This window comes from Rhinatrema bivittatum, chromosome 2, assembly GCF_901001135.1.
Source record: "Rhinatrema bivittatum chromosome 2, aRhiBiv1.1, whole genome shotgun sequence".
Lineage (NCBI taxonomy): Eukaryota > Metazoa > Chordata > Amphibia > Gymnophiona > Rhinatrematidae > Rhinatrema > Rhinatrema bivittatum.
Window position 1 is genome coordinate 461,373,259 of NC_042616.1, and position 72,089 is coordinate 461,445,347.

Sequence of the window (72,089 nt, forward strand, 5' to 3'; positions counted from 1 at the left end):
GCCTTCTAAAATAATGATATTTTACACCATTCAGTCCACATACTTTTTCAATTATTTATTTATTTATTATTCATTTTACAATCAAGAAAATGTTTACTTGATTAGAAATTAGAGGTCTATGATCATTACAAAAAAGTCATACCACTTCTTAATATATTAAAGAAAAAATAATATATTTGATCATTATCCTCAAAATAAGTCCTATAGAGAAGGAAATCTGAATTAAATTATACAGTATAATATAATGAAATAATTTGAAAACATTATTTAACAAATAGCTGAGCTTTCTTTAATCTAGAGGGAAACATGCCTTGTAATGGAGATGTTATGTACATCAAACCCGAGATGTCTCTTTTCTCACTACTCTGTTCTTTTTCTATTTCTACTTTCTTCTTGTCTAGAAATTCAGCAAGTTGAGAGGGTATAAAGAACAAAAATGTATTACCTTTATAGGACAGCAGGCATCGACAAGGAAACTTTAGTTGAAATGTTACCCCCAACTGTAAAGCTAGAGGTCTAAAAAGTAGAAATTGCTGTCTCTTCTTTTGGGTAATTTTTGAGACGTCTGGAAAAATCCTGATTTGCATACTTAAAAAAGTCTGCATTCTATTTTTAAAGAATAAATTTAAAATCCATTCCCTATCGGGCTCTAGTGTAAATATAACTATCATGGTGGCTGTTATAGACAACACAGAATCAGAAGTTTCAAGCATTTTAGATATATTTAATCCTGCAACTATATCTCCTTGATTTGCCTTAGCCTCTCCTTTTGCATCTCTGACTATATCATTCTGCTGATCTTTATATGGTATATAAAATACCCTAGTAACTGGTGGAGTATTCTCTTCTGGTACTTTCAAGATTTCTCTTAAATATATTTTATACATCTCCTTGGGGGATATAAGAGATAATTGTGGGAAGTTCACAAAATGCACATTTTCCCCCTTTAATGTATTTTCTATATTTTCTAGTTTGACCTGAAATTCACATTATCTTTAACTAAAGTGTGTTGTATATTTTTACTAGACTCTACTAGAGTTTTATTATCAAGATTCTGACGGGTCAAACTAGTTGTTCTTTTTTCCAGTATTTGAATACGATCTTCATGATCTTGTAATTTCTCAGAATATGAACCAATTTGCCCTGAAATATACTTCCCCAATCCCTATATAGCCTCCCAAAGTGAGTCTAATGTTACATTATTAGGTTTAATCATTTGAAAGTCCGAAGGTATCTTTCGAGGTGTGGAAATCCTATGTCTGAATACGCCACATTCTCCCAAGGCTATGCTACCGGCAAAATCACTGCTACTCTTCTGAGCAGTATCATTGATGTTATCTCCCGGAGATGGGTTCCCTGGCTGACCATTCCCTTTGTCTGCAACTTCGGCTGACATTGTGGCCACTTCATCTTCTGGGCTTCTCTGCAATGCAGGATTTGCTGGGGCTTCCCTCATTATCAGCGAGAGTGAGATGTCAGTGCCCGGGAAGAGATTCTGCTAAAAGCAAGATTATCTCCCCCATGCGGCTCATTCACCGACTGTTGCCCAGCCCTAACGTGAGAGTCCATTAGGCCAGTCAAAACGGGATCAGAAGTAGCTCCAAGGCCAGCACGTTCTTTAGCCTGCCTTTTTCTGGCAGTATGAGGCATAACAATTATTGTAGTAGTAATTTTTAGAGGAGACTTAGGACTCAAATTTCTTTCAATAATGGTTTAAAGGAAATACTTGAAATTTCCTTCTCGTGGAAACTGGAGGATAAGGAGGTATAGCACAAATATATTTATCTAAAGAAAAATACCTTAATTCAAAGTCCATCCATTGATTCCTTGAGGTGAAAAGTAAATGAATGAAGCATTCTAAAATAATGATATTTTACCCCATTCAGTCCACATAAGGTATATATAAAATCTCAACATACTTTTTCAGATAATCTTTTTTTGGCAACTCAATTTATTTTGGGGGGAGGGTGTTGTCAATATTGATTACAGCTACATTGAGGTGTGACAGACGTACAATTTTGCTTGCTGGTTTTTCAGTAAGTTATGAACTGGCTTTTTTTTTCCCCAATATATTTTTTTCAAGAAAATTTCTTTATAATTTTCCCTAATATATGAGTGACCACAATAATTACAATATGAATGGGGAGTTGTCCCAGACATGAAATTCATTTTCGTTTAAAGATTTTTCGATAGTAGTGTTTTTTTGTTAGTTATTACACAAGCTCTACTTTAGTGAGTGTCATTACTGCCATTTTTTAATATTTATATCTATCTACCTATATATGTATATGTATGAGGTTGATATTCAAAAGCCATTTATATTTAGCCGGATAACATGGGGGCATTCCGTAGGTGGGCAGTATCTGTTCTGGGGAGGAGTGGAGCTCGCCTGTTAACCATCTAACTCTGATATTTGGGGTTAGCTGGCTAACCTAACTGGCTAACTCTGGTCAGGATGTAGGACTGTCCTAAAGTAAGCTGGCTTTAGTTTCAGATATCTAGAAATATTTAACCCACTGCTCTTTTCTCACAATTCTAAAAATAGTAAGATATTCATGTTGGCTCAGGGAATACTAGATTCTATCCCATTCAGATTTTTTTCTTTCCTGCGAATGTTTTTTTATTTTTTTTATACTTCTGAATTTTGCAGAATAGAAGTCTCTATGAGCACTGATTCTATCATGTGCTTTTTATGAAAAAAAAAATATGGCAACTGCAAGAGAAAATTATTTTCAAAATGTTCCATAACAGAATATTCTATACCTAAGTCAGGTGTGCATGTGCGGAATGTCCTGTGCAATCTTATTTCAATGCCCAATTTGGCAGTTTTCTGAAAAGGACAGGGGTAGGGTCATAGCAAAAGTTATGTTGGTGCTATGCAGTCTTAAAACTGAATGTGTATATGGAGAACTAGCTCATTGGAAATTCAGTTTTGTGTCAGCTATTTTAGTTTTGTTGGGTTTTCTTTAAACATTATTAGCAATCTGATTTTTTTCTCTGTTTATTTTGTTCTATGATTTTGTTGAATTCTTTCAAGTCACAGGAATGAGTAGTTTTTAGAATAAATGCAAACAGCTGTCTTCAAAAATATACAACTTGACCAACTGCATATTTTAATAATAAGCACTATTCAAATGGATGCTGAGTCTGGCGATAAGATACTGAATTTCGAGTTGTTTTGTTTAAAAAAAAAAAAAAGAAAACCTGCTGTATCATACCTGGGTTATGATGCTGATAAATAACCTGGCAATTGTTGCATGTAATGTTTTTTATTATTGACTTAATAAACAAATTTCAACATAAAAAAACTAAATAAGACATTAAGGGGATGTTTATCACAAAGTCGTTTCTCAATCTTTCAAGTAGCATGAACACCCTAATTTTAGAAATTTTTAATGTTGTCCCATCCCTTCCCCAGTGAGCTGTTCCTACCACAGCAGTGCCACTTACTGCTGCTGCCAGCAGTCACTCTGATCTGTCCTGTGACAAAAACTTGAGGCAAACTATAATAAATACATGTTGCATGAACTAAAGCACATTGACATTTTCACATTTGTTCTTTACTTATATCAGGTTATCTTTTCAAACGGTGCTTCACAGATCTTTATTGCTAGATTATGAAATAGTTTTTCAAAAACATGGAAGATTCAATAACTTTAGCTTGATCTACCCTGGAGTTATTCCCATAATAAGCATACATTTTGTGATAATCAAGAGACTCCTTTCCTTAAGACAAGTCTTTTATAGATAAAACTTTTTATAGATAAAACGTTTAAGTCTTTTATAGATAAAAACTTTCTTTTTTTCGGCTACATAGACACACACACACTGGAAAAGAACAGGAGGTGAGGAAGGGCAGGCTCGGTGTGAGCAGTAGGCAGGACTAGGCAAGCACCTAGGGTGCTGGAAGTGGGTGGGCTGCCGTAGGCGGACGCAAGGGCGCTATTTTTGAAATCAGTGAATGAAGGGTGAAAGTGTGGAGTGTGGAGGTTTGATGAGCGGGAGAGCAGGAGATAGATATTGGGCACAAGGCATGGAGGTGCGCAGCATGCAGAGATTGGCAATTTCGGGAGAGAGACCACTTGACATGGTGATGTCAGCACCTATGACAGCTGCAAACCCTCGCACCGGCACTGAGGAAGAACTCCCATTGTAGAGAGTTCACAAGATTGGCTCCATTCTCTTCATAAAGCTCAAGAATTGGTTTATACACCGAAAGCATTCTATCATGCAAGTAATTTATGTGAACTGACTGGCTTACCCTTCGCAGGAGAAAGCTTGGGGCTTTCCTTGGAAGCTGATGTCAGGGTGATGGACTTTGGAGTGAATATATGTAATAATGCCTATGATAACATTTCCATGCACTGAGAAGTCTTCAATCATCGGTCTCTCCAGGTAACATTCTGGTGGGATGGATTCTTTGCCAGCATGGATAAGGATAATCAACATCAAAACTTTAGCTAACTTCATTGGAACTTATGTAACAGTTATATCTAGGTAAAAGCTCTGCTTAAGACCTAAGATGACTGTAAGAGACTTAGAGTGTCTGGATAAAATGCAGTATATCCAAATAAACAAATAAATTCAAAAGCAATGTAAATTACACTAAAAAAAACATAATAAAATCTATTTAATTTTAATTTTATTTTCCTCAAGAAATCAGGTGCTTTGGTAAAGCAGGCCTTTAGGCATAGCCCCACAAGTGCACTGTATCTCTAAGGCTCTATTATTGCCTTCCTGTTTCTATCTTTGCTGCCTGAGTTTCTTTCTCTTCACTAGTATTTGCAGTTGGTTTCTGCATGCTAGGGAGGAATATTATGCTAACATAAGAGTAGAACTTAACAAAATGAAAACCTGAGTAAGAGAGGAAAAATAAGAACTAACTACAATAATAAACCAAAAATAAAAATAGGAAATTAAATTTGCTCCAGAAAAATCTCAAGGATCTTAAAGGTAAGTGGGGAACAACGATTCAAATGTCCTTGTTTCTTGAAAAAATGTCTCATTCCTCAAATGTATTCACTTGGGTTATCTGTACTGAGCATAACTCAGCCAGCCAAATTTATAGCTGCAAAGAATTTATATGAAGCAACAGGAAGTATATAAAAGGGAGTTCATAATTAATTTTCAACAGCAGTTAGCAAATGCAGATTATAATTATACTTCAATTATGTCTAATAAGATGATTGCAATTGTATACTTTAGTAAATTGGCAGATGACTTTATTTTTCTGATCTCAAAGGAATATTTTCATTTTCTGATTTCCATCACTTTAGATCTACTTTGTATTTTATGCATCATCTGCCATTATCTATTTAAAATTTGATTCAAGAAACTTTATTAGCATAAAATTAAGAACATGTGTTGCCAAAGTAATGCACTGGGGGGACGATTTTCAAACGGGATCTAGTTGCCTACATCTGGAGTTAAATGAGTAGACCCTTGGGTTTGAAAATCGTCCCCCACTGAGCTTCACTAGGTGGGTGTACTTAACTGTTTTTAAAGGAAACATTTTTGAGGGTGTGATTTGGTTGGGAAAGTTAAACTACAGGCTGTAATTGAATTTTCAAATATACTCACATAGTTTCTCACCTGTAGCACAAGCTGCAGCAAAAGCAGGGGCAACATATAAAGATAATTTTGTTCTCTTAGCAAATTTTCAAAGAGAAACTATCCATCTAATTTTCAGTCAGCATATTAATGGTTTTCACATTGATTGTAGGGTATAGTCTGATAAAATAAGGTTTGAACATAGAAATGTTTCTTAGAATCATTTAGAGATTTTAATATTGATTTTTTCTTTATCTGAAATAAAGAAAATCTTTTTTACTACAAATTGTCTGGTTTTATTCTAGTGCATGCTGTGCTGCATTAATTATTGGTTAATAAAGCTCTGGAGTAAAAATAAAACACATCTCTGAAATCAAATAATAAACCTTTTGTCTATAAGGCAAGAAGAGTAGAAAAAGGAGATAAGATAAAGGGTTTTCATCCAAGCAAGATCTCCTGGTATAAAACTTTTATTTCTGCTAGTGGTGAACCCCAATACTTAAATCTAACTTTTCCACACTTCCACTTCATAGTGGATAATACTTTGAAATTGTCTGCTCAGTGTGCTGTAACATTCAAAAAAGCAAACAGAATGTTAGGAATTATTAGGAAGGGAATGTTTAATAGAACGGAAAATGGCATAATGCCTCTGTATCACTCCATGGTGAGACCGCACCTTGAATACTGTGTACAATTCTGGTCACTGCATCTCAAAAAAGATATAATTGCAATGGAGAAGGTACAGAGAAGGGCAACCAAAATGATAAAGGGGCTGGAACAACTTCCCTATGAGAAAAGGCTGAAGCGGTTAGGGCTCTTCAGCTTGGAGAAGGGATGGCTGAGGGGGGATATGATAGAGGTGTTTAAAATCATGAGAGGACTTGAACAAGTAGATGTGAATCGGTTATTTACACTTTCGGATAATAGAAGGACTAGGGGGCACTCCATGAAGTTAGAAAGTAGCACATTTAAGACTAATCGGAGAAAATTCTTTTTCACTCAATGCACAATGAAGCTCTGGAATTTGTTGCAAGAGGATGTCGTTAGTGCAGTTAGTTAGCTGGGTTCAAAAAAGGTTTGGATAAGTTCTTGGAGGAGAAGCCCATTAACTGCTATTAATGAAGCTGGCTTCGGGAATAGCCAGCTATTACTGGCATTAGAAGCATACAAGGCTGGTACAAGGGTATTATGTGCTCTAGGAACCTTCTGCCTTGCGCTCGCCCCCTTCAGGCATTTCACCGAGGGAATAGCCTCTGCTATTACTGGCATCAGTAGCATGGGATCTTCTTGGTGTTTGGGTACTTGCCAGGTTCTTATGGCCTGGATTGGCCACTGTTGGAAACAGGATGCTGGGCTTGATGGACCCTTGGTCTGACCCAGCATGGCAACTTCTTATGTTCTGTGGCTAATTCTGAGAGCTTGTGCTCTGTGCTCCAGAGGTTGCTGGTTCAAGACCTGCTATTCTTTATAGTAAGATGCAGGAAATGTATCTTCAACTCCAACAGACCACACTAGGAATACAGTAGAGTCCACTGCAGGTCATCTGTCAACAAAAAGAATATGTTGCTGGTCACATTGGAAATTCATGGTTTTACATTATTGATACACAATTTCTATAAACTGAGAGCAATCAAAGCCCTAAAAGGAGATGGAAATTTGCACTACTAGAAAAAAAAATCCAAATAATGCCATAAAAACATTGAATTAGTGAACAAGAATAGAGATATTGATAACCAAGCTAAACTCCCCCATGACCTTGGTGTGTATTGATGCTCACATTTTAATCATTTGTTCCACTAATGACTTTTATTTATTAATAGTTTAATACACTTAAAATTCTCAGTATAATGTACTTATCTTGTGTAATTCCTCATGTCTACAAAACTAACAGCCCATCGTAAATTCAATGCAATTTCCTTGATCTACACAGATCCATGTTTCTGAAAGCTTGTCTTCATCAGAGGCTTTCTATTAGAGGGCACTGCAATTCAACTGATGGTGTGATCTGCAGCATTTATTTAATAACATCTTGCTGTCACCACATAATTGAAACAGAGGTACATGCTCAATTACTGCCCAATGCAAATCTTCAAATAAATGATGTTTTTTAGCATGCAGTGCTGCACTAAGGGTGCGTGTAATTTCAGTGTTCATACATCTTTTAGGTTCAGTCAACCTCATTTTTACTGGCTGCTTGATACGACCCACATATAACAAGGGACATGGGCAAATTATAACAAACTACAAACTTTGAATTAAAGTTTGTCACAGTTTTGTGTGTATAACTTAAACCGAAATTAGATTAATCCAATAATTACCCTTAATATTTTTTGTGCAAAAACCAATTGCCACGCTGAAAATGGCCCATGTATCATATCTTCTTGAGTTCCAATTGGCTCCAACATAGCTCTTATTACTTTATCATGATTGTTACAACCCTAGCAGTATGCAATACGAGGTAAATCTTTGAACACACTATGAAGTGATAACACATGCCAGTATTTTGTAAGAGCTGCTGAAATCACCATAGAATATTTCTGAACATACACTATACGCTGTTCATCTTTCCTTTGTTGGGATATGAGCAATAAATTTTGGTTAGCAAATAATGTTCTCATATTTCTACATATAACCTTCAGGGAATAACCTCGCTCCAAAAAATAATGTTCTAAATCTTGAACCTGTACTTTAAAATCTTTTACATCTAAACATATATGCCTAATCCTTTTAACAACCAAGACTCTGAGAATACCATTATTATATATAGCTCCTAAAGTCAGAAAGCTTTAGAGAATTCTCCAGGAAGACTGATTGTATCATCAATGGGCTCTATTTTAGAGACTTTATCTATTTGCAAAAGCATATGAGAGAGAGAGAGAGAGAGAGAGAGAGAGAGAGAGAGAGAGAGAGAGAGAGAGAGAGAGAGAGAGAGAGAGAGAGAGAGAGAGAGAGAGAGAGAGAGAGACTTACTATAGTGCCTATGCCCTACATAGGTATTTTAACCCCTATAGGAGGGCCACCTACTAACTCGGGGTGGGGATTAGGTATGAGCGTCGGGGGTTGGGGGCCACTTTCGCATTCCACATGAGACCTACGGACAGAACAGTGGTCTCTAGTGCAGATTTGCTGGCTGTCGGAGTGAGGACGCTCACTCCAAGAAGTGGTTTGGGCAACGTTCTCTCTACCTAGCTTGATGGACACTCTACCTGGGCAACAACATGCTAGGTGGAGAGAACGTTGGCCAAATCTCCGCTTGGAGTGAGTGTCCTCACTCCGACGGCCAGCAAATCTGCACTAGAGACCACTGTTCAGTCCGTAGGTCTCATGTGGAATGCGAAAGTGGCCCCCAACCCCCGACGCTCATACCTAATCCCCACCCCGAGTTAGTAGGTGGCCCTCCTATAGGGGTTAAAATACCTATGTAGGGCATAGGCACTATAGTAAGTCTCTCTCTCTCTCTCTCTCTCTCTCTCTCTCTCTCTCTCTCTCTCTCTCTCTCTCTCTCTCTCTCTCTCTCTCTCTCTCTCTCTCGTGGATGGCAGTAATTCTTTTCAGGCCTGTAACGCAGTCCATAACGCGAGGTTGGAGTTGTAGTTATTAGCCATGATAGCACTGCGGCTGTTTCGCCGCACACGATACACAGGTTCCTGCTTTACATATGCTCTGCCCCCTGAATACCAAATGACTAATTCGCATTAACAGCTGTTAACGCGAATTTATTCAAGACATAATTCATATGTCAAAAGAAATACATTATATGTGTGGTACAACAATTTTCATCAAAATGTTATTCCTTTCTAAACATTCTTATCCAACATTTTTCAAACTTACAAAGCACAGACATTAATTTAATCTTAAATTTCTGCTACCTTAATATGACCAACAAACAACATATCAATCAATTTCAAATACACTGCAAGGGGCCCAACCACACATCACACATCCAATCATACTCAATCATACCAAACATGTATAAAGGCAATCCCTCTTTTTCAATCCTACCCGATCAAACCACAAAATGTTCTCACAATATTGCTTTAAACACTATGGGCCAAATTGTAAAAGGTGCGCGCTGGCGTAGATTTGTTCGCACAACCCTGCGCAAACAAATCTACGCCCAATTTTATAACACGCACGTTCTGCCACGCGCGTGTTATAAAATCCAGGATCAGCACACGCAAGGGGGTGCACAATTGTGCAACTTGTGCGCCGAGCCGTGCAGCCTTCCTCCGTTCCCTCCAAGGGAACTTTCCTTCTGCCTCCCCCCACCTTACCCTCCCTTCCCCTACCTAACCCGCCCCCCAGTCATACCTAGAACCCCCCCTTACCTTTGTTGGGTAAGTTGAACCTGCCTACTGGCAGGTGTAGCTTGTGCGCTGGCCGATGGTTGGCCCGCGATCCAGGGCACAGCGGCAAATGTCCGCTGTGCCTGGAGGCTCCGTCCACGCTCCCACCCCCGCCCCCGGACCGCCCCGGACCGCCCACACCCCACCCCTTTTTGCAAGCCCCGGGACATATGCGCGTCCCGGGGCTTGCACGCGCCGCCAAGCCTATGGAAATAGGCTCGGCGCGCACAGGGGCAGTTTTTCTCGGGTTAAGCAAGTATGTTAATGCAAGTAGACTTTAAAAATCTGCCCCTATATTTCCTCAATATATATTTATAAATATGTCCTTAATCTCTAGTGTTTAGGACAGATCCAATGACAATGAAAAAGTTTCAAGGTATACAATTCCTTCAAGCAAATTAACTGGTGTATTCTCTCAGGGTTACTTAATTTCAAAAATTGAGCAACTAGGAAACATGTCAAAAAGTTATTATAACTTTCATGAAGGAAATTCCAAACTTGTTACTTCATCAGTATCGACATTCTTCATGCAGAGGTTTACGTTAGTAAATAGAACATGTCATTGGCAAAGTCATATCACAAGGTGCAAAAGCAGGTGAAGATTATCATATGAAGGGTATGCTCTGCAAACACTGCTAGCCCAACATGTTTCGTTGGCAAAATCTTCTTCAGTGGCTTAATCATTTAACCAAAACCCCTTGACATTACAAAATGGCAGGTGAACACTGATTTGGTTGATGTGAAAAAACCTCCATTAGGATGGTTGCCACCATCGGGGTTCATATTCCGTAGTGGCACTGTTTTCGGTTTATCTGGTGGCATTGTCCAGTATGACAAGAACATATTTATTTCTTAGAGTCAATCTCTCTAGTGGCCCCTCCACTAGAGAGTCTTAATTATGGGCATTGGTATGAGGCGATGCCCGAACACCAGCAGGCCTTGTGAGTTGGTAGGTTGGGCAGCACTGGCAAATCAACTGATCCTGTTTATGAAGGCCTGGCCAATAGAATTGTACCAGTATCTTTTCTCAGGTCTTTTCCTTCCCCAGGTGACCCACTAGAAGATGGCTGTGTAATAACTACATGACCTTCTGATGATAGGTTTTGGGAATTAGTTGTTCTGTCACTTCCCTTTCCACACTTACTTTTGTGACTTGGTAAAGTAAATCCCCATTCATTACAAAATAGGGAGGAACAGGGTCTGTAAATTGATCTCCAGGGATTATGTTTCTGACTGTTTGGATTCGTGGGTTTCATGGACCCTTGGCCCGAGGTGAGTGTTGATACCACCTGTGGAGAGGAGCCCCACAGGTCCTCACCGTCGGGAGGTGAGGCCAGATGTAGCAGGAGGTCAGGTAGTAGTGGCAGAGAGATAGGGCATCCTGCATCATAGCCACATGATCGCAGGAGCTTGTAGAGAGGATATTGTGAGGTGTCCTGAGGAGCAGGGTAGAGACACAGTTCAAAGGGAACCCACAGTATTCAGGCAGGACTGGAGATGCAAGTACCAGAGCAGGAGCCTCCATCAGAGGAGTGCTAAGCAGGCCCCGAGGAGCAGGGAGTGTGAGACAGGAACTGAAGGAGGAGTACAACAGAGACTGTCCCAAGGGACGTGACAGCGTAGTGAGCGAGGCTCTAGAATGATGACATAGGCTGACCCGAGGAGCGGGGAAGCCTGAATCAAATCTCCGAAGCAATGACGTAAGCCACCCCGAGGAATGGGGCTGCGCACAATGATATCTCTGGTAGAGAAACAAGGCACTGCGCTGAAGAGTGGGGAAGCACGGAGTGCAGTCACTATGTAGAACATAGGCACTGCCCCGAGGAGTGGGGAAGCACGGAGTGCAGTCTCCCAGGCAGGAAGGTGGTCTGAGGAGCAACCCTGAGAAGCACGGATGCCAGCAGGCAGGGTCTCTGGAAGGCGCAGGGGGTAACCCGAGGAGCAGGGAAGCCTGTATCCTGAGTCTCCAACTGGAGCGTGAGCAGGCCTCTGAGGAGCGGGTACCCAAGCTAGAGTCCAGAGCCGTAGGCTCAAAGGCTCAAAGGGAGGCCCGGTGGTGCGTGCATGCGCCTAGGAAGGCCCAGAGTTGGCATAGGTGGTGGCAGTGTCCCGGCCTCCACGAGGAGCCCTGAGAACTCGGAGATGTGCGGTGTTGGCGGCTAGCATCAGCCGCGAGCTGACCCGGAGAGGAGAGCAGACCAACACATGTCGTGAGTGGAATCGGTCGACAATCATAACACTGTCCACCCTTTGTATATGCTCCTGGGCCAAATTAAAGGATTCATCCTTTGTCTGGGCCCACCTAAAGCTCCCTAGATCACCCCATTTTACCACTTAAAGGGGCCAGGTAGGACATTCTGGGTGGGTGGTTGCTATTCCTCTGAGTTCGAACCCTCTTCCCTGACTTCCTCCAAATTAGCAACATAGGTGTATTTGTCCTGTTGGCATTGCCTCTGGAACTTAGGAGTCTAAGAGTGTGTTGTATTTGGGTTTGAATATCCCTCAGGTTTTGCTCAATTCTGTATTCCTACACTGGGGATTGCTGTATATGCCCTTGCAACCCCTAATGACCAGCTTATAAGAACTGATCAGGCATTCTTCAACCCTTCCCCCAGTTTCCTGTCTGTTATATTCCTATATAAATAGCAATAATATTCAGAGGATAATTATAGGTAAAAATGGGTTATATTTTCTCTTAGCTATAATAAGATAACATATCTCTTCTAGCAGTAATAAAATAAATTACAATAGAACATAGTATAAAATACAAATGGAAATAGAGAGCAGAATAGAACAGAGAGCTAAGCTAAGCTAAGCTATGTACAATTGGTGGCAAATTACTTCCCTGAGAAAATCAGCTCTAGGAAGCTATCACTGCAGGCAGAATCTCTAGGCAATCGAAGAGTTAACTGCAGACAGGATTTCCTAGGCAGGTGAAGTATTCTATCTTGTGCCCCATCGTACAATATTCGATGTGAAGCAAGAGATTTGGGCTGTATCCTTGATTCAGAGCTGAGTATGAAAGCGTCAATAAAAGCTATCTCAAAAGATGGCTTTTATAAATTACAAATTAAAAAAAAATTGAAGCTGCTATTGCACTCAAACAATTTCTGCATTGTACTGCAGGCTCTGATTTTTACCAAAACTGGACTATTGCAACGCTTTATTACTGGGTGTGCCAATGTCAACCATTCGACCTTTGCAGTTATTGCAAAATGCCACGGCATGGCTTCTGTCCAATACTAAGAAATTCGATCATGTTTCCCCTGTTTTGATGAAATTACACTGGTTACCAGTGCAGTTTCGAATTCAATACAAATGCCTGACTTTAATTCATAAAGCTGTATACGGTAACAACACTGAATGGTTAAATGATTCACTTCGTATTCATGTTCCATCCCGCAATCTGAGATCGCTTGGTCAAGCTTTACTGACAATACCATCACCAAAATTAGCCCATCTTGGTTCAGTGAGGAAAAGATCATTGTCTTTGGCTGGGCCCAAGCTGTGGAATTCGCTCCCCCATGATATTCGTACAGAGACAAATATTAACAGCTATCAGTTATTAGAGATGTGAATCGGAATCTGATCGGTTGCGGTTCAGATTCAAAATCTTAAAATTGTGATCGTCCGGCTCGATTATTTTTTTGTTATCGGCTCTGCCCGAAACGATAACAAAAAAACCCTCCTCCACCCTCCCGAACCCCCAAAAACCACTTTAAAATTACCTGGTGGTCCAGTGGGGGCACGGGGAGCGATCTCCCACTCTCGGGCTATCCAGTAAATGGCCAGCACCATTTTTAAAGATGGCGCCAGCCATCCAGTGCTCCTACCATGTGACAGGGGTCGGCCAATGGCATGGATACCCTGTCACATGGTAAGGGCAAAGGGCCATCGGCGCCATTTTTATTAGTGGCAGCCGATGGCCCGAGAGTGGGAGATCGCTCCCCGCGCCCCCACTGGACCACCAGGTAATTTTAAAAGGTTTTTTGGGGGGTCAGGAGGGTGGGGGAGGCTAAGGGGGTCAATTTAAAGGGTCGGGTGGGGATTTTTTTATCGGGCCATCGGCGCCATTTTTTTAGTGGCAGCCAAAATGGAGCTGATGGCCCGAGAGCGGGAGATTGCACCGGGACCCCCCCCCCCCCCCCACTGGACCACCAGGTAATTTAAAACATTTTGGGGGGTTCGGGAGGGTGGGGGATTCATTTTAAAGGGTCGGGGTGGGTTTAGGGGTTGTTTTGGTGTGCCGGTTTTCCCGCCCTCCCCCTCCCCTGATTTACGATTTTTCACGATAAATCGGGGGAATTTCTATTGTATCGTAACTCTAACGATTTTTGACGATTTAGAAAATATCTGACGATGTTTTTAAATCGTTAAAAAATGATTCACATCCCTATCAGTTATGGAATTTTTTGGATTGGGCATGGATTCGGCAGGTTGGGAGGTGGATACCAGGCAGGGGCTGGTTGTGAGCTTCACCCTGGAAGCCGGTATTCCCCCGGGAGGAGCCCATAGGAGCCCAGCCACTGGGACTTAGGTGATTCACCCTGGAAGCCGGTACTCCCCCGGGAGGAGCCCGTAGGAGCCCGGCCACTGGGACTTAGGAGATCACGGAGGCTGGAGCTGGAGCAGGCAGGCAGGGATCAGGAGTCAGGCAGGAACTGAAGCAGGCTTGGACTGAAGCAAGCAGGAACTGAAGCAGGACTGGCTACTGGAACCAGACAGGAGCTGAAGCAGGACTGGCTACTGGAACCAGACAGGAACTGAAGCAGGACTACCTACTGGAACCAAGCTGGAACTGAAGCAGAACGGGTTTCTGTTTCTGTCTGGCAAGCAAGCCAGACAGAAACAAGACTTGGGCACGGAGTGAAACAAGTCTCAGGCAGGAACGGAGCTGCTAACGCAATAGCACACTCCGGGGCACGGAGCAACTGAGAACCGCAAGGAACCCTGTTGCAAGGCAAAGTCCTGGGCTCCGCGGCGGCCTTACATAGGCCGCGGTGTCTGACGTCATGGATAGGGCAGAGCTTCCAGTGGCGGGAAACAGCCTTCATAAGCGCGGATTGCGTGCGCATGCGCCTAGGGAGAAGGTGTCCAGGCAGGGCTTCTCGGGGGATGCCGCGAAACAGGCCGCAGACCCTCGGAGACGGGCCGGGACCAAGGAGGTAAGGGCCTAGTCGCGGCTGCCGCGACTGGGACCGCAACAGTGCTTGTGTTTTTTTGCATGTTCCTGTATGTTCTCTATTCTCCGGTCTCTTTAGAAAAGGCTTGTTTAAAGAGCCATGTTTTTAAGTTTTTCTTAAAGGTTTTGAGATCGCTTTGTAGTCTGATCTCCGGAGGCATTGTGTTCCATAATAAGGGGCCTGCTAATGATAAGGCCCTTTCTCTTACTTGTGATAGTTTTGCTATCCTTACTGAGGGAATGGTTAGAAGTGCTTTATTTGCTGAGCGAAGGTTTCTTTGTGGGACGTGTACTCGTAATGCTGTGTTTAGCCAGTCTGCTCCTTTATCATGTATTAGTTTATGTATTAGTTTCATTCGTGTGCCATTAAAATCAATGGGGAAGTATTTGCAGCCTATTTTTGGCTGCAGAATTGGGGTTTTCTTATCAATTTTGATGAAACTTATGGGCAGCAATAATCAGAAGGGGAAAAGAACTCCAAAGTACTTAGACTGTGGCAAAGTGGCACCAAAGTGGCATGAATACCACAAATATTACACCAGAATCTAAAATATCAATAATAGAGATATGAATCGTGTCCTCGATCGTCTTAACGATCGATTTCGTCTGGGAGGGGGAGGGAATCGTATTGTTGCCGTTTGGGTGGGTAAAGTATCGTGAAAATCGTTAAAATCGTGAGCCGGCACACTAAAACCCACTAAAACCCACCCCGACCCTTTAAATTAAATCCCCCACCCTCCCGAACCCCCCCCAAATGCTTTAAATTACCTGGGGATACAGCGGCGGTCTGGAACGGCGGCGGTCCGAAACGGCCTCCTGCTATTGAATCGTGTTGTCTTCAGCCGCGCCTTTTTGCAAAATGGCCACCGCAAAATGGTGGCGGCCATAGACAAACACGATTCGACTGCAGGAGGTCGTTCCAGACCCCCGCTGGACTTTTGGCAAGTCTTGTGGGGGTCAGGAGGCCCCCCCAAGCTGGCCAAAAGTTCCTGGGGGTCCAGCAGGGGTCTGGGAGCGATTTCCTGCCGCGAATCGTTTTCCGTACGGAAAATGGCGCCGGCAGGAGATCGACTGCAGGAGGTCATTCAGCGAGGGTTCCGGACCCGCTGAACGACCTCCTGCAGTCGATATCCTGCCGGCGCCATTTTCCGTACGGAAAACGATTCGCGGCAGGAAATCGCTCCCAGACCCCCGCTGGACCCCCAGGAACTTTTGGCCAGCTTGGGGGGGCCTCCTGACCCCCACAAGACTTGCCAAAAGTCCAGCGGGGGTCTGGAACGACCTCCTGCAGTCGAATCGTGTTTGTCTATGGCCGCCGCCATTTTGCGGCGGCCATTTTGCAAAATGGCGCCGGAAGAAGACAACACGATTCAATAGCAGGAGGCCGTTTCGGACCGCCGCTCTACCCAGGGTAATTTAAGGCATTTGGGGGGGGGGGTTCGGGGGGGTGGGGGATTTAATTTAAAGGGTCGGGGGTGAGTTTTAGGGGGTTTTAGTGTGCTGGTTTTCCTGCCCTCCCCCTTCCCCCGATTTAGCTACGGACCGCCGCTGGACCCCAGGGTAATTTAAGGCATTTGGGGGGGGGGGTTCGGGAGGGTGGGGGATTTAATTTAAATGGTCAGGGGTGGGTTTTAGGGGGTTTTAGTGTGCCGGTTTTCCTGCCCTCCCCCTTCCCCCGATTTATGATTTTTTGACGATAAATCGGGGGAATTGGTATTGTATCGTGGCCCTAATGGTTTTTGATGATTTAAAATATATCGGATGATATTTTAAATCGTCAAAAAACGATTCACATCCCTAATCAATAACCTCCTATCAGGGAAACAGAACAGGCCAAGATAAAGCTACAACAGATCCCTACAGAGAAACCACATGCTAAAGAATGCTTCATCTCAGGTCTTTGCATGCAGAACACAAACTCTCACCAAATACAGAATAAAGCCACATAAAGTATAAATAGAAATGTGCAGACAAAAACTGAACTGTAAAACACATTACGCCAGACTCTATACAGTGCAACAATGGAAAAACAAAAATTTCACCATTCCTCATAAAACAATCAATAAAATCAAGATATATAAATCATACCAACTCTCAAATGAACTAAGAACTATAATTTACTATCTAACTCATTTCCCTCCTCTTCCAACCTTACATTACTTCCTAGAATTGTTATTCTATGTTTTACTGTAATGTTCTCAATGTTATAATAATATTTCAAAATTTCCTTAGATATATTTGTTCACTATGTAAACCGTTATGATGGCTTTACCGAATAATGGTATATAAAACTCTTCAAATAAATAAATAAATAAATCATAATAGTAAAATCATACTAATAAAATAATTTCAAAACTGCTGATGAATAGAATATCCAATAATTAAAGACTCATGCACATTTTGAAAGCTTTACCAAACACCAATAAAATATTTCAAACAGCAGACACATCCATAGTACCCAATAATTAAAATGGTAGTAAATCAAGAAAAATGAACTTAAAAAGCCACCTTTACTTACCCTCTCCAGCAGTTCTCCTACTCCCTTCCCTTGCAGGCCACACCAGAAGTAGCAGTAGCTGCTGAAGCTGTCCTCACGGTCCTCTTCCTTAGGGACCACAGTCAGTCTCTTCTGTCTCTCTCACACACACACACACACACACACACACCAGTCACACCCTCAGGACCAGTTTCTGTCTCTCGCACACCAATCATCTCTCCAACCAGTCTCTTTCTCTCTCTCACACAAACACACCAGTCATCTCCCTGATCAGTCTTTCTCACACATACACACGTCACCTCTCTGGCCAGTCTCTCTCAATCACACAATGCTCTCGTTCTCTCTTACTTACACACAGGCTTTCAATCACACACATGCTCTCTCTATTTCACTTACACAAAGCTCTCAATCACACACACATGTTCTATCTACTTACAAACAGGCTCAATCACACACATGCCCTCTCTCACAGCCACAAGCCAGCCAAAAACATGCTCCATCTCTTCTCTCGTACATACACATTGACATACACAAGCACCCTCCCCTTTCTCATATACACACCACATATACACACACACACCACACACACACAAAACAGAAGCACCATTCCTTTCTCACATTCACATACACAGAAGCACCCTTCCGATCTCAAATACATATACACAAAGGCCCCCAACTGATCGGCTCGTCTCCGGCGGTGGCTAGCAGCGCCAATCTTCTTTTCTTCGGCCCCCGCTGGCCTGCTCTCCACCGGCGGCTGGCTTCATCGGTCCTTCATTTCTCCAGTGGTGGCTGCTGTGCCCATCTTCTTTTCTTCAACCCCGCTGGCTTGCTCTCCGGCGGCGGCTGGCTGCGCCGGTCTTCATTTCTCTGGCGGTGGCTGGCAGCGCCCATCTTCTTTTCTTTGGCCACCACCGGCCTGGTCTCAGGCGGTGGCTGGCTGCACTGATCTTTTTTTCTTTGGCCCCGCTGGCCTGCTCTCTCCGGCAGCAGCTGGCTTGTGGTCTTCATTTCTCTGGTGGTGGCTGGCTGCGCCGGTCTTCTTTTCTTCGGCCTGGTGCCCTCAAATGTGAGCAGGAGCAGAGGAGGCCATGTGATCAGCTAGTCCGGCCTACCGGGGGAAGCCTGATTCTCCGATAGGCCAGTCCACTCCTGGTGGATACTCTCGCATGGCCTTCTATTTCAAACGGCCACTAAGACACTGGGAACCAAAAGAATGAAACTAATGATTTGTTTCATACGTGGGGGTTCGCCATGCAATTCGCGGACCCACGAATGCAACGAATAGGGACCTATTAGTTGCGGATTGCGCATTCATTGAAAACGGATGCACATCCCTATTGATTATGCAGTTATTGTGATTGGCGAAAATTAGGCCAAGGATATGTCCTGTTTCATGAGTGGGGTTGATTACAAACTGTGACTAGCCCATAGCTTCCATAGTGTCTAGAAAGATTTTACATGCTGTACATTTAGGTATACTGTCTACAGGTAAGTTAAAGTCCCCTATGATTAGAGTTGATTCTGGGATTGGAAGGCTTTAGTGAAGAATTCAGTTAGAGGTGAGCAATCTTTTTGTAGTGTTCCAGGTGGGCAATAGATCAAACCAATATTTAGAAGCGGTGATTTTATTATTGCAACTTTGTTGGGAGGGTTTATCTCAACTTTGTAGGGTTTAAGTTCTTTTTTTCTGATTAGTAAAAGACTGGGGAAGTGAAAGATATCATATTTAGAGTGATCAATTTGGTTAAGGAAGACATTGTCACTGTCTATCAGCCATGTTTCGGGAATGCAGAAGATAATGGGATTAAGTTCCTCTAGTAGATCATTTAACAGTGGGATTTTTTGTTATAGCGATTGTACATTTAGTAACAGGAGAGTAAATAGAAGGCAGGAGGAAGTTACAGGAGAGTTGTTACTTATCTTGGGGTAGATCAGATTTTCAGCCTCTCTTTGCTTGTGTTTTGAAGTTCTCTGTCAATTTCCATAGATTCCTCGTCCTGTGACGGTTTCAATGAGGTGGACTGGCTTCATTTTATGTTTTGTTTGGATACAGCTGAAGTTAAGCTTTACTTACTCCAGGCATTACTTCAGGTGTGCACGAAGAGTTGTACAAAGGGGCAGGCTCCTTTATTGCGCTCCTTCGTGTGAGCGCCACGGGTGCACGCTTGCCGGTACAAGCGCTTCCGGCATTGCTGCCTTGCTCCTTTTCCTCCCTTGGTGATGGGCAGGCACTGGCAGAGGGGTGGCCCTTGGTGGGCAGGCTCAGGCCAGCTGGCACCAGTACTGAAGACTTTCTCTGACTGGTGGGGTGGGGGGAGGGAGGGAGTGCACTCCTCACATGCTTGCCCCACTGGTATCTCTCCTGGAGGAGTTGTAGGGGTCAGGTGAGTAAACAGCCAGCTGTTTTTAACTCCTGATGTATTAGCATAGTATTAGCTTACTGCATCAGGAATTAAAAAAATATGTTAACATGAGTGTTAAAATCAAGCACACAGTGCTCAGCTACCTTTACTGGTCTCTTCATGTATTATTATCAGCCTAAAAATCCTCCTTTAATCAAACTTCATTTTCACAATCACTTTACATTTTTTCTGTTTGTTTTTTCTGTTGATAAAAATAAAAGACTTTTTGACTCTAAATTTTTCAGTCTTTTCATTAAATAAGAATGACATCTTAAAAACTGCTTCAAAATGGCTAAAAATGCTCCACAATTCTTTGAGAAACAGCAGTGAAACTGACGTTGGGCAACTTTTTGCACCAGGGGGCCGCTGCAATAAATATGTGCAGAAAACAGGCGCTCAGTGTTGAGCACCCATTTTACTAACGCGCGCCCAGCCACCTCTCCTGGGCTCCCAAACCTATATTAAAATGAGGGGTCGCACTAAAAAGGGGGCGCTAGGGACAAATGTGCATCCCTAGTGCCTCCTCCAAATCGGGCACACAGAAGAGGTGGCTGTCAAGCCATTTGTGAAATGGACTCTCAATCTATGAGCATCCATTTTCTCCTGCTGCCAGCATACCATGCACAAGATACATGGCCTGGATGTCCACATTTTTTTTTTTCAAACAATTTTTAAAAAAAATAAATACTGCTTTATTTGATTCCTCCTACATAGTATCACTTTGAAACTATTAGGAAGAATCTCAGAGAGCAGGACTTTTCTTTTTCAAAGCACCCTTGAGCATGGCATACGTTTACTCCAGTCCTGGGCTGGTGTAAAGTTTGACGCACTGCAAGGACTCATTGTCCACACGGAAAATTTATTGGATCGCGGGGTTAGCTAATAGCCTTATCTACGTGGATTTCCACGTGATGAGCGCTATTGGTTATGCGGAGATTTGGACGTGCGTTTTGGACACGCTAATCCCCATATTGGATGGTGACCAAAATGCGCATTAGGCTGTGCGCAGCAGCTCACACACGGTATTGAGTCGGCCCATGGGTTGCTTCAGGGCTGATGTAAATAGCAAAATCAAATTAATGATACAAAATTTTGGATAAGAGATGGCAAGTATAAAAATTAATATTCACAGCACTAGGCAATTTATTAGCAATTATTCAAAACTTTTAAATGGAGCTCTGCTCTCAATGATGTTTTTTTTTCAGAAAAATGCTCATTTATGTGCAGTTCATAGTTCTCAAATACAGTGCCACATAAACACATTATTGAAAAATGAATTAAGTAACGAACTTCAATGAAGATTTATTGCACTAATTCAAACAAATACCAAACACTTGACCGAAGAATTCAAACCCATGGGTTCTAAATTTTTTTTTACTAAAAATCCATCTCTAATTGGATCAATAACCTATGTCTATTCCCTGAATAGACATAGGTTATTTTTTTTTACTAAAATCCATCTCTAATTGGATCAAATAACCTATGTCTATTCCCTGAATAGACATAGGAACATAAAAGCTGAATGTAATCCAGCTTTTATGTTCCAAAATGTGTCTGTAAAGCTCTCTTAGTCTTCCCCACATAGTATAATGCAGAGGAGTAAAAAAGTCAGTTCTGATTTCTCCTTACTTTCTCTGGAGGCTTTCTTATAGTAAGATCTATTCTTTTTTACACAGTAATACAGTAATGATAGCAGAAAAGAACCAAAAGGTCCATCCAGGCGGCCCAGCAAGCTTCTTATGGTAATAGTATCTGCCGTGCTGTGCAGGTTACCCCATGTTTCTCTTAAGGATATGGTTCTCACTGATATTGAGCTGTGTGGCTCCTTATCTCCCAGGACTGTGAGAACAGTGTGGGAGAACGTTGGCGTTTGCCGGAAAAAAACAGAAAAGCAGTTCCAGAAGAAATACCTATGACAAACCTTCACAGGAAGTGGGGAAAGAATGTGCATTGGAGGAAAAGAATCAGGGAGCCTCACCTAGTATCAGTGGGAACCAACTCTGGCTCCCGGGACTTGCAGTGTGAACCAGTGCTCTATAACATGACTGTCACTTGGGCTCAAAGCCAAGTGATGTAAAGAGGTGCAGAGGTAAACACAGAAACAGAAAAATAGAAGTTTTTATTTCAGCCACCTTCTTTTTGCCATTCCACAGGATCAGATCAGGCTTGGATTAGGAGATGTGAATCTTTGGTGACACCTAGTGGTCATAATCGGCTGTTACCTACACTGTCCAAAATAGTTATTTTCAAATGCTATTTTAATTGGTGGGAAAAAAAAAGAATTTTTCGTCTTAGGGGATGAGGGGAAGATGTAGAGGAGGGAGCTTTGCTTGAATCTGGACTCAGTGATCTGGGTTTCTTGTAGAAAAAAAGCTGGAAGAGAATGTTGAAAGAAAGTAGTTTGAAAACTTGATTAAAAAAAACAGTAAAAGAGAATAATAAAGGAATTTGGAAAGGAATGTAGAAATAGAAAAATATTGCTTCTGGGGGATCAAAACAATATTTTACAGATCTTTTGAAAATTAAATTATGACAATCTATACAAATACGTTAACTATCACATATATAGTGGATGTATCTAGTCTTTGAAACAATAGACTCTAATCTCTCTAGCCTGAGGAAACTGTAACAATTGAATGTAAGAATATTTAATGATGTGAACATTTTAAAACTGGCAATATCAAATATGCTTCATTTTTGCCCAATTTTTAATTCAATAATATGCTTGTTATTTTTTAGGATGACATTGACCTTTGTCTGTCTCTTAATTTCTCTTTTCTTGTATTTACTATTAAAATTTTGGATCAGAAATATCCTCCTGTTCCTCTGGGCTTCCAGCCCTTTCTGAACTGACATTTATTGGACTATGTTACCAATGACCATGAGCATTCATTCACAACCACCAAGGACATTTTTCCTATTTTTATAATCTTCTCTTGCACAGAGTCTATAGAGACGGTCACAGACTGTGGTTCCTTCTGCAACCTGTTATAAGAACATAAGAACATGCCATACTGGGTCAGACCAAGGGTCCATCAAGCCCAGCATCCTGTTTCTAACAGGGGCCAATCCAGGCCATAAGAATCTGGCAAGTACCCAAAAACTAAGTTTATTTCATGTTACCGTTGCTAGTAATAGCAGTGGCTATTTTCTAAGTCAACTTAATTAATAGCAGGTAATGGACTTCTCCTCCAAGAACTTATCCAATCCTTTTTTAAACACAGCTATACTAACTGCACTAACCACATCCTCTGGCAACAAATTCCAGAGTTTAATTGTGCGCTGAGTGAAAAAGAACTTTCTCCGATTAGTTTTAAATGTGCACTCTAGTTCTAACTAGTAGGTGTTGCCATTGAACAATTGCTGGGATTTGAGTTGTGCTGTCTCTTTGTTGTCCTTTGTTTCCCTTAACCTTTTGTCTTGTGTCTTATTTGTTAGAGTGCTAGTTTGTTTGTCTATTTCTGTGTGGAGGAGGTGAGGAGAGGTGGGAGTGAAGGAGTGGTGGGAAGGGAGGAGCAGAGGAGTGGTGGAAGAGAGAAGTGGGAGTGGAGGAGTGGTGGAAGAGAGGAGTGGTGGGATAGAATGGAGCATGAGAGGAGTGGAAAGAGAGGTGAGAAGAGGAGTGAGGATAGTAGAGGAAGAAGGAGTGAGAAGGAGTGGGAGGAGGAGGAAAGAAGTGGCAGGGGAATGAGAACTAGGAGTAGAAGTAGGGCCTGGGCTAGCAGCAGGGACAGGCAGGAGGGAAGGAATAGGAGGGTGGGGGAGGGGGAAGGGGGAAGGGGTTAGTCAGGAAAGAGTGGTGGGAGGAGCACAAGAGGTTAGAGAGTCAGGACAGAGGGGAAGGGATTTGCCAGGGCAGGATGAGTTGGGGGGGGGGGGGGAATGAAGGGAGGGGAGATGAGAGCAGGACGGAGAGTGAGGGCAGGGGAGACACCCCTCCGGGACTGGAAGTGGCACCCCCCTCAGGCAGCCAGCCAGCACCCCGCCAAAGACTACGGGCCATAAGATTTAGTTGTGAGGAGAACGAGCTGTTGATAGTAGAGATGTGAATCGTGTGCCAGATCGTCTTAACGATCAGATTCGGCTGCGGGGGGGCTCGAAACTGATCGTTAAGATATGTGAATTGGAATCGTTCCGATTCCAATTCACATTTTTTTAGGAGGCCCGCACCACAAAAAAAAACCAAACAAAACATATCCGACCCTTTAAATCGACCTCCCGACCTGATCCATTGCTAATTATTTTTTTACGGAGGCCCGCGCCGCAAAAAAAAAAAAAAAAACACATTCGACCCTTTAAATCGACCCCCCCCCCCCTCCCGACCCGACCCATCGCTAATTATTTTTTTACGGAGGCCCGCGCCGCAAAAAAAACAAAAAAAACCATCCGACCCCTTAAATCGACCCGACCCATCGCTAATTAATTTTTTACGGAGGCCCGCGCCGCAAAAAAAAACAAAAAAAACTCATCCGACCCCTTAAATTGACCCCCCCCCCTCCCGACCTGACCCGACCCGACCCATCGCTATTTTTTTTTTACGGAGGCCCGCGCCGCAAAAAAAAAAAAAAAAACCCATCCGACCCTTTAAATCGACCCCCCCTCCCGACCCCCCCAAAACCTTTTAAAGTTACCTGGTGGTCCAGGGGGGCCTCGGGAGACCTCGGGGAGAGATCCAGGGGGGCCTCGGGGAAAGATTTCCCAGGCATCACCTGTTCTAAAAAAAAAAAAAAAAAATGGCGCCGATGCCCCTTTGCCCTTACCATGTGACAGGGTATCTGTGCCATTGGCCGGCCCCTGTCACATGGTAGGAGCACTGGATGGCCGGTGCCATGTTTAAAGATGGCGCCGACCATCTTTACTCATCAGCCCATAGTATAATATGGGCTGATGAGTAAAGATGGCCGGCGCCATCTTTAAACATGGCGCCGGCCATCAGCCCATAGTATAATATGGGCTGATGAGTAAAGATGGCGCCGGACATCCAGTGCTCCTACCATGTGACAGGGGCCGGCCAATGGCACGGATACCCTGTCACATGGTAAGGGCAAAGGGGCATCGGCGCCATTTTTTTTTTTTTAGAACAGCTGATGCCTGGGAAATCTTTCCCCGAGGCCCCCCTGGCTCTCTCCTCTCCCCGAGGACCCCCTGGCTCTCTCCCTGAGGCCCCCCGAGGACCCCCTGGACCACCAGGTAACTTTAAAAGGTTTTGGGGGAGTCGATTTAAAGGGTCGGATGGGTTTTTTGGGGGTTTTTTGCGGCACGGGCCTCCGTAAAAAAATAATTAGCGATGGGTCGGGTCGGGAGGGGGGGGGGGTCGATTTAAAGGGTCAAATGGTTTTTTGTTTTTTTTTTGCGGCGCGGGCCTCCGTAAATAAAAATAGCGATGGGTCGGGTCGGGTCGATTTAAAGGGTCAGGGTGGGTTTAAGGGCTTTTTTGGTGTGCCCTATTTAACGATACAATACAAATGCCCCTGACGATAAATCGTGGGCATTTGTATTGTATCGTGCACTCTAACGATTTTGGACGATTTTAAAATTATCTGATGATAATTTTAATCGTTCAAAAATGATTTACATCCCTAGTTGATAGCAGATGTGCTGGAAAATTATGCATACCTCTTTGGCAACAGAGCAGCCAAGACCAGCAAGGCAGCTAAAGTCCAGCTATGGAAGGGAATAGGCCAGAACATCAGCTGGCACAGTGGCATACAACGATCATGGGAGCAGAAAATCTCACTGATATCAGAATGTCAAAGCCCAACTTAAATCAAAAGTTGCTTGCTAGGGGTGTGCATTCATTTTCGACGTATGGCAATCTGCAACGTATATGTCCCTATTCATTGTATTCGTGGGGTCACAAAACGATTGGCGAACCCCCCACGAATATAATGTATCTAATGAATAAACCCCCCCCACCCTCCTGACCCCCCCCCCCCAAGACTTCCCAAAAGTCCCTGGTGGTCCAGCGGGGGTCCTGGAGCAATCTCCTGCACTCGGGCTGTCGGCTGCCAGTATTCAAAATGGCACCGATCGCCTTTGCCCTCACTATGTCACAGTGACATAGTGAGGGCAAAGGCGATTGGTGCCATTTTGAGTACTGGCATCGGACGGCCGGCGTGCAGGAGGTCTCTCCCGGACCCCCGCTGGACTTTTGGCAAGACTTGTGGGGGTCAGGAGGCCCCCCCAAGCTGGCCAAAAGTCCCTGGGTGTCCAACGGGGGTCCCGGAGTGACCTCCTGCACTCCGGCCGTCCGATGCCAGTACTCAAAATGGCACGGATAGCCTTTGCCCATACTATGTCACAGGGGCTACCGGTGCCATTGGTCAGCCCCTGTCACATGGTAGGAGCACAAGATGGTGCCGATGGCCATGTGTCAGGGGCTGACCAATGGCACCGGTAGCCCCGGTGACAAAGGCTATCAGCGCCATGATGAAACCGGCACGAAGCTGTGAGTGCAGGGGATGGTTCCCGGACCCCCTGCTGGACCACCAAGGAGTTTTGGTAAGTCTTGGGGGGGTTCAGGAGGGTGGGGGGGTTTGTTTAAATTTGTATTTAGGTGGCCGTATAATTCGGGGGAAGATTCGTGTATTCGTGGGGAATCACGATACGTTTCGCTTCCCCACGAATACTATGAATAGTGCAATATACGTTGCGGATCGCCAATACGGCGAAAACGAATGCACACCCCGATGGGACCTTGTGGTTGCAGGATCCAGATCAACTCGCATTTCTTCATATAATTCATGTATTGCCTGAGAGCTGAGACGATACCTGCTAACCACTAAGTCGTCAGGCATGCCCTCCAAGAAAGTACATGGAGGAAATATATGGTCCCTATTTATCCTCGCCTGGGACCAGGCATGTGGCCAGCCCTGACCAGGCCTGTGACCCCACGGGAGTGCAGCCTCTGCCTGCACTGCTGGTAACTCCCTGTGATATCTTGGATGTGGTCTGGCCTGTTGTTCATGTTGTCCTGCTTCCACATGCTGTGGTCTGCGACGGTGCTGGCGAGGCATGAAGTGGCCGTGAATAAATACACCTGGCAGTGAGCAAATGGTCTCATGAAGGTTCACCAACTAAAAACAAGCATTTTTATTGGTCCAGGAAGGCTGGGTAGCTGTTTAGAGTTTTTAATCACACGCGGTATACACCATGATAATAGCGCGGTATGCGATATCACATGCGATAAGTCCTTAGCGCAAATAAAAAAGGTGTAGTTATTTTCCGTGTTAATGGCCTGCGCTAATGGACACAATTTATTGCAAACAGCTTTACATTAGACCTCTCCAACTCCTCCCTTTTTTAAAATTTGCATCGCGATCTGCAATACAGCCCTTTTCATATGTGTTAACACATTATCACTCGCGTTAACAGGGCTTTTCACATGCAATAAGGCCTTAACGCATGCAAAAATGCCTTACAGCATTTTGATAAATGACCCCCTAGGTTTGTACCTGAGGCAATGGAGGGTAAAGTGACTTGCCCAAGGTCACAAGGAACAAGAGCAGGACTCAAACGCTGGTCTCCTGGTTCATAGCCCACTGCTCTAACCACTAGGATACTCCTCCACATCTTAGTAGGAGGGTGTAATCTGTTATAAATTTTGAATGTCTAAATTCTAATGCTAAAATAAGTTTAAAAGTCAATTTTCAGAGATTTTTTTTCTCTCTCAAGAAACATAAATTTATCACAAAAGTTTTCTTTTTTGCACACGTACCTTCCCTCAGAACACTGAATGGTAAGTGATGTTCAAATTACCCACATTTTTGTTGCTCATTCCTGAGGCAGGTTAGGTACGGGGAACCAACATTTGTTTTGGCTGGAAAAAATGCCTACAGAAAACGTAGACGCAAATCTCTGTAGATAAGCTTTCCTTGGACATTTTTCAAAATGGAAAATATGCTTATCCCAGTGCTTCCCAAACCTGTGCTGGGGACCCCATAGCCAACTAGGTTTTCAGGATACCCACAATGAATATGTGTGACAGATCAACAATGTTAAACTCATCTTTCAGCTATGCTAAATGCTATCAGGATTCACAAGGATATCATCTCTTCAAAAAGTGGGTTTGAAGGCTAGTTTTCTCACTGTGTTGGTGCTATTCTTAATAAAAGCTTATTCACACTGATTAAATTGTTCCTAACTTGCTGAATTTATTTGGTTATATAGCAAGTACAGCACTGCAAAAAGAATTGATATTAACACTCAAACAGATGTTCATTAACTGCTGGACCCAGATGGTATAAGGTTTCACTCTCCCAGTTAGGGTCTTAATCTCATAATCAATTTGCACAGCATTCCAGGTACAACAGAAATGTCCATGAATCAATTCACAGCATTAACTAGGGATATGCACAGAAAAATGTTTGTTTGGCTCATTAATTCATTTCATTTGCTTCCATAATTTGTTTCATTAATTTCAAATGATGAAAAACTATTCATTTATTCTTGTAATTTGTTCATTTGATTCCCATTAATGTCAATGGAGGAAGCAATGCATACTATTTTGGTCTTCAAAATTGGCAGTTCGAGCACTTTCAAAACACCAAGGGGCATTTATAATCACAAGGAAGGATCCTACAACAGTAAAATTCATATTAAATGACATTCTTTCTAGAATAAATGTACAAGAATTAAAAACTTCTATTATTAAGGTAAATGAAATTAATTGGCAGTTGATGCTTGCTTTCCTCTTACATACTGCTTAGTGTTCATGTCGGGTCTGAATATAATAATATAACATTTTGGAAAGAAAAGACAGCTGAGTAGTCCAGCGCTGGAAGCCAAGATGGAAAATATCTCCACTGCCACAATATATTTCCCTTCCGCACTTAGATAAGCAGGGATGAAGCAAAGCCAAACGCTCAGAAAGACAAACATACTGAACGTGATAAATTTACCTTCATTAAAACTATCAGGCAATTTTCTTGCCAGAAATGCTACTATGAAGCTCACAGTGGCCAATACCCCCAAATATCCCAGCATACAGTAAAAGAAGAGGGGGGAACCCTCGTTACACTCAATCACTATCTTATCACTTTTGGATTTCATGTTGAACTCTGGAAAAGGAGGAGAACTTGCCAACCAAATGATGCAAATCAAGACTTGGACAAGTGGGCAAAACAGGACAATGAAACTGGTAACCTTAGAACCAAGCTTTTTCCCAAGCATGTTTGGTTTGGTTGACTTAAAAGCTATGATCACTGTTACAGTTTTTGCCAACATGCAAGAGACAGTAATGGAAAAGGTTGTGCCAAAGATAGTTTGGCGGAGCAGACAAGTCACTCTGACTGGATGGCCAATGAACACTAAGGCAGAGAGGAAACATAATGTGAGGGCCATGAGAAGAAGGTAGCTGAGGTTCCTATTGTTGGCTTTGACAACTGGGGTCTCAGAATACTTTCTGAAAATAGCCAGGATGGAGAGAGTGAGGAGGGAGAAGATAATAGCAGCTGCAGCCAAGGCAACACCCATGGTTTCTTCAAAAGAGAGGAACTGAGGCTGCCTCGGGAGACACTGGTCCTGATTTTCATTAGGCCATTGATCTTCTGGGCACTTGCGACAAAGAGTGGGATCTAAAGGGGAAAGAATCAGCATCGAAAAATTTGGAAAAACATCAGAATACAAGATGGTTTAAGTTTGTTTTCTTAAACACTTTGCCATCTGGTAAGAAATTTTGAATTAAAAAAATGTTATTAGTACCAGCAGTCTCCAAAATCTTATTGACTATCAATCTTAAACTAAGCTTTCTGTGATTATCTTATACATTTATATTACATATAAAATAGTAAAATATAGATATGCCAAAGGGACATACTACAGAGGAAAACAAATTAAGATTAAAATATTTCTTACCTTTTATTGTTTTTTTTTTATGTCTCTCTCGGTTTCCATTTTGGCTTTAAACAACTTGATGCATCATCTACATTCTCTTTAACTTGAGTGAACTTAGTATTTAACTTTGTTATGCATATTATATACCTGCAAAATTTCCTGACATTGTGAATTAGCTGTTATTTTTCATGCATTATAAGTGCTTAGATTTGATAAAATATGTGACAATTTTTTAGTACATAAGATGTTAATGTTATCAACCCAAACCTCACTTTTTGTCGTGATAATGTTATAATGCAAAAAGTGTGTGTCACAGAATGTGAGCCTTTAGCTGTGACATGATTGACACAGTCTAGTAGGCAAACCCACTAGGTCCATGCTGAGAGCAGGTGGTCAGGCTCTCCTGGGACAAGGTCTAGAGCTTTTCCTATACCAATCCTATTTCCCACAGGCTGACCTCTTGGGTTCCAGGGGCAGGAAAAGCTTAGGCAATAATCCCATAGAAAGAAGACAGGAGTCAAGTAATAGGCAGAGATCAGGGTATGCATCGGACAAGCATAATTGAGATCCAGGAAGAGGTTTGGGCAGCATCAAGGATTAGGGATGTGAATCGTTTTAGGACGATTAAAATTATCGTCCGATAATTTTAATATCGTCTTAAACCGTTATGGAACACAATACAATAGAGATTCTAACGATTTATCGTTATAAATCGTTAGAATCGTGAGCCGGCACACTAAAACCCCCTAAAACCCACCCCCGACCCTTTAAATTAAATCCCCCACCCTCCCGAACCCCCCCCAAATGAGTTAAATAACCTGCGGGTCCAGCGGCGGTCCGGAACGGCAGCGGTCCGGAACGGGCTCCTGCTCCTGAATCTTGTTGTCTTCAGCCGGCGCCATTTCCAAAATGGCGCCGAAAAATGGCGGCGGCCATAGACGAACACGATTGGACGGCAGGAGGTCCTTCCGGACCCCCGCTGGACTTTTGGCAAGTCTCGTGGGGGTCAGGAGGCCCCCACAAGCTGGCCAAAAGTTCCTGGAGGTCCAGCGGGGGTCAGGGAGCGATTTCCCGCCGCGAATCGTTTTCGTACGGAAAATGGCGCCGGCAGGAGATCGACTGCAGGAGGTTGTTCAGCGAGGCGCCGGAACCCTCGCTGAACGACCTCCTGCAGTCGATCTCCTGCCGGCGCCATTTTCCGTACGAAAACGATTCGCGGTGGGAAATCGCTCCCTGACCCCCGCTGGACCTCCAGGAACTTTTGGCCAGCTTGTGGGGGGCCTCCTGACCCCCACGAGACTTGCCAAAAGTCCAGCGGGGGTCCGGAAGGACCTCCTGCCGTCCAATCGTGTTCGTCTATGGCCGCCGCCATTTTTCGGCGCCATTTTGGAAAATGGCGCGGCTGAAGACAACAAGATTCAGGAGCAGGAGCCCGTTCCGGACCGCTGCCGTTCCGGACCGCCGCTGGACCCGCAGGTTATTTAACTCATTTGGGGGGGGTTCGGGAGGGTGGGGATTTAATTTAAAGGGTCGGGGGTGGGTTTTAGGGGGTTTTAATGTGCCGGTTTTGCGATTTTTTAGATTTTTAGATTTTTTCACGATTTTTTCACGATTTTTCACGATATTTTCACCCCCCCAAATGGCAACAATACGATTTCCTCCCCCTCCCAGCCGAAATCGATCGTTAAGACGATCGAGGACACGATTCACATCCCTATCAAGGATCAGCAGCATCAAGGATCAGGCAGAGGTCAGGGCAACAGTTTTTGTGTTGGTTTGTTAAGGTTTAATAGTTACATCAATAGTTTAATGGTATGTTATACTTTATTGGATGGTCCACAGTCTGTTCAGCCTGTTTTCCGTCAAAACTGTTATATGGATATTAGTTTATTTAATACCTATTAAGAATGTCAATGTAAAGCCTGTTGCTAAGTTATTGTTTAATGTAAACCGCGGTGATGTATTTCCTTACGTACTGCGGTATATAAAAACCCTTAAATAAATAAATAAATAAATAGTTAGAATCCAAAGCCAAGCACAAAACCAGAAGTCAGGGAGAGATGGACAAAACAAAGAGATAGGGTAAAGCTGAAACAAACAGGGCAACAAAGAAATGGACATCACAGGTGAAAACCAGAGACAAACAAGGCAAAGCAGAGTGAGGCAAGGCAAACAAGGAGTGAGACACCAAGGCAAGAACATGGTAGGAGCATGTGATAGAGGCTGACCAATGGCACCGGTAGCCCCCGTGACATCGTAAGGGCTAGGCTATCAGCGCCATTTTGAATACTGGCAGCCGATGACCTGAGTACAGGAGATCACTCCGGACCCCCACTGGATCTCCAGGGACTTTTTTGGCAAGTCTTGGGGGTGCCATGGTAGGAGCATGTGACAGGGGCTGGCCAATGGGTACCGGTGACAGGGGCTGACCAATGGCACCGGTAGCCCCCGTGACATTGTAAGGGCTAGGCTATCGGCACCATTTTGAATACTGGCAGCCGACAGCCCGAGTGCATGAGATCACTCCAGACCCCCACTGGACCTCCAGGGACTTTTGACAAGTCTTGGGGGTGCCATGGTAGGAGCATGTGACAGGGGCTGACCAATGGCACCAGTAGCCCCTGTGACATCGTAAGGGCAAGGCTATTGGTGCCATTTTGAGTCATAGCAGGCTCGACAGCATGGAGGGAGAGATCGCTTGTGGGACCCCGTTGGACCACCAGGGACTTTTAGTAATTCTTGGGGAGGGATCGGGATGGTGGAGGGGGTGTAAGAAAGTAAAATTTAAGGGTTGGGATGGGTTTTTTTCCCGATTCGTGTTTTTGTTTTTTTTATTCGTTTTTCTGGTTTCGGGTTCGGGTTCCAGTTTCGTTTTTGGCAAAAAATGATCCGTGGGAGGTCTCAATTATCCATAGTACAGGTCTGGCCAGACCTCTCACCTCACCTGCAGTCCTCAGCCAGCCCGCCATGTTTCAGCTGTGGAGAAAGGGGCCATTTTGCCAGAGATTGGGGAGATGAGTTGATGGACTTTAATGCAGTGACCCCACACTTTTGTAATTTTGTGGATATCTCCAGCCAAGGGGTTTCAACTTTTGAGATTAAAGTTGAGCTAAATAGTGTTCCAACCCAAGCATTAGTGGACTCAGGGAGTGTGAAAATGCTCATATGGAGAGACTTGATAAAGTGAATCCAAATTGACTACAACAGATAGAGACCCTGCATGCATCCACAGGGACCATTGACAGTATCCCACAAACTGGGTATTACTGAAGACCCCGGCCAGCTAAGATACAATTGAGGTGGGAATCCTTCCTTGGCTACCCTATTCTGTGGTCACAGGACAGGACTGTCCAAACTTCAAGAGCCTCTGGAACCAGCTCACAATGGGCTCATCCAGTCACAATCATGAGGAGGTGGACTTTCCAGATCTTATCCCTTGGATGACCTAGATCTCTTTCATAAAGACTCTTAAATCCTAATTTCAGTGATGACAGAATAAATATACATATGCTGCTAATTTAGAGGCAAATGGAAAGAAGGGTTCGGAGTAAGCAGAAAACCTGTCACCAACCTAGAATGTCTTAATGGGCCCTTTTGAGTGGGAAAATGAGGATGACTCATAAAGTTTCAGGAGGGCCCAGAGGGAGGATGAATCATTTAAGTGGGCCTAGCAGCATATATACAGGTCGATACAGTTATGCCGCGTTAGAAAGAGTGCGGCAGTGCCGGGCGCACCCTCGTTCCCCGCACGCACAGTTCTCTTCACATACCACTCGATACTCTATTTAAATTGCTTGCAAATCCAAGCCGCATCTGTGAAGCGTTAGGCGAAGCGTTAGGCCCGCGCAACCCATTTTACTGTATAGGCGCTTAATACAGCGCCTATACAGTATCCTGGGTGTGCTGGTACCTGTCATTTCAAATGTCATTTCAACTGACATTTGAAATGACAGGTACCAGGAAGTGGATGGTTTCCCCCCTCCCGAAGCAAGGCGCAGGGCGAAAACTAAAACAAAAGTTGTTATATATATATATATAAACACCTAGATGTCACTTTCCGAATCTCCCATCTCCACACGCGTTTATCCAGGTGGCGGCGGCGGGAGCCGGTGGGCGGGTGGGCGCCCGTTCATCCAGGCGGCGGTGGGAGGGTGCGCGTTTATGCAGGAGGCGGCGGGCGGGCGTGCGTTCATCCAGGCGGAGGGAGCCGGCGGCGAAAGTGGCCTCCAGCAGCCCCCGCCAGCAGTGAATGAATGCACGCCTGTGTACACCCGTGCAATTTCGGTGCTCAAGGCGTGACGTCACGACGCTTGACGTCACGGCATGTGAGTGCCTTGAGCGCGAAATTGCACGGTCGTACACAGGCGTGCATTCATTCACTGCCGGCGGGGGTTGCTGGAGGCCGCTTTCGCCACTGGCTCCCTCCGCCTGGATGAACGCACGCCCGCCCGCTGGCTCCCGCCGCCGCCCGGATAAACGCGCGCCCACCCGCCCGCCGGCTCCCACCGCCGCCTGGATGAACGGGCACCCACCCGCCTGCCGGCTCCCGCCGCCGCCCGGATGAACGCGCGCCCACCCGCCCGCTGGTTCCCACCGCCGCCTGGATGAACGGGTGCCCACCCGCCCCGGCTCCCGCCGCCGCCGCCTGGATAATCACGTGTGGAGATGGGGGATTCGGAAACTGACATCTAGGTATATATATATATATATATATATAACAACTTTACCAAAAGCGGGGCTCGCTGCAAATGTTTGTATTTTTATTTATTTATTTATTTATTTATTTATTTATTTTATATACCGACATTCGATCGAGATATCACATCGGTTTCCAGATAACTAAAGGAATAGGGTGATAACAGCCCTATTTTACATTATAACATGGTATTAAATAGATATAAGAATATTTTACATTATAACATGGTAATAAATATAACAAGAATATTTTACATTATAACATGGTAATAAATATAACAAGTTGTAACAGAACTAACAGGAGTACATGGAACATTAGACTATAGTATATAACATATGTACATAAATGGCTTGTTGATCAGGATAAATTATGGTAAGGATGGATCTAGCATTATTGTTTTAAGTTAATTTAAGGAATCGCATGTGTAGTGCAATGATTTGAGGGAAAGTTTGCCGTGCACCATTGCCCCTGCCTGTAACGCAGGGGTAGGGGTAGGCGGTAAGTTAGCAGGTTAAACGCGGGGCAAAACGGCAGGGTAAAATAGCGATAGTCGGGGCGCGCGTCACTGTATGGGAGGGAATAGCTAATTCGATCGTTTACATCTGATATACATGCCGCGTGCGGAAGGGGTTACGGGTCGGTTTCAAGAAGCGCTAAGGATACGTGAAACTGGAGACTGTATCGCAGGATCGCCTTACGCGTCCGAATTGTGCGCCCACAGTGAGTTACAGAAGGGGAATCTCCAGCCGCACTTTACAGTATCGATCTGATAGAGGGTAGAGTGAAAGGTAGTCCCTGGAGCACAGCTTACAGACCCTGTTCCTCCTTAATTTGTGATCAAAGGTGATTTAATTTACAGAGTTGCAAAGGGAAGTGTGAAGGAGGAAGTGATAAAACAACTCCTAGTTCCCAAACCCTACCATCAAAAGGTTATGCAGCTAGCACACAACAACCTTCTAAGGGGGGTCATCTGGGTGAGGAAAAGACCTGGGAAAAAATATTGGCACAATTCTATTGGCTGGGCATACATAAACAGGTCCAGTTGTATTGCCAGTCCTGCCCTACCTGCCAACTCACAAAGCCTGCTGGCATACAAGTAGCATCTTTTATACCAAAGCCCATAATTGAAACTCCTTTTGAAAAAGTGGGCATGGATCTTGTGGGGCAACTAAAGAAATCCAGTCGAGGAAATAAGTACATCCTCGTAATTTTTGACTATGCCACAATATAACGGAGGAAGTCCCACTATGGAATATGAAGACCCCCAACTGTGGTGACCACCCTAATGGAGGTTTTTTCACGACTTTGAGCTCCTCAAGGAGATCCTGATGGATCAGGAACCCTGTTCATGTCCAAGGTAATGAAACAACTCTACGCCTTGCTCAAGGTAAAAACACTGCGAACCTCAATGTATCACCCACAGACCAATGGCCTAGTCAAGTGCTTCAATCAGACACTCAAACAAATGTTGAGGAAATTTGTGGATGAAAATGGCAAGAACTGGGATGCATTACAACCTTACGTGCTGTTCGCAATCCGCAAAACACCATAGAGCTCGATGGAATTTTTCCCCTTTTGACCTACCATATGGGAAGAGCCCAAGGAATCTTGGACTAGCTCGTGAGACTTGGGAGGCCGAAGTAAACCCCATTGACCCCAGAACTTCATTGACTACATGCTCCAAGTGCAGAATCACCTAAAAAAGACTTGTATGGGCAGGAGTATTTATTTATTTATTTATTTAGAAACTTTTATATACCGGTATTAGTGGGGACATCATACCGGTTTACAGTTGAACAAAAGAATTGAGAGTACATATTAACAGGGGAAAATGAACAAGGAGGGAATAAACCAGAGGCAGTATGGAAGCGATAGAATTAAAATAATTGAGAACAGAACATAACATAACAATATAGTAATATAGTTAGATCCTTAATATAAGGAATATGCGATCACTGTAGGGTGGTGCAGGGTATTGAGGGGTATACTATTCTGGATAAGCTTGTTTGAACAGCAGTGTTTTTAATTTCTTTTTAAATTTGATGGCACATGGTTCGAGGCGCATGTGCACAGGGAGGGAGTTCCAGAGGGAGGGGCCTGCAATAGGGAGGGCACGTTCGCGAGTGGAAGAGAGGTTGGCAGTTTTAAGAGAGGGGACGTGTAAAGTGCCTTTGTTGGTGGATCTGGTGAGACGGGTGGACTGAGGGGCGATGAAAGGGAAGTCAAGCCAATTGGAGTTGTGGGCATGGATGGATTTGTGTACTATGGTCAGGGTTTTGTAGTGGATGCGGGAGAGAATGGGGAGCCAATGAAGGTCTCTGAGGATGGGGGTGATGTTTTCGTATTTACGCGTGTTTGTAATGAGTCTTGCTGTGGCGTTTTGTAACAGTTGGAGGGGTTTTAAAGAGGACAGGGGAGCCCTAGTAGGAGTGCATTACAGTAATCTAATTTGGAGGTTAAGGTGGATTGAATCACAGTACGGAAGTCCTGGGCGTATAGTAAAGGTCTGAGTTTTTTCAGGATGTTGAGTTTGAAAAAACCTGCTTTGAGAATAAAGTTGATGTACGATTTCATATTTAGTTGGTGGTCAAGGAGAACTCCGAGGTCCCTGACAAATGGTTGCACTGAGATTAGGTTGAGCATGGGGTCGTTAGGTTGGGGAAGGGTGGGGGAGGAGTGTGAAGAGATGAGTAGGAGTTCAGTTTTGTTAGTGTTGAGGGCAAGGTGTTGACATTAGGAGTAGGGATTCGAGTGGCCCTAGAATGCCTCAGCTGGGTCCTGTTCAGCTCAGTCCAGCCAGGTAGACCCAGGCCCCAAGGTTGCTTTAATAGGGCAGAAGGCGGGTTTGAGGGCCTTGAGAAGGACGAGCTTCTTTTTTTTGTTATGGGGATGTTTTTGGCTGTTTAATTTGGGAAACAATACAAACTAAACTAAAAAAAACATTAAATTAATTAAAAAATGACCATAACCCCAAAGTGAAAAAAAAACATATTGAAAGGAAAAGTTTAAATGTGCATATCCTTAGTGATATCCAGTGAAAAGTGATGAAGATGCCAACATTGTGATTGGCTTGACATGCATCCTGCTAGGAGCATTTAACCCCTACGTTTATATTGTCATTTTTAGAAATGTCGGAGTAAGAGTGTGAACATTCACCATGTAGACATTAGGAATTTATTATGCACTAAACATTGAATGAAAAGAGATGCTCCCCTGATGATGATCTAATGCAAGACATGGCCATGTAGGAAGATAAGTATCTACCTCAATTTTGCTGACAGCTTGTACTAAGGTGACTCCATTCTGAGTAGTAATTTAACTTGCAAAAGGAAAAAATAATAATAAAACAAAAAGAGACATGGACCCCATGTTGATGATAAATGTGGCATAGACCACAGAGACAAAATTGGTTGAACCCTGGTATGAGGACCCTTAATTGTTTAGAAGTCCATACTGAGTAAGACAGCGGAGTGGAAAAGTTATCCAGATAAAATTAGCTAGGAGATTCATCAGAACATACCTGGATACAAGTTCTGCTGAATATACCCGGCTAAAGTCAAAGTTACCAGACTTACATGGATAACTTTATCCAGAGAGTGCTGACTATCAGTGCTAACTGGCTAAGGTTAAGTCTCAGCCCTGGAATATTCCCATCACTGCTTTTCTTTTTATCCAGAAAATTTTGTATGGTTAATGAGTTACCCAGGGAAAATTTAAATGGAGACCAGGAGGGAATTTTTGAAACCAAAGATTTGTTCTGATCACCTCCAAAAATACTCAAACAAATCTTTTCAACATGGACTCTTAAAATGTAACACTGTCCCTAGTGTTTCATAAACATTTATTGTTAATACATGAAGTAAGAAAAATAAGGAGTAGATGATGTTTTTGCAACAATATCTATTCAACATACTTTGCAGAATAGATTAATTTTTTTATTTGGTCATTTTCTTTGTTGTTTTTTTTTTTAAGCCAGACAGCTGAGCGCACAGATGAGGCACTTTTTATTAGGCCAAAATGGATACATCTAAAAACCTATGGTACAGCAAGTTTGGATTTATTTGATCTGAGTTAGACTATTTCTAGTAGCAAATAGGGTATTCCTGTGTGTGGACATTTATAGACAGAGAAGATTCTTGACTGTCTCTAGATAAGGAGTTTTACCACCATGAGGTCTGGGTTACAATTAAACTAAGAATACTCACTGTTTTCATTTGTGATTTTTCCACTGGGACAAGGCACACATTGAAAGCAGCAAGCTGGCTGTCCTTCTATAGACACCTCTCTGTGTCCCGCTTGGCAATTTTCACTGCAGACAGAACGTGGGATCTGAATGCAAGATACAAACAGATGTGTTTGATAGTATAACCTAGCTATCTGATCGCACAATCTTGAAACTTGCAGTGCTGGCTTTCTAAAATTACTGTTGTAACCCTTTGTTTGGGGGTTGGCTGTTTCCCCTAGGGCCATAAAACTATTTCTTATATAGGGGGCTGTCTTCATAGGCACATTCCCCCTTCCTACAAATCCCATGGTGTGAGTTCTTTCTATGAAGATGAAGGTAGTTCTTCATGGCTCAGATGATGGTGTGCTTTTCCTTAAGTGTGTGATTTTCTCTGTAGATGTCTTTACTGCTGGGCAAACAAACTGGACACCGACTGGGTGCTCAAATAAAATTTACTTATTATTTCAAAAACTTCCATCAATGTCCAATAGGGACTCCGCCAATGAAATTGTACAATGAAAAAATGTACTCTTTCTTCCTGAGTTCTGGGCTCATGTCCTTTTCTCAAGTTCCTGGAAGGGAGCTTATTATTTTTCCTGTCAGTATATAAACTGTACAATCACTTATATCACCATGGTAACCTTGGAGTTTGTTTTTTTTTTATCAAAGTTGGACCGTTGGTAAATATATGATGACTATAAAGAAGGTACCCATGTGCTCAGTATAATTAATATTTACTCAAGAACCTGTGATGTTATGACCTTCATAATAGGCTTCTTTGTATAGTATTAAATTTCACTTTCACACTCAGCAGGCACCTCCATTACTATTAATAGGAACAGTTGCATGTACAATTTACTATATGTGCCTATATGTGAACCGTTGTGACGGTATTCTACTAAACGACGGTATAGAAAAGATTTTAAATAAATAAATATAATCATTGGTCATGAAATGTACATTTCTTTTAAATATTTTGAAATTGCAACATATACCCTTATTGTGCAAATACATTGTGATCCATAATTCTTCAAACTTTTCTTCACTGCATTACTTATCTTAGAGCTGTATCATAGGTGAAAGCCTTCCACTCCGAGGTAGATGAAAGCCTTCCACTCCGAGGTAGCTCCCGGACAGAGTTACCTCAGAGTGGAAGGCTTTCATCTATGATACAGCTCTAAGATAAGTAATACAATCAAGAAAACTTTGAAAAATTATGGATCACAGTGTATTTGCACAATGCAATTTGAAAATATTAAAAAAAAATGTACATTTCATGACCAATGATTATATATAAGACTGAGTGTGAAAGTGAAATTTAATACTATACGATGCAAACTATTATGAAGTTCATAACATCACAGGTTCTTGAGTAAATATTAATTATACTAGGCACATTGGTACCTTCTAGTTAGTATATAAACTGTCCCAGTGGGTTAGGTAAATCCTATTGTGGAAAATTCTTTAAATCCAAGAATAATCCTACCTAAGTCCAAAGTGCTGACTCTTTCCCTGGTCCCTTAGGATGGAGATACTGTTGAGGGTCTCCTGATCTTCCTCCTTCTTCTCAAACTTCCAGTAGATGTGACTTCTCTGGTCAGGAAACCAGCTATACCAGTCCAGCTCCCTTGTGAGGAGGGGTGGATTAAAAGCCTCCTCACAAACAAAAAGGAAAAACCTTCTGCAGTTCCAAAACTCTAGCCCTGCTGTGATGCTGTCCCTGATTTCGCCTCTTCTGTGATCTTGAAGCAGTACTAATAGGTCTCCAGCCCTTGACCTTTGGAGCCGGGAAAATGGCCTTCTCCAAAATGTCCAAGGTTTCACATCAGTCAACTTCATAATTAGTGAAACTCTTAAAATAGCCTTTCCCCAATAGGAGGCAGACCCTTACAGACAGGGAGTGCAGTTCTAGGGATCTCCTCAGTGAGCAAAAAAAGTTGAGTGGGGTAAAGTAGGCCTCATTTAATACTGGGGAACCCAAAAATCAGCTCCTTACTCCTTAAAAGCTAAATCAAACTGACCACACTGCTTCTATTCCTTACATCTCCCCCCCCCCCCCCCCCCACACACACACACACACACACACAAATAGACTGAGACCATCAATCACAGCCAGCTTCAAGAGGAAGGATTGCACAGGACTGATGTCTCTCACTAAGCTATTACATTCTATGGGGAGGGTTCTAAAAACATCTAGTGGCTGACCAAGGAATCACCACACTGGCATTGCAGTCATTTCTTGGAATACATTGCAGGTTTCCACATCAACCTACTGCAGCTCCATTTAAATCATTAAAAAGCAATTTGCAGGGTGATGAAGATTGTTGGCATATTTAAACAGCCAGAACTTTGACCCTAGTGATAAGCAAAGTACAAACATTTTCATATCAAAAGCAGCATTTTCACTGACCCCTTTTAAATATCTGTCTTTCCCCACTAGTGGCCCTCATCAAAGTGTTTAGATTAGAATCTTATGGATATTCAACTAGTCATGTACATGAGCAGGTTTCTGGAATTACCACCCTAATTATTCCCTGAAGGCTGTTGCACAATCGTTAAGTGACCACAAACTGTGACTGAGACTTTATGGGTGAGTAGCCTCAGGAGACCTTTGTTTGTCCTTCCCTCTATAGCAGGTGTGACCCTATTATCTAAAGAAACTGTTAAAGAGCTTAGGAGGTTATTTTCGATGCCCAGCTAACTATGGAGAAGCCGGTATCTGCAGTGGTGACTTATCTGCCAGCTCTCTACATTTATAGACAGGAAAGATTGAACCATGTACATCCATGCTTAATTATTAGTCACATAGAGGTCTATATCAAAAGGGGTTTGTCCGAGTAACTCTTTCCAGATAAAAACCTTTAACTGAATATTTTCCCCTCTCGCTGGCTAAATTTTACCTGGGTAAAATTAGACAGGTGGAAAGAAGGGAGAGCGGTGGACATTCCAGGGGCAGGTTTTACCTGGCAAAAGTTACCCACGTGAGTCTGGTCAGAAAAAATGTTGTCCTAGCTAACTTTAAAGAGGTATATTCAGGGGCAGAGTTACCCAGGTTTGTCCCGGAGAATTTCTTGCCTGCAGTCACCAGAGTAAATGTACCCAGGTAACTTTCTGCTCCTTGTGCTGCTGAATATGGACCTCATTGTAACAGGGCCTCCCCTTATCTAGTGCCAAGCAGCTGCAGCTTCTCCAAAACACTGCTGCGAGGCTGCTGACAGCAAGTAAAAGCACTAATCCTACAATGACAGTGTCAAAGGAGTTGCACTGGCTCCAGTTTAATTTAGAATTAAATTAAACATTCTCTTTATTGTTTTCAGGTGTGCACATTTGGCTACCCCCTACGTACCTGACAGCCACTTTTCCATTCCATTTGCACCAGAATATTGAGGTCTTTACAGCAAGAACTTTTGAAGACCTCTTCTCTTTCACAGGCAAGGCTGACAACTACCAGAAAAATAGCTTTTAGTTGCTGTACCCCATAATTTGGAATAATATACCACAGGGGCAGGGGTGGGGAATTTCGATCCTTGAGGGCTGCAAACCAGTTGGGTTTCAGGATATCCCTAATGAATATGCATGAGAGATATTTGCATGCTCTCTGCCTCAATTGTCTCCAAATGTATTTCATCCATATTCGTTAGGGATATCCTGAAACCCAACTGGTTTGCGGCCCTTGAGGACAAAAATTGCCCACCCCTGCACTAGAGGGATGGGTGGAAACAAATTATTTAGTGTTTTGCAAGAAAATCAAAACCTGGTTATATAAATAGGTACTCGGATCATTCAGCAGGAGGCTGCTATCACCTTAGCCTTGTAGGTTATGCTGGGGAAAAATACCCTCTTAAGGAGCTGCCTGGCTCAGAGACTTAAGCTGAAGGTTGTTCTCTAGAAGGATAATTTGCTTCTAGTGGAGCTGGGATGCCATCTTTTATGGACTGCAGATTGTATAGGGCAATGTATCTGTGTATTGTTGGATATCTAATGTCTTAAATTGTTTTGTTTTATTTATACTGTGTATTGCTGTACATTGGTTTTATTTTAACCAACTTTGCAAAGTTTTGGAATTATGGGATATCAGATTAAATAAATAAAAAGTTTAATGAAGCAAAAACATGGGATATTTAGTTTGATCCTGGTGCCATGAGCAACCATTTGTTATTGTTATTGCTCAGTGCTTCTCAAACCAGACCAGGAGTAGCTCCTAACTAGGCTGGTTTTCAGGATATCCATAATGACAATGCATGAAAAATTTGTGTACATTAGAGGCAGAACATGAAAACCTATTTCATGCATATTCATTATGGATATTCTGAAAACCAGACTGGCCAGGAGGTACCCCAGAGCTGGTTTGAAAAGCAATGCATAACTCAACCATATCCTTGATTATCACCTCAGATAGTACCGCAACATTTCTCTTGATTAGGAATAAGTTATATGTCTCCTTCTCAAGTCTCATAAATTTGCACCTCGAGTTATAAAGTAGGTGTTAGTGTTGAGTGATGCCTGAGACTACCTTCCTTGATAGTCCCCATTTTGCAATATGAAATATAAACTTGAGTTTACAGTAGAATCAATCTTTGGTTCATCACATAGTATCGCACAGTCACACAACTCAATTAGAGGTAGATTTTAAAAGCCTTGCGTGTGCAAAAATGGCCACTTACACGCATATATGGGCCGCATGGGAGCTACGAGAATTGTAAATAACCAGATAGGACGCACGCACAATGATGTGTGTGTGTGTCCAGAAAAAGGGCAGGCTAACACATATCCCCTAGTTTTCCTCAACCTGCGTGTATGTTACATATGGAACTTTGCTATAGCTCCATAGTATATGTAGGGGTCCAGTAAACATGTGAGAAAGAGAGAGAGACTCTTTATAAAACTCAGCCTGACACTCAATATATGGACCATTGAAAGGAGGCACTTTGATTCGGGATGAGTTTTTGGGAGGTGGGGTGGGGTTTTGGGAGCTGGTGTAACAGAAACATTCAGGGGTATTCATTGTAAAATTGATATTATTAAATAATAGAGATGTGAATCGTGTGCCAGATCATCTTAACGATCAGATTCGGCTGGGGGGGGGGGGGGAAATCTGATCGTTAAGATATGTGAATTGGAATCGTTTCTGATTCCAATTCACATCGCGAATTTTTTTTTTAGGGAGGCCCGCCCCGCTAAAAAAAAAAAACCAACCCGACCCTTTAAATCGACCCCACCCAAACCTTTTAAAATTACCTGGTGGTCCAGGGGGGCCTCGGGGGGCCTCGGGGAGAGATCCAGGGGGGCCTCGGGGAGAGATTTCCCGTTCCCTGGCATCAGTTGTTCTAAAAAAAAATGGCGCCGATGCCCCTTTGCCCTTACCATGTGACAGGGTATCTGTGCCATTGGCCGGCCCCTGTCACATGGTAGGAGCACTGGATGGCCATCTTTACTCATCAGCCCCTAGTATAATAGGGGCTGATGAGTAAAGATGGCCGGCGCCATCTTTAAAGATGGCGCCGGCCATCTCTCCCCGAGGCCCCCCGAGGCCCCCCTGGACCACCAGGTAATTTTAAAAGGTTTGGGGGGGGTTGGGAGGGTGGGGTCGATTTAAAGAGTCGGGTTGGTTTTTTTTTTTTAGCGGCGCGGGCCTCCCTAAAAAAAAAATTCGCGATGTGAATTGGAATCAGAAACGATTCCAATTCACATATCTTAACGATCAGATTTCCCCCCCCCCCCCCAGCCGAATCTGATCGTTAAGATGATCTGGCACACGATTCACATCTCTATTATTTAATAATATCAATTTTACAATGAATACCCCTGAATGTTTCTGTTACACCAGCCCCCAAAACCCCACCCCACCTCCCAAAAACTCATCCCGAATCAAAGTGCCTCCTTTCAATGGTCCATATATTGAGTGTCAGGCTGAGTTTTATAAAGAGTCTCTCTCTCTTTCTCTCATGTTTACTGGACCCCTACATATACTATGGAGCTATAGCAAAGTTCCATATGTAACATACACGCAGGTTGAGGAAAACTAGGGGATATGTGTTAGCCTGCCCTTTTTCTGGACACACACACACAAACACTGGCCATCTTTACTCATCAGCCCCTAGTATAATAGGGGCTGATGAGTAAAGATGGCCGGCGCCATCTTTAAAGATGGCGCCGGCCATCCAGTGCTCCTACCATGTGACAGGGGCCGGCCAATGGCACAGATACCCTGTCACATGGTAAGGGCAAAGGGACATCGGCACCATTTTTTTTTAGAACAGCTGATGCCTGGGAACGGGAAATCTCTCCTCGAGGCCCCCCTGGACCACCAGGTCATTTTAAAAGGTTTTGGGGGGGTCGGGAGGGTGGGGTCGATTTAAAGGGTCGGGTGGGGTTTTTTTTAGTGGCGCGGGCCTCCCTAAAAAAAAGGGTCGGGAGGGTGGGGGAGGCTAAGGGGGGTCGATTTGAAGGGTTGGGTGGGTTTTTTTTTTTATCGGGCCATCAGCGCCATTTTAATTAGTGGCAGCCAAAATGGCGCCGATGGCCCGAGAGCAGGAGATTGCGCCGGGACCCCCCCCCCCCCACTGGACCACCAGGTAATTTAACATTTTGGGGGGGTGGGGGAGGGTAAGGAATTGGTTTTAAAGGGTCAGGGTGTGTTTAGGGGTTGTTTTGGTGTGCCGGTTTTCCCACCCTCCCCCAAATAATTCCCGTGCCCTATTTAACGATACAATACAAATGCCCCTGATGATAAATCGGGGGCATTTGTATTGTATCGTGCACTCTAACGATTTAGGACGATTTTAAAATTATCTGACGATAATTTTAATTGTTCAAAAACGATTCACATCCCTATTAAATAATTTTAGACTCTGTAAGAGATGAAAATTCTAACAAGAGGAGTTGATTTGTACATTGCAGTCTCTGCTAGCTGCATTATACAAATCAACTCCTTTTCATTGCTTATAAGGACAAAAATTATTTAATGATGTCAATTTTACAATGAATACCCCTGAATGTTTCTGTAACACCACCCCCCAAAAACTCACCCTGAATCAAAGCAGCCCCTTACAATGGTGCATATATTGTGTCAGGCTGAGCCTTATAAAGAGTCTCTCTTTTAAAATCTACCCATTAGTTAGTATTGTCCTGGCAAACTAAGGGCCTCATTTTCAAATTATCACAGCCTGTTTGAGAGAGAGAGAGAGAGAGAGAGAGAGAGAGAGAGAGAGAGAGAGAGAGAGAGAGAGAGAGAGAGAGAGAGAGAGAGAGAGAGAGAGAGAGAGAGAGAGAGACTTACTATAGTGCCTATGCCCTACATAGGTATTTTAACCCCTATGGGAGGGCCACCTACTAACTCGGGGTGGGGATTAGGTGTGAGCGTCGGGGGTTGGGGGCCACTTTCGCATTCCACATGAGACCTACGGAAAGAACAGTGGTCTCTAGTGAAAATTTGCTGGCCGTCGGAGTGAGGAAACTCACTCCAAGAGGAGGTTTGGGCTACGTTCTCTCCACCTAGCTTGATGGACACTCTACCTGGGCAACAACAAGCTAGGTGGAGAGAACGTAGCCCAAATCTCCTCTTGGAGTGAGTTTCCTCACTCCGACGGCCAGCAAATCTTCACTAGAGACCACTGTTCTTTCCGTAGGTCTCATGTGGAATGCGAAAGTGGCCCCCAACCCCCGACGCTCATACCTAATCCCCACCCCGAGTTAGTAGGTGGCCCTCCCATAGGGGTTAAAATACCTGTCTAGGGCATAGGCACTATAGTAAGTCTCTCTCTCTCTCTCTCTCTCTCTCTCTCTCTCTCTCTCTCTCTCTCTCTCTCTCTCTCTCTCTCTCTCTCTCTCTCTCTCTCTCTCTCTCTCTCTCTCTGTGATGAAACACTGAAAGAATCATTGCACACTGGGAAAACATTGTGTGCAGTGCTAATGTTATGGTGAAAACATTGCCGCACGCGATGTTTCCCCACTGCACGAAAGAAGCCTCATTTGCATTGGTAACGCCCCCTAATGCGATATTGGAAAATGAGGCCCTAAGTCACCTCTTTATATTCCTGTCTCCAGACAATGGCACTGGTGTTCAAGAGGATTTTCTCTTGGGCAGCTCGAGTATCAAATCTCCCAATTCTTATCAGCTTGTAATTCTCATCTGCGAAGATCTGCAAGTTCATGATATCAAACATGGCAGGGATCTCCCCACTTCTTTCAAAAAGAACTTCCTCCCCACCTGGGGTATAATTGTGAACATTCCTCAGTTGCTGAAGGACCTGAATTAACAATGACAGAAAGAATCTGGTGAGATAATGATTAGTTCTGCTAATTTATTAAAATCTCCACATAAACCTCCTGTTCTACAGTTTTGCAAGTAAGAGAAATGCTGGTTTGGTGCCTTTATAAGAAGGAATTACATTTGAATAATATCTTTCGAGATAAGAAAGAAATATCAATAGTAAGAATACAGTTTAATAATTGTGATTTATATGGTGCCTTTCATCCAAACAGAATCCGAACACACTTTTACAAGTTAGTACTCCAGACCATAAATGCAGCTACCTCTGAGGCCAGAACTGTGAAGAAGAAAGAAATGTATTTATTAATATATCTCAATTACATACATAAAGAAAGTAAAGCTTGAAGAAAATTCAATTCAATTAAAAGAAATAGAAAAAGGAGAGGAAGTGGTATGGTGAGCATTGCATGGTTCCAATCAGATGTTTTATTTATTTATTGCATGTGCAGAGTTTAGAAGCAGTACTTGCCGTAGCTTCACTTGTACTTTCTTACAAAATGGCCAGAAATATTTGTCTATTCTGACACATCCTCCCTCTTTGAAACATATAAAAGGCAGGCCTCTGTGGAGAAAAATGTGTCACTGCTGTGAGAAAGGTGGTAGCTCTGAATGTAGGTGTTGGAGCAATTGATTATTCTTGGTACATATCTTGAGATAACTGACAGGCTGATACAGAAAAACGCGCGGGAGAGCCCGCTCTCCCGGTGTGCGCACATGCCACTCTCCTGGGCGCGCAATTCAGGAGGGTGGCCTATGCAAATTAGGGCCCGCGGTAAAAGGAGGCACAAGGGACACTAGCATGTCCCTAGCGCCTCCTTTTTGACAGGAGTGGCGGCTGTCAGCGGGTTTGACAGCCGACGCTCAAATTTGCGGGGTGTTGGTTCTCAAACCTGCTGATAGCCACGGGTTTGGAAAATGGACGCCGGCATAATTGAGCGTCCGTCTTCCGATCCGCAGGCCGCAGGCCAATTTTTAATTTTTTTTTTTAATTTTTACTTTTTTTTACTTTTGGGGCCTCCGACTTAATATCGCTATGATAGTAAGTCAGAGGGTGTACAGAAAAGCATTTTTTTCTGCTTTTCTGTACACTTCCCTGGCACCGGCAGAAATTAACGCTAGGCCTGATTGTTTGATCAGGTATCTGTCTGATGAAATTCTTTAGGCTATTCATTGATTGAAGATAAGTATTTTATGCTATTATATTTTTATTTCTTTTTCAGATTTTTATATTTCTTTTATATTTTTGTTTCTATTTACATATTATTGTGTTTAATTTTATATATAACAATTTTATTTGGGTTTGTATAACACCCGGAATCTTAGGAATGATGCAATTCATAAATGCAATAATGAAATAAATAAGCTCCACAGGAGCATGATTGAGATGCAGCTGCTTTCAGCCCGCCTGGAGATGGCATCACAGACTTGGCAGAAGCCATTTAAAGTGCAGCGAGAAAAGTCATGAATACCAGTATGAAGGCATCATGGCCTTGAGATCCTCCACCTCCACCTGCTCCATCATCAGTATCTTCCTTGACTTCAAGAAGCAGCCTAAGAAGGTGACGATGCTGAGTGGAAGAGCTGGGACAACCTGCAGGAGGTTCACTTTGGAGGTGGGGAAAGAAACCCTAACCCCTCCAAAGCATAACAGCAATGGCACTTCAAAGAAATAAATATCTCGTATGTCTATTTTCTTTTCTCTCTGTTGATGCTGTGCTCTTACTTTGCAGGGAACACTATGAGCAAGATGTACTAAAGAGTAGGGGTGTGAATTGTGTGATCGATCGTCTTAACGATCGATTTTGGCTGGGGGGGGGGGGGGAGGGAAATCTGATCGTTGTGTAGGTTTTTTTTTTTTTTTTTTAAATCGTTAAAAATCGTAAATCGGGGGAGGGCGGGAAAACCGGCACACCAAAAAAACCCTAAAACCCTCCCTTAACCTTTAAAACAAATCCCCCACCCTCCCGAACCCCCCCAAAATGTTTTAAATTACCTGGGGTCCAGTAGGGGGGTCCCGGCACGATCTCCCTCTCTCTGGCCACGGCTGCGTTAAGAGAAATGGCGCCAGTGGCCCTTTGCCCTTATCATGTGACAGGGCAAAGGTAGCGCCGGCGCCATTTTGGTTCCTGGTTCCCGACGTCACGCATGCAGGAGATTGCCCCCAGACCCCCGCTGGACCCCCAGGGACTTTTGGCCAGCTTGGGGGGCCTCCTGACCCCCACAAGACTTGCCAAAAGTCCAGCGGGGATCCGGGAGCGACCTCCTGCACGCGAGCCGTATTGCCAATCTTCAAAATGGTGCGAGCGCTACCTTTGCCCTCACTATGTCATACGGGAGGGAACAGGCAGCACGCACTGGGCTCGGCACGCGCAGGTTGTACAAATGTGCACCCCCTTGCGCGCGCCAACCCCAAATTTTATAAGATGCGCGCGGCTACGCGTGTATCTTATAAAATGCAGCGTACTTTTGTTCGCGCCTGGTGTGCGATCAAAAGTACGCGCGCGTATGTTTTTAAGATCTACCCCTTAGTTTTTGGGTACTTGCCAGGTTCTTATGGCCTGGATGGCCACTGTTGGAAACAGGATGCTGGGCATGATGGACCCTTGGTCTGACCCAGTATGGCATGTTCTTATGTTCTTATGCCATATTGCCAGTTATACGTCTAAAGGGCTTTTGAATATTTACCTCATTAAAATTGTGACTCACGTCCTTAAGTGCCATCCAGTGGCCATTTTCTGGTACTGCATGATAACTTCTTAATATTCTATCAAGACAGAATATGATGAGGGCAGGATCCTCCCACCCAAACAGTTTTGTATACTTGAGTTCCAGGAAGCAAAAGGTCAAACCTAGGGAGGTCACCATATCCATATCAGGCAGGATAGTTGGGACATTTTTCAAAATGCATTTTTATGCAGGTAAACATGCATTTGTCTGCAGAAAAACTTTTGATTATTACCTTTTGTAAGATCGAATTTGCCACAGGTTGAAGAATAGTCCATATTCTGTAGTATATCAGGTAGAAGATAAAACTACATTTTCAAACTGTGTCAAAAATGGTACTTTTAAATCTTTTTCAAGATTCATTTTTCATACTATTTTTTTGTGTATGCTTTAAGAAATCTGATAAAATACTGCAAAGGGAATATATATATATATATATATATATATATATAATATCCATTGCAATATCTTTCTACCTATTTATGATTCTGTCTACACTTACAAGGTAGTGATAATCTGTGTCTGAATGCAAATTGTTGGGACTGGTATTATCTGCCTAGAGGAGAGATGCAGGCCAACTATATTGGTCTGAATTTGACTCCAAGTTTGCATATTGTTTCCACATATATTTTAACATGTTTTTGGCCAAACAGTACAGTGAAGTTTCAAAATTAACATGCTAAAGCTTTGAATACTAGATGCTAAACTAGATATGTCATGTTACTTCCTATTACATATTGGTCCATAAACAGGAAAATATGCACTGCTTGTGGTTTTGTGCCATCATGTGTCAACTGTGTGAGAAATTAAATCAGACCCTATGATTGTAAGTCAAACTATTATTTTATTATGACATACAACTTAATTATTAAGCACAGTACAGCCACAATGTAGTTATTGAATTAGGAACAGCCAATGCACTGCCAAAATGATGTAGCATGTGCATATTGTAAACTGATGTAAAGTTGTATTGCATCTCAGTGTTGGCTCATGATCATCACTATTGGGGTAGAGACAAGAACATTCCAGGCCACTACTGAAAAATAATAAAATCAGACTGGAAATTGAAGCTATGAGCAAAAAGCAGCTTACACGATTTGGTTTATTTCATTCATAATAACCAAAGCAGAACATGAATATCTACTACTACTGTTAGCAACTTACAGTAAAGTATTAACAAATAATTAAAGACTGCATCATAGTCCAGAGATCACTTTCATAGCCAGTCTGTTAATCTAATGTTCCAGTTAAACTGATTCAGAGAGACCTTGAAACAAAGAGATATTTCTTCTTACCTTCCATGGATGCAAATTCTGGAGACTGTAGATAGCACAAGCACTATCAGCTGATGACAATGCTTTTTGATCTGTGCATGATAAAAGATCCTGGAGAGCAAAGGCAAAAGCATAGACAGCAATGTAGGCTTGAAAAGTGAAACTCAGATCTTCCAGCTCAAAGAGAGAAGGAACAAGTGGCTCAAGGAATTCTGCCCCTGTACAGAGTCTTTCTAGGTTCAAGTCTTCAGGTGGTGTGCTTTGAAGACTGCCATTCTCTGCCCATTTACACCCAAACACCTTCTCCCAGAAGATTTTCATTAAAAAGTCATTTTGATAAGTGAATGGATGCATTCTGCTGAGAAAATCACCAAAGCCAGGCATTCTTCCATTATGAGGAACCAAGCCAATGGACCCATTTAACAACCTCCAGGATTCATTTACGAAGAACCCTACAGTGAAAGAAAAGCCAAGGCAGAAGATCCATACCTTGCTGGTCACTCTCTGAGCAGACAAGGCCTCCAGGAGTGGTTTCATGTGCGTTTCCTCACAATATACCACAATCACCGTTGCTGTGGATTTCTTGATAACATCTACAATTTCATTTATTTTAGGCTGCGAATAATGGAAATGAACTTTTCTCAAAAATGCCACACATCCTCCATCAATTTCAATTTTTTCCTTCAATCTTTGTCCCACTGTCTCCCCTAAGTCATCATCTCTGGTTAGGATTCCAACCCAGGTCCAGCCCAGGTGACTTAACAAGTGGGAGATCGCCATGTCCTGGGTCTTCTCATTAGGTATAGTTGATAGAAGTGAAGGAAACTGAAGTCTGTCTCCTAAGAGAGAATCTAGGATCCCATAGTTGATCTTAAAAGAAATATGATACATGTTATTACTAGAATTGTCACAGTATTTTTTTGAATGTTTGCCCATTTGGAAAGAAGTTGGATATAAGGAAGGAAGATATTTAATCTCCATTATGAATGAACGTGATTTAAGAGAAGCTAGTTGTTTCTATACTTTCAGCCTGGTGATCATAGAGAGAAACTTGTTGATAGAAGAATTTACTACTGTTACTAAGTTAGCATTTCTAAAGTAGTACTAGATGTATGCAGAACTGTAAAGATATTTATAAATGATCTGGAAAGAAATACGACAAGTGAGGTAATCAAATTTGCAGATGATACAAAATTGTTCAGAGTAGATAAATCACAAGCAGATTGTGATAAATTGCAGGAAGACCTTTTGAGACTGGAAAATTGGGCATCCAAATGGCAGAAAATGTCATAATGCCTCTATATCGCTCCATGGTGAGACCACACCTTGAATACTGTGTACAATTCTAGGGATGTGAATCGTTTTTCAACGATTAAAATTATCGTCCGATAATGTTTATATCGTCTTAAATCGTTATAGAACACGATACAATAGAAATTCTAACGATTTATCGTTAAAAATCGTTAAATCGTGTTAGTGCGCACTAACTCGAGTTAGTGCGCACTAACTCCCCGTTAGTGCGCACTAACTCGATTTAGTGCGCACTAACTGAAAATGATACAAATAAACACTTTCCAGGTCACTGAAGGTCAGTTAGGAATGAATATGTGTTCCTATTGGCTGGCTGCCCTCTTATCTATTGATATTACCAAGGTTACCACTGAGGTGATGGTTGGGGGGATGGGAAATGGAACTGGAAACTAACGAACACAAACAGAAAATGAAACAAAGTGTTCACACTTCCCAGGTCAGTAAAGGTCACTTAGGAATGAATATGTATGTATGTATTCCTATTGGCTGGCTGTGCTCTTATCTATTGATGTTACCAATATGGTTGGGGGGATGTGAAATGGAAACAGTTGGAAGCTTGACAAAAAAAGTAATGTAATGATCAGCACTCATGTGACTAGAACTTGTTTGTTTATTATTTTTGTTAGCAGGCACCTGAAATGCTAGTGCATGTTGAATTTGCCAATCACTGTGCATTTTAGAAAGGTGGTCCTGGCTGGAACTGTACACAGTTCAAATATATGTAATTGATTGTTGGTAAGTGTATTTTTTAAGTAGCCACACTGGCACCAGTATGTTTACTTTTCCTCCTACTTAACTCACTAGCTCAGCTTTGTAAGAAGGGCTTCTCTGCTTGTGTGTTGTTTTTGTTTGGTGTGAGGAGAGCAGAAACATCAGATCTTTATTCAATCTACTACAGTCATCTCTTACAGTGCCCTATCCCTATTAATACCAGGAGTGTTGTGATCTTCCTGCACACAGTGCCCTAACCCTGATACCAGTCTGAGACAGCTCCCTCCCTGCATTACTAGTGAGAGGCTGGCTTCACAGACAGGGGGGAGCTGCCTGACCCTCACTCCTGACTTCCCCCATGTCCCAGCTAGTGAATGGTGTGTGGGTGGGGGGGGGGGGGGGGAGGATGGTGAAGTCTGAGACAGCTCCCTCCCTGCATTACTAGTGAGAGGCTGGCTTCACAGACAGGGGGGAGCTGCCTGACCCTCACTCCTGACTTCCCCCCATGTCCCAGCTAGTGAATGGTGTGTGGGTGAGGGGGGGGGGGAGGATGGTGAAGTCTGAGACAGCTCCCTCCCTGCATTACTAGTGAGAGGCTGGCTTCGCAGACAGGGGGGAGCTGCCTGACCCTCACTCCTGACTTCCCCCATGTCCCAGCTAGTGAATGGTGTGTGGGTGAGGGGGGGGGGGGGGAGGATGGTGAAGTCTGAGACAGCTCCCTCCCTGCATTACTAGTGAGAGGCTGGCTTCACAGACAGGGGGGAGCTGCCTGTCCCTCACTCCTGACTTCCCCCATGTCCCAGCTAGTGAATGGTGTGTGGGTAAGGGGGGGGGGGGGGAGGATGGTGAAGTCTGAGACAGCCCCCTCCCTGCATTACTAGTGAGAGGCTGGCTTCACAGACAGGGGGGAGCTGCCTGACCCTCACTCCTCCGGGGGTATTGTGATCTTCCTGCACACAGTGCCCTATCCCTGATACCAGGGGGGTTGTGATCTTCCTGCATGCAGTGCCCTATCCCTATTAATACCAGGAGTGTTGTGATCTTCCTGCATGCAGTGCCCTATCCCTATTAATACCAGGAGTGTTGTGATCTTCCTGCACGCAGTGCCCTATCCCTGATATCGGGATGTGTGCAAGAAGATCACAACACCCCCGGTATCAGGAATAGGGCACTGTGTGCAGGAAGATCACAACACCCCCAGTATCAGGAATAGGGCACTGTGTGCAGGAAGATCACAACACCCCTGGTATTAGGGATAGGGCACTGTGTGCAGGAAGATCACAACACTCCTGGTATTAATAGGGATAGGGCACTGTGTGCAGGAAGATCACAATACCCCTGGTATCAGGGTTAGGGCACAAGTTCTAGTCACATTGACTGATCACATTACTTGTTTTGTCAAGCTACCAACTGTTTCCATTTCCCATCCCCTATATACCGTCAGTAGGAAACTTGGTAACATGAATAAATAAGAGGGCAGCCAATAGGAATACATATTCATTCCTAAACTGACCTTAACTGACCTGAAAAGTGTCAAATTGTATCATTTTCAGTTAGTGCGCACTAACTCCCAGTTAGTGCGCACTAACTCCCGTTAGTGCGCACTAATCGAGTTAGTGCGCACTAATCGGAAAAAACGATTTTTAACGATTTTTTAACTAAAAAATCGTGCCTAAGACGATTTTCTTGCCCTGCCACACGATTTCTATCGTTAAGACGATATGGAAAACGATTCACATCCCTATACAATTCTGGTCGCCGCATCTAAAAAAAGATATAGTTGCGATGGAGAAGGTATAGAGAAGGGCAACCAAAATGATAAAGGGATGAAACAGTTCCCCTATGAGGAAAGGCTGAATAGGGCTGTTCAGTTTGGAGAAGAGACGGCTGAGGGGGGATATGATAGAGGTCTTTAAGATCATGAGAAGACTTGAACGAGTAGATGTGAATCGGTTATTAACACTTTCAAATAATAGAAGGACTAGGGGGCATTGCATGAAGTTAGCAAGTAGCACATTTAAGACTAATTGAGAAAATTATTTTTCACTCAACGCACAATAAAGCTCTGGAATTTGTTGCCAGAGGATATGGTTAATGCAGTTAGTGTAGCTGGGTTCAAAAAAGGTTTGGATAAGTTCTTAGAGAAGTCCATTAACGGCTATTAATCAAGTTTACTTAGGGAATAGCCACTGCTATTAATTGCATCAGTAGCATGGGATCTTCTTAGTGTTTGGGTAATTGCCAGGTTCTTGTGGCCTGGTTTGGCCTCTGTTGGAAACAGGATGCTGGGCTTGATGGACCCTTGGTCTGACCCAGCATGGCAATTTCTTATGTTCTTATGTTCTTAATGTGGATAAGTGCAAGGTGCATATAAAGAAAAATAACCCATGCTATAGTTACACAATGTTAGGTTCCATATTAGGTGCTACTACCCAAGAAAGAGATGTAGGCGTCATAGTGGATAACACATTGAAATCGTCGATTCAGTGTGCTGCGGCAGTCAAAAAAGCAAACAGAATGTTGGGAATTATTAGAAAGAGAATGGTGAATAAAATGGAAAATGTCATAATGCCTCTGTATCGCTCCATGGTGAGACAGCACCTTGAATACTGTGTACAATTCTGGTCACCGCATCTCAAAACAGATATAGTTGCAATGGAGAAGGTACAGAGAAGGGCAACCAAAATGATAAAGGGAATGGAACAGCTCCCTTATGAAGAAAGACTAAAGAGGTTAGGACTTTTCAGCTTGGAGAAGAGAAGGCTGAGGGGGGATATGATAGAGGTGTTAAAATCATGAGAGGTCTACAATGGGTTAATGTGAATCAGTTATTACTCTTTTGGATAATAGAAAGACTAGGAGGCACTCCATGAAGTTAGCATGTGCACATTTAAAACTAATTGGAAAAAGTTCTTTTTCATTCAACGCACAATCAAACTCTGGAATTTTTTGACAGGGAGTGTGGTTAGTGCAGTTAGTATAGCTGTGTTTAAAAAAAGATTGGATAAGTTCTTGGAGGAGAAGTCCATTACCTGCTATTAATTAAGTTGACTTAGATAATATCCACTGCTATTACTAGCAGCAGTAGCATGGAATAGACTTAGTTTTTGGGTATTTGCCAGGTTCTTATGGCCTGGATTGGCCACTGTTGGAAACAGGATGCTGGGCTTGATGGACCCTTGGTCTGACCCAGTATGGCATGTTCTTATGTTCTTATGGCAGAATGGGATATGCTACATAATCTTATTCTACAACACTTCTGATATAAGAACATAGGAAATTCCATACTGGGTCAGACCAGCATTTTGTCTTAGACAGATGACAGTCTAGGTCACAAGTACCCAGCAGGATCCCAAAGAATAGATTCAATCCTTCTTCCTCAATCATAAGCGTCCTTTCTCTTGAGTGCTTCTGTTGTATCTCTTTTCTTTTTGAGACATGGTCTTTTTTGAGATGGAATGGCTCCCATATGAGAAAAGGCCAAAGAGGTTAGGGCTGTTCAGTTTGGAGAAGAGACAGCTGAAGGGGATAAGATAGAGGTCTATAAAATTATGAGAGTTCTAGAATGGGTAAATGCGACTCGGTTATTTACTCTTCAGATAATGGAAGGACTAGGGGGCACTCCATGAAGTTAGCAAGTAGCATATTTAAAACTAATTGAAGAAAATTATTTTTCACTCAGTGCCAATTAAGCTCTAGAATTTGTTGCCAGAGGATGTGGTTAGTGCAGGAGAAGACCATTAACTGCTATTAATGAAGCTGACTTAGGGAATAGCCAGTTATTACTGGCATTAGAAGCATACAGGGCTGGTACAAGGGGATTACGTGCTCTTGGAACCTTCTGCCTTGTGCTCGCCCCCTCCAGTCATGCCACTGGTCCGCCCTGGTCGTGCAACACCTACCCCAGTTGCTCCAAACCCTGTCTCAGCCCCGACTCCTACCTCATTCGTGGCCTGCTGAATCTCTACTCCTCTGCTTGCGGCCCCATATGGGTGCTCTTTAGTGCCCCCTTATGGTTGGCACCATAGGCGACTGCCTAGTTCGCCTAATAGGTTGTGCTGACCCTGGAAGCATGGGATCTACTTAATGTTTTGGGTACTTGCCAGGTACTTGTAAACTGAATTGGCCACTGTTGGAAACAGGATCCTGGCCTGATGGACCTTTGGTCTGACCCAGTATGGCAACTTCTTATGTTCTTATGCTCTTTACTAATACTTACTAATACTAATACTTACAGGAACTAAAAAACACGATCACATTACTCCAACACTTATATCACTACACTGGCTCCCAATGAAATTCAGGATAGAATACAAAATACTATCCATATTACACAAAATAATATATGAAAAACAAACAAACTGGCTAAGTACATCTATAAAACTCCACTCTCCAAACCGAAACCTCTGCTCAGCTAACAAAGGTCTATTAAAGATTCCACCTGCGCATTCCAAACAACTTACCTCAACTCGGAAGAGAGCCACATCGCTAGGAAGTCCCAAACTCTGAAACACCCTCCCAACTGAACTTAGAACACAGCAAAATTTAAAACCTTCAAAAAAGAACTAAAAACTTGGATGTTCACCAAAGCCTACCAAAACACCCAATAACTCTCAGATATTACTTCCCTCCTACTGGCCCTATGCAAACATGTGGAACCAATGCAAGCACATAATAGAACCTGTAGAGTCTGACATCCGAATTACGTTTATAAAGCATATAATATCTATGTTAATAATTGCATGAATCTTTTGGACACTATGTTAAACAACGAAACTTTGTAAACCGTTGTGATGGCGAAACCGAACGACGGTAAATAAAACTCGATAAAAAAAATAAATAAACACAATACTCCAGATGAGGCCTCACTAACAAACTGTAAAGGGGCATTATCACCTCTTTTTTCCTGCTAGGTATGCTTCTTTCTGTGCAGCCCAGCATTCTTTTGGCTTGAGTCACTGCCTTGTCATATTGCTTCATTACCTTCACATCCCTTTTTAAATCCAGCTAGGAAAACTGCTTTCACCACATCCTCTGGCAACAAATTCCACAGTTTAATTGTGTGCTGAGTGAAAAAGTCATTTTCTGGTTTGTTACCTATTAGCTTCATGGAGTGTCCCTAGGCTTGGTACTATAGGAAAGCATAAATAACCTTTCCCTATTATCTGTTCCACCCCACTGAATATTTTATATGCCTCTATTATGTTTCCTCTCAGCCATCTCTTCTCCAGGATGAAGAACCCTAACCTGTTTAGCCTTTCCTCTTAGGGGAGACATTTATAACTTTGGTTGCTCTTCTCTGTAACATTTCCAACTCCACTATATCTTTTTTGAGATGGAGTGACCAGAATTGCATAAAATACTCAAGGTGTGGTCCCACCATGGAATGATACTGAGGCAGTATGATATCCGTGACATCCTCATGAGTTAACACTTCAGTCTGAACTAATGCATAATTCACTTGTATGAAATTATTGCCACTACCATTTCATATGACCAATTTCTTTTACCCCATCTGGATGTACTTTAATAATTTATAGCTCTTTCCCTTTACCAGCTGTGGATGATCACCACTGTAGGAACTTCCATGCTGTTTCTTATCTCTTTAGATGTATATCCTGGACTAGGAACATTCCATCTTATGCTACAGACAGAACACAAAACCTGCGAAAAACCTTGACGCATCAGCAAGGATCCAAACTGGGAATACACAGATTATGTCTCTGCAAAGAAAACTGCAAGTTAAAGATTAACTAGGCCATTCTATCAGGATGGCCTGAAATGAAAACATAAAACATGCTGGAACACACTATTTTTGTAATTTTTAAATATTTTTGTTATTTTATTATAAAAATAAATATTTTTTGCTATTTTCCCCCAAAAGACAAGCACTGTTGTGCCATACACCCCCCAAAAAAACCCAAACCAAAAATAACATGCTCAACAACATATCATTTCTCAGATGCAGGAAAATATATGTAGCACCCCTACCAGGCGACATGAGGAGAAACCTGCCACCAATAGTTGGAGGTGTGCTTCAGTAGAAGACACCTCCAGCCCCTGTGTAATAGGGCCAGATGGGGGTTGCAGATTCTTTAGATACTGGGGGAAATACTCTAGGCACCCTGGATTCAATGCAGTTATTACTAGGGATGTGAATCGTTTTTTGACGATTTAAAATATCGTCCGATATATTTTAAATCGTCAAAAATCATTAGGGCCACGATACAATACCAATTCCCCCGATTTATCGTCAAAAAATCGTAAATCGGGGGAAGGGGGAGGGCAGGAAAACCGGCACACTAAAACACCCTAAAACCCACCCCGACCCTTTAAATTAAATCCCCCACCCTCCCGAACCCCCCCCAAATGCCTTAAATTACCTGGGGGTCCAGCGGCACACTAAAACACGGCACACTAAAACACGGCACGCTAAAACCCACCCCGACCCTTTAAATTAAATCCCCCACCCCCAAATGCCTTAAATTACCTGGGGGTCCGTAGCCTTAAATTACCTCCGTAGCGGCGGTCCGTAGCTAAATCGGGGGAAGGGGGAGAGCAGGAAAAGCGGCACACTAAATCGTGTGGTCTTCAGCCGGCGCCATTTTGCAAAATGGCCGCCGCAAAATGGCGGCGGCCATAGACCAAAACGATTCAACGCAGGAGGTCGTTCCGGACCCCCGCTGGACTTTTGGCAAGTCTTGTGGGGGTCAGGAGGCCCCCCCAAGCTGGCCAAAAGTTCCTGGGGGTCCAGCGGGCGTCCGGGAGCGATTTCCTGCCGCGAATCGTTTTCCGTACGGAAAATGGCGCCGGCAGGAGATCGACTGCAGGAGGTCGTTCAGCGGGGGTCGGAACCCTCGCTGAATCGTCGAATCGTTTTGGTCTATGGCCGCCGCCATTTTGTGGCGGCCATTTTGCAAAATGGCGCCGGCTGAAGACCACACGATTTAGTGTGCCGCTTTTCCTGCTCTCCCCCTTCCCCCGATTTAGCTACGGACTGCCGCTACGGAGGTAATTTAAGGCTACGGACCCCCGGGTAATTTAAGGCATTTGGGGGTGGGGGATTTAATTTAAAGGTCGGGGTGGGTTTTAGGGGGTTTTAGTGTGCCGCTGGACCCCCAGGTAATTTAAGGCATTTGGGGGGGGGGGGTTCAGGAGGGTGGGGGATTTAATTTAAAGGGTCGGGGGTGGGTTTTAGGGGGTTTTAGTGTGCTGGCTCACGATTTTAACGATTTTCACGATACTTTACACACCCAAACGGCAACAATACGATTCCCTCCCCCTCCCAGCCGAAATCGATCGTTAAGACGATCGAGGACACGATTCACATCTCTAGTTATTAACCCTGTTCCTGAGCAGGTGACCCAGGATGACCCAGACGCTGAAACTTTCATCACAACTTTACTCTTTGTCAATGGCAAAGAGACATAAATGCAATGGCAATCAAAACAATAGCAGAATAATGCCCCATGGTAACAGACAGGAACAGCAGTCAGGAAAATAAAATGTCAAAGAAAGCAGAAAACATTCATTGAGTAATGAAGCCCCGAACATAGAAATCCTAACAAAAGGGCTTTAATACTCAAAGACTGTTTTCTGCTTTCTTCGACATTTTATTCTTTCTGAAGATACACATAAGTTCATTGGATTACACACAAGTCTACTGGACTGTACATAAGTCTATTGGACTACAAAAGACTACAAAAGACATTTCTATTAGGGATGTGCATTCGTTTGCAATCAAATAGGAAATAGAGATGATATTTCCTATTTCGTTGTGGCTCGGGGGGCCGACGAAGTGATAAGAAAACCCATTAAATTTCATGTGGTTTTCTTATTGGTTTTGGGGGGGGGGGGGAGGGAGAGAATGGGCACATTATTAAAAAAAAATCAAAAACTCCAAACCCACTACAACCCTTCAAATTTAATTAATTGCAACCCCCCCCACCCTCCTGACCCCCCAAGCCTTGTCCAACCCCCCCCCCAAGACTTACCGAATGTCCCTGGTTTAGTTCAAACTGTGTGTTTGTTTGAGCAGGCATCCACTGTTAGTCTCAGTGTTTACAGCACAGTGGGTTTCTCTGGATTGAATTCCCCTGCAGTCTGTCCCTCCTGTAGAATTTGCAAGTTTAGGGCAAAACTCTTAGTGCAGTACACTCGGTGTAGCATCCAGGAATATACCTTTAGAGAACACCCTCTGGTTCTCACTATCGGGCTGATACAGAAAAATGCGCGGGAGAGCCGGCGAGCATCCGTTCTCCTGACACGTGCACAGGCCACTCTTCTGGGCACGCGATTTAGAAAGCCCAGGTATATAAATTAGGGCCCGCGGTAAAAGGAGGCGCTATTGACACTATCGTGTCCCTAGCGCCTCCTTTTTGACAGAAGCAGTGGCTATTACTGGGTTTGACAGCTGACATTCAATTTTACCGGCGTCGGTTCTCGAATCCGCTGACAGCCACGGGATCGGAAAACGGATGCCGGCATAATTGAGCGTCCATCTTCCAACCCGCAGGCTGCGGGCAGATTTTTAATTAAACATTTTTTTTTTTAATTTTTGGGGCCTCCGACTTAATATCGCTATGATATTAAGTCGGAGGGTGTACAGAAAAGCAGGAGTTAATTTCCTTTGGCAGGAGTTAATTTCTGAGAGTAAAATGTGTGGCTTGGCTGCACATTTTACTTTATGAATTACGCGGGAATAACTACTAGGCCCATCAACATGCATTTCCATGTTGCGGGCGCTATTAGTTTCAGGGGGGTTGGCCGTTCATTTTCGACACGCTATTACCCCTTACTGTATAAGGGGTAAAAATAGCGCGTCTAAAACGCGCAGCCAAATGCAGGCTAACAGTGCGCTCTACTGGAGCACACTTTAATGTATCGGCTTGTATCAGGGTTAAAATTTAGATTGTTTTGTTGGTTGTTTACTTATATCTGTTGGCTCCTTCAGAAAAGGCATGACATCCCCCTCCTCAGAAACTGCAGCCAGTATCTCCTGAGGAGGGAAGGACAGCAAGGGAGGAGTTTATTCCCAGATCACTCTTAAACAGCATCATATAAATTATTGCATAGTTCAGTTCTGCAGTGAGGGTGCAGTAGTGCTGGGACAGTAGTGACTTGTAATTTTTTGAGCCACAAAACTCTGCATCATTCATTATCCCTTCAATATGATTTGAGTAGATTACAATAAGAACATGCCATACTGGGTCAGACCAGGGGTCCATCAAGCCCAGCATCCTGTTTCCAACAGTGGCCAATCCAGGCTACAAGTACCTGGCAAGTTCCCAAAAACTAAGTCTATCCCATGCTACTGATTCTTGTAATAGCAGTGGCTATTTTCTAAGTCAACTTGATTAATAGCAGGTAATGGACTTCTCCTCCAAGAACTTATCCAATCCTTTTTTAAACACAGCTATACTAACTACACTAACCACATCCCCTGGCAACAAATTCCAGAGTTTAATTGTGCGTTGAGTGAAAAAGAATTTTCTCCAATTAGTTTTAAATGTGTTACATGATAACTTCATGGAGTAAGTAAATAACCGATTCACATTTACCTGTTCTAGACCTCTCATGATTTTAAACACCTTAACTGTCTCTTCTTCAAGCTCAACAGTCCTAACCTCTTTAGTCTTTCCTCATAAGGGAGCAGTTCCATCCCCTTTATCATTTTGGTTGCCCTTCTCTGTATGTTCTCCATCGCAATTATATCTTTTTTGAGATGCAGCAACCAGAATTGTACACAGTATTCAAGGTGCGGTCTAACCATGGAGCGATACAGAGGCATTATGACATTTTCTGTTTTATTCACCATTCCCTTTCTAATAATTCCCAACATTCTGTTTGTTTTTTTGATTGCCACAGCACACTGAACCGACAATTTCAATGTGTTATCTACTATGACGCCTGGATCTCTTTCCTGGGTGGTGGCTCCAAATATGGAACATAACATCGTGTAACTATAGCATGGGTTATTTTTCCCTATATGCATCACCTTGCATTTATCCACGTTAAATTTCATCTGCCATTTGGATGCCCAATTTTCTAGTTTCACAAGGTCCTCCTGCAATTTATCACAATCCGCTAGTGATTTAATTACTCTGAATAATTTTGTATCATCTGCAAATTTGATTATCTCACTCGTCATATTCCTTTCCAGATCATTTATAAATATATTGAAAAGCATGGGTCCCAGTACAGATCCCTGAGGCACTCCACTGCCCACCCCCCACCACTGAGAAAATTGTCCATTTAATCCTACTCTCTGTTTCCTGTCTTTTAACCAGTTTCTAATCCATGAAAGGACATTACCACCTATTCCATAGCTTTTTACTTTTCCTAGAAGCCTCTCATGAGGAATTTTGTCAAACGCCTTCTGAAAATCCAAATACACTACATCTACCGGTTCACCTTTAACTACATGTTTATTAACTCCTTCAAAGAAGTGGAGCAGTTTTGTGAGGCAAGACTTGCATTGGGTAAAGCCATGCTGACTTTGTTCCATTAAACCATGTCTTTCTATATGTTCTATGATTTTGATGTTTAGAACACTTTTCACTATTTTTCCTGGCACTGAAGTCAGGCTAACCAGTCTGTAGTTTCCCGGATCACCTCTGGAGACCTTTTTAAATATTAGGGTTACATTAGCCAACCTCCAGTCTTCAGGTGCAATGGATGATTTTAATGGTAAGTTAATGATTTTAGTGATAGGTACCAATTCAAGGTTGTATTTTGGAATGAATAAATACATGCAGTAGATATTTGATTTATTCCTGATAATGCTGATGGCTGAAAAGCAAAGGGGTAGATTTTAAAAGGTATGTGCGAGCGTCCATTTCCGCGCGCTACCCGACGCACACACATGCATACCCGATTTTATAAAACGCGTGTGCCGACGCCCACAGCCTTCCCCCGTTCCCTCCCAGGGCAGCCTAGGAGGGAACTTCCCAACCCCCTAACCTAACCTCCCATCCCCTTCCCCTAACCCTCCCACCCCCTAGCCCTCATCTAGACCTTCCCCTGACCTTTATCTTACCTGTTGAGCCTGCCTCTGGCAAATGGACGCTGTGCTGGGAGCCTCTGACCCTGCCCCTCCTCGCCCCACTCCTTTTCTTACTCGCGTCCCAGGGCTTTACACATGTGGCCGGACCTTTTTAAAATAGGCCCGGTGCGCGGAAGGCGATTTACGCGTGTAGGCTTTTGAAAATCCGGCCCTTCGTATATGCAGAAAAGCTTTAGAAGATTGTGGCATTGTGATGATGATTTTGGATTAGGCTGCTTGAGGAACAAGTCATATTGATACAGCACATAAATTCACATTGGTGTTAAGCACAGCGATAATACACAAATATAGATGTCTGAAGTATCAAAAACAAAGACTATTGATAGAACTTTTAGATGTGACTTGGCTATGAAATTAACTATAAATATGCATGACAACATTTTATTCTTTCCAATAAAATTCAACAAGATATTTGCTTCAGTACCTGGGGGAAGCTGTATAGTCCAAGGATCCTGGCTATAGGAACTGATAAAGTTGACATAGAATCTCCTACAATACCAGCCAGAGGTGGCCAAGAGTGGCAGTCATTAAAACTTCTGGGTTTTGCTTTCTGCTTTTCCCACAACAAGGACATGGCACTTTGAATTGCTCTGGATTCAGATACACATGAATCATACACCTTGAAGCCTAATGTGAAATTTGGTAAGAGTTGACTCTGATGATTAATCTCCTCTATGGCAAAGATCATAGCCAACACCTCTCGATAATACCTTATAATGAATCTGTAAAGGTATCAATTGTAGTTAGAAATTATAGTGCAATTCACAACCATTTAAACTGTATCTTGAGATATTTATTTTATTTATTTAACGTTTTTTATATACTGGCGTTCATCAAAGATATCACATCGGTGTACATTGAACAAAAACATTACGCCAAAGGCGTTTGAGATGAAACACGTTGGAAAATATGAGTTTAAACTATAGGGACGTATTGTATAAGAGGTTTACAGTGTAGCAACAGTGATATAATATTTTTATATTTCATATATGTCATATATTTGTCATATGTCATAGGTGACATATGCCACCTATGACAAGGTAGTTTATGTTTGGCAGCTCTTTGATTTCTAGTTTATATCTGTTTTTTAGCTTATGGGTTAAATCAAATTCTTCTACATAATGGAGCAATTTTCAATATGCCAACTAATAGTAAAGTACATGGGTACTTTTATATGTCCAAAGTGACAGTGAATTTTCTAAAAGGCAAACTGCCTGGGTAGTTTCCCTTGAAATTCACTGCGTGCGAACCCTTTAGAAAATGACCCCCTTAGTGTACCTAGGCAGGTATACTTAGCTGCTCAGCAGGGGACAATTTTTAAACCCATGGATCTAACTACCTAGCTCCCATTTGAAAATTGTCCTTAATATGCACAGAAAGAAGAGGTTATAATGCTGCTGAGAAGCTTCTGCATCCTACTTTTCTCCTTAAATATTTCTTTGGCACTCTCACCACTTAATAATTATAAAAATTATAAAACATAGAAAAACATTACTATCTTAAATCCTTTAAAAAGAACAACCTATATTTCATATCCTAGACAATTCCACACTCATGTTATAATTATTATGGAAACTCATATATTAGGGACATTTATAAAGAAATTGAAAAATATATATTGGGGGAAAAAACTTCATAACTTACTGAAAAACCTGCAAACTTGTAGGTCTGTCACACCTCATGCCAACAGGCCTCAAAATAGCTGTAATGAATACTAGCAAAAACCTCCCAAATGAATATGAGTCACCAAAAAGATTATCTGAAAAAGTAGGTGAAGATTTTGTGTGCCTTATGTGGACTGAATGGTATGAAATATTATTTTGGAAGGTTTCCTTCATTATTATGAATTACTTCATAATTTGAAATATGCAGCTCAACTCTGTGATGAAGCAGCACAGTGTTAATGTGCAATAAAGGACCCTGACTTGAGGCTCCATTTTGCTTCCTCAGAGAGATTAAAAATGACACTGGCTGTCTGCAACAAAGGAAAAAACAAAATTGTATGTGTTAGTTTGTAAAAATCTGAACTCCATGAGCTAACTACACTGAAATAAATGGTTGTTCCTATGTTCTTGTTTCTAAATAAAAGTTTAATAAAATGCCTCCCATTCTATAGATAGGTTGAGGCCATTAGAAATGACAATCTTCCAAAAAAAATGAAATATTGCTCTTTTCTCCGTAACAATGCTGATATGTTACCTCCTTGATATTTATTAAGTTAGTATATCACAAAATATTGAATGTCCTCGTTTGTATAGTTATAATCGTGAAAATGTTTTACAATTGGTGCTTCCAGTTTAACTGATCGAAAACAGCTCTTGTGCAGTATAATATGGCTTTTTACCAGTCCCTTTGGTGTGACCTACATATAACAGGCCACAGGGACAATCACATAGACAACTTGCTTAGTTTTACAATCATAATTATCATGTAATCAAAAAAGGACCTGTTTGCTAGAAATGAAAAAAGAATGAATTTGGATTTAGTTCCACAGTAAGTGCTACTGGTGTTTAGTAGGAACAATTTTTTTTCATTCTGAAGAAAACATTTTTAATAAAGTTTTTTTCTTTGTTGCAGACAGCCAGTGCCATTTTTAATCCCCCTGAGGAAGCCATATGGGTGACAAAACAAAGGTCTCTAGTCCAGATCCTTTATTGCATATTAACACTGTGCTGCTTTATCACAGAGTTGAGCTGGATATTTCAAATTATGAAGTAATTCAAAATAATGAATGAAGCCTTCTAAAATAATGATATTTTACACCATTCAGTCCACATAAGGCTTATAAAATCACAACAGACTTTTTCAGATAATCTTTTTTTGGCAACTCAAGCAATTAATTTGGGGGGGGGGGGGGGGTGTTGTCAATATTGATTACAGCTACATTGAGGTGTGACAGACGTACAAGTTTGCTTGCTGGTTTTTCAGTAAGTTATGAACTGGCTTTTTTTTCCCCAATATATTTTTTTCAAGAAAATGTCTTTATAATTTTCCCTAATATATGAGTGACCACAATAATTACAATATGAATGGGGAGTTGTCCCAGATGTGAAATTCATTTTTGTTTAAAGATTTTTCGATAGTAGTATTTTTTTGTTAGTTATTACACGAGCTCTACTTTAGTGAGTGTCATTACTGCCATTTTTTAATATTTATATCTATCTACCTATATATGTATATGTATGAGGTTGATATTCAAAAGCCATTTATATTTAGCCGGATAACATGGGGGCATTCCGTAGGTGGGCAGTATCTGTTCTGGGGAGGAGTGGAGCTCGCCAGTTAACCAGCTAACTCTGATATTTGGGGTTAGCTGGCTAACCTAACTGGCTAACTCTGGTCAGGATGTAGGACTGTCATAAAGTAAGCTGGCTTTAGTTTCAGATATCTAGAAATATTTAACCCACTGCTCTTTTTTCACAATTCTAAAAATAGTAAGAGATTCATGTTGGCTCAGGGAATACTAGATTCTATCCCATTCAGATTTTTTTCTTTCCTGCGAATGTTTTTTTTATTTTTTTCATACTTCTGAATTCTGCAGAATAGAAGTCTCTGTGAGCACTGATTCTATCATGTGCTTTTTATGAAAAAAAAAATGTGGCAACTGCAAGAGAAAATTATTTTCAAAATGTTCCATAAAAGGATATTATATCCGTAAGTCAGGTGTGCATGTGCAGAATGTCCTGTGCATTCTTATTTCTATGCCCAATTTGGCAGTTTTCTGAAAAGGACAGGGGTAGGGTCATAGCAAAAGTGATGTTGGTGCTATGCAGTCTTAAAACTGAATGTGTATATGGAGAACTAGCTCATTGGAAATTCAGTTTTGTGTCAGCTATTTTAGTTTTGTTGGGTTTTCTTTAAACATTATTAGCAATCTGATTTTTTTCTGTTTATTTTGTTCTATGATTTTGTTGAATTCTTTCATGTCACAGGAATGAGTAATTTTTAGAATAAATACAAACATCTGTCTTCAAAAATATACAACTTGACCAACTGCATATTTTAATAATAATAAGCACTATTCAAATGGTTGCTGAGCCTGGCGATGAGATATTGGATTTTGGAGTTGTTTTGTTTTTTAAAAAAAAAGAAAACCTGCTGTATCATACCTGGGTTATGATGCTGGTAAATAACCTGGCAATTGTTACATGCAATGTTTTTTATTATTGACTTAATAAACAGATTTCAACATAAAAAAACTAAATAAGACATTAAGGGGATGTTTATCATAAAGTCATTTCTCAAGTAGCATGTATACCCTAATTTTTGGAAATTTTAATGTCCCATCCCTTCCCCAGTGAGCTGTTCCTACCACAGCAGTGCCACTTACTGCTGCTGCCAGCAGTCACTCAAGATCTGTCCTTCTCCTTCTCCTTCATTCTCTCTAGCTTTCTCTTTTCTGCTTATACTTCTTTTTTCTTCAATACTATCTCTTCTTTCTCCTTAGATTTTCTTATCTTTCAGCTCTCAACCTAGCCTCCAGTTCATGTTCCTTTCACATTATTTTGTTTAAACATCTTTGTAAACATAGTTGAACCCTTTACAGAAAACTCTCTATATAAAAATCCTGTTGTATTAGAATAATATTCTCTAATCTGTGACAAAAGCTTGAGGTAAACCATAATAAATGCATGTTGCATGAACTAAAGCACATTGACATTTTCTCATTTGCTCTTTATTTATATCAGGTTATCTTTTGAAACAGTGCTTTGCAGATCTTTATTGCTAGATTATGAAATAGTTTTTCAAAAACATGGAAGATTCAATAACTTTAGCTTGCTCTACCCTGGAGTTATTCCCATAATAAGCATACATTTTCTGATAATCAAAAGACTCCTTTCCTTAAGACTTTTATAGATAAAACTTTTAAGTCTTTTATAGATAAAACTTTTTTCTTTTTTTTTGGCTACATAGACACACACACTGGAAAAGAACAGGAAGTGAGGAAGGGCAGGCTCAGTGTGAGCATTAGGCAGGACTAGGCAAGCACCTAGGGTGCCGGAAGTGGGTGGGGACTATTTTAAGGAAGGAAGGGAAGTGGGTGGGGTGCCATAGGGTAATGAAGGGTGAGAGTGTCAGGGGCGTATAAGTGGAGGTTTGATGAGCGGGAGAGCAGGAGATAGATATTGGGCACAAGGCATGGAGGTACGCAGCATGCAGAGATTGGCAATTTCGGGAGAGAGACCACTTGACATGGTGATGTCAGCACCTATGACAGCTGCAAACCCTCGCACCGGCACTGAGGAAGAACTCCCATTGTAGAGAGTTCACAAGATTGGCTCCATTCTCTTCATAAAGCTCAAGAATTGGTTTATACATTGAAAGCATTCTATCATGCAAGTAATCTACATGAACTAACTGGCTTACCCTTCGCAGGAGAAAGCTTGGGGTTTTCCTTGGAAGCTGATGTCAGGGTGATGAACTTTGGAGTGAATATATGTAATAATGCCTATGATAACATTTCCATGCACTGAGAAGTCTTCAATCATCGGTCTCTCCAGGTAACATTCTGGTGGGATTGATTCTTTGCCAGCATGGATAAGGATAATCAACATCAAAACTTTAGCTAACTTCATTGGAACTTATGTAACAGTTATATCTAGGTAAAAGCTCTGCTTAAGACCTCAGATGACTGTAAGAGACTTAGAGTGTCTGGATAAAATGCAGTATATCCAAATAAACAAATAAATTCAAAAGCAATGTAAATTACACTAAAAAAAACATAATAAAATCTATTTAATTTTAATTTTATTTTCCTCAAGAAATCAGGTGCTTTGGTAAAGCAGGCCTTTAGGCATAGCCCCACAAGTGCACTGTATCTCTAAGGCTCTATTATTGCCTTCCTGTTTCTATCTATGCTGCCTGAGTTTCCTTCTATCTCTTCACTAGTATTTGCAGTTGGTTTCTGCATGCTAGGGAGGAATATTATGCTAACATAAGAGTAGAATTTAACAAAATGAAAACCACAGTAACAGAGGAAAAACAAGAAGTAAGTACAATAATAAACCAAAAATAAGAATAGGAAATTAAATGTGGTCCAGAAGAATGTTGTCTTTGTTTCTTGGAAAAAATGTCCCATTCCTCAAATGTATTCACTTTTGTGATAACTTGTGTTATCTGTACTAAGCATAACTCAGCCATCCAAATTTATAGCTGCAATTTATATGAAGCAACAGGAAGTATATAAAAGGGAATTCATAATTTTCAACAGCAGTTAGCAAATGCAGATTATAATTATACTTCAATTATGTCTAATAAGATGATTGCAATTGTATACTTTAGTAAATTGGCAGATGACTTTATTTTTCTGATCCCAAAGGAATGTTTTCATTTTCTGATTTCCATCACTTTAGATCTGCTTTGTTTTTTATGCATCATCTGCCATTATCTATTTAAAATTTGATTCAAGAAACTTTATTAGCATAAAATTAAGAACATGTGTTGCCAAAGTAATGCACTGGGGGGACAATTTTCAAATGGGATCTAGTTGCCTAAATCTGGAGTTAAATGAGTAGACACTTGGGTTTGAAAATCATCCCCCACTGAGCTTCACTAGATGGGTGTACTTAACTGTTTTTAAAGGAGACATTCTTGAGGGTTTGTTTTGGTTGGGAAAGTTAAACTACAGGCTGTAATTGAATTTTCAAATATACTCACATAGTTTCTCACCTGTAGCACAAGCTGCAGCAAAAGCAGGAGCAACATATAAAGATAATTTTGTACTTTTAGCAAATTTGCACTTATGCAGTAAGTGGAAATTGCCCTCCGACAGGGACATTTTTAAAAGGATCTTGCCAGCTAGCTAAATATAGCCACTTTAAAGTAGGCATTCCTGGGGTGTGTTTGGGAAGAGCAGTAAACTATACCTGTATTCTTGGAAATTCTAATATACATGTGTATTTTCCCCTGTGTAACACCAGCTATAGAAATAGCAGTGGCAAGATAAGTAGGGAGTTTTCTACCGCATAACTTTAGTGGATTTTCAAAGGGAAACTATGCAGGATAGTACTAAAGCATTAGCACTAACCAGCATTTAATGCAACTTGACATTGGCTGAGCGCACTGTATTACATCAGCCCCTTTGTTAGGCATTGTGTAAGTTTGCAGAACTCTAATTCTTGTTGTATCAGGGTTAATGAGCCTGTATTGACTCTTAACATGCGTCTGCATTACGGTGACACTAATGCTCATGTTAAAGAACTGTTGCAATGCAAACTTATGCTAATCAATTCATTGCAAACTCGTGCATGATTTGATCATGTCTATTACATCCTGCCAGGTTTAAAGCAGCCTCCTTTATATCAAAAACTTACCTCCAAAAATGTAGTTAACTTTTTTCATTAACAAGAATGTTAACATGCATATGTTAATATTTGTGCATTAACAGCAAGCACATAGCCTTAATTACTCAAATGGCAACCTATAAAAGGGCACATAGTTATGACACAAGGTTGTAGTTGTAATTTTTATTTTAAGCTGTATTAGCTATTCTGATGCAGAAGACTTGCAGCTATAGAGGACCAGGGATAGGATAGAGGAGACATAGCCAATGGAGGAGCAGTAGAAGAACCACAACACAGGAGGATATGCATGCATTGGTGGCAGTACATTTTTCAAACTTTTCTGTGGAAGACTTAGTATTGTAGTGCAGAAGTGGAAGTATGTACTGGCTGAGTTCAATGGGTACCTTTGACAAATTGATGAGTGCTGTTGGAGTTGTGGACCCTTACACTGAGGAGGAGTTGGCACTACCTGCGGGGAGGAGTCTCGCAGGTCCCCACCATCGGCTGGTGGAGCTGGCTAAAGCAGAGGCCCAACTGTAGCTTTGCCAATACCAGCCCACATTCCCCCTAGTTTGAGCATTGGGCTGCCAGGGTTGGCTGGTCGTATGTGCAGGCCTCTGTGGAGCTGAAGAGATTTTGCGATGGAAACATTGCAGGCCAGTATGGAGACCAGAAGCAGAATCAAGCAGGGCAGCGGTCAGGACAGGCAGAAGG

At 42.5% G+C, this 72,089-nt stretch overlaps 1 protein-coding gene across 1 annotated transcript; it reads right to left on the reverse strand.

Moving 5' to 3' along the window:
- Positions 1 to 28,121: 28,121 nt before the first annotated feature.
- Positions 28,122 to 51,896, reverse strand: LOC115083332 (extracellular calcium-sensing receptor-like). The gene is made up of 4 exons (XM_029587133.1): positions 51,027 to 51,896; positions 46,760 to 46,984; positions 38,716 to 38,839; positions 28,122 to 29,555 (listed from the first exon to the last, which is right to left on the reverse strand). Exons 1-4 carry the CDS (start codon positions 51,894 to 51,896, stop codon positions 28,645 to 28,647), a joined length of 2,130 nt encoding a protein of 709 aa, XP_029442993.1. The 3' UTR covers positions 28,122 to 28,644.
- Between the last annotated feature and the right edge of the window lie 20,193 nt (positions 51,897 to 72,089).

Excerpts from the sequence above, each read along its gene's own strand:
- LOC115083332 (XM_029587133.1), bottom strand. The coding sequence starts at position 51,896 with ATGTATCATATTTCTTTTAAGATCAACTATGGGATCCTAGATTCTCTC. Across the intron at positions 38,840-46,759 it reads GGAGACAGGAATATAAAGAG|ATCCCACGTTCTGTCTGCAG; the intron begins GTGACTTAGGGC and ends TCTTGCATTCAG. Across the intron at positions 29,556-38,715 it reads AAAAATCACAAATGAAAACA|ATCCCACTCTTTGTCGCAAG; the intron begins GTGAGTATTCTT and ends TTTCCCCTTTAG.